Source organism: Kogia breviceps, chromosome 5 (genome assembly GCF_026419965.1).
Source record: "Kogia breviceps isolate mKogBre1 chromosome 5, mKogBre1 haplotype 1, whole genome shotgun sequence".
Classification (NCBI taxonomy): Eukaryota; Metazoa; Chordata; class Mammalia; order Artiodactyla; family Physeteridae; genus Kogia; species Kogia breviceps.
In genome coordinates this window covers 75,941,520-76,013,608 of record NC_081314.1, presented here as the reverse complement: position 1 = coordinate 76,013,608, position 72,089 = coordinate 75,941,520, and positions in this window count along the sequence as shown.

Here is a 72,089-nt window from a genome sequence, read left to right as displayed (position 1 = left end):
GCCTCCACCTCCAGGAAACACACGACCACCTCTTGGGGTGGGATGTTCACACATTCCCAGCTTGAAAGTGACTCCTTGCAGGGAAGGACTCTTTCATAACCTACCAAGGTGAATTCTGAGTGAATTAATAAAAAAACTGAGTGTGCCCAGCCAGGGACAAAGGCAATTGTGCATTCAGGGCTGACAGTTTTGCTTCTAAGTGCTACGTGTGATGATCTCCAAGGTAGTATGTTGGTGCATACAACCACCTGAAGGACCCCCAGGATTTGTCGAGTGCTTAAATTTTTCACAAGTCACTCAGGGATTTCCCTCCCCCCCACATTTGCCTCTCATCACCTGGTAAGCCAGTAAGAGATGGCTGGTATCTGGGGACCAGGAGGTAAGTAGATGAGCTTAAAGTCCCTCAGCTCAGCAATGGCAGAGCCAGAAGCACTGCCGTGACTTCTGATGCTCCAGAAAGAGAATTTGGATGATTACTTTCCAAGTGCCTTAGTGTCTCCTACCCTATCCTGGACTGTGTGCATTCAAGCACAGGCACACGGAGGGGGATATGCTCTGGGCTGGAGTCTGCTGCTAATATCCCTTTGTCAGAGGCCATTTTGAAAACCTCCTCCTGGGTGAATCCTGCCTGTGGCTTTAGTCACTCTCCTCAGCATCCCCACAGCTCTTTATTTGCGCCATTTTAATAATCTAGATTTTATCATAGTCAGTGGCCTCTGTGATTCTGATTCTAGACCAGGGGTTGGCAACTTTTTCTGTAAAGGGCTAGAGAGTAAACACTTTAAGTTTGTGGGCCATTTGGTCTCCATTGTAACTGTTCAGCTTTGCAGTTGCTGGTACAGAAGCAGCCATAGACATGTCAACAAATAGGGTGGCTATGTTCCAATAAAACTTTATTCACAAAAACAGGCAGTGGGCCGTATTTGGTGCCCAGGCTGTAGTTGGCTGACCTCTGCTTTAGAACGCCTTGAAGACAAAAATTCCTTTGTTCATATACAACCACAAGCACTCTTCCCACCCCCAGTGCCCACACTGCATTGACTCTGTTTATACTTTGTACTTAATAGGAATACAGTGTTAATTCAATGAATGAATACATGAATGAGTGAGTTTGCAAGTGAAACCATTATAGAACTGCTTAGATTTCAGTTCAGATCCTCATCTGGAAAGCAATATAATATCATTGAGTCTAAGCTCATTGGGGGGAATTTGAAGGCCTGGTTTAAACACCAATTCTGCTACTGTCTAGCTTTGAAAACTTAGGCATGTAAATTATTCTTTCTCAGTCTTAGTTCTCAGCTTGCCCATATGAGATATAGGGTGATAACTACCTCAAAGTGTTGTTGTGGGATAAATAGAGAATGAATGGAAAGCTGGGGGCCCAGTGCTGGGCACACAATAAGCACAGAAGCATGGTGGCAATTGCTCCTGGAAGGAAGTAGTTTTACCGCTGGAAGCCACTTTGTGCTCAGGGTCAGCTTCCAGATTGGGCCTCAGCATCCTCCTCTGACACATGGAGAGGATATTGTGAGAATAAGTGGAAAGATACCCCTCAGTAGGTCATGTAGACCCAGGCAGTTTGGTTTTTTTTGGTTTTTTTCTGGTGTTCTTTATTTCAGTTACTGCCCATTGTCCTTTCATTTCAGAACCCAGGCAGTTTTGCAGAAGTCTCCCATGTGGCTCTCCATAGGCATCCCAAACTCACTGTCCAAAACAGACCTCATCTCTACCTGCCACCTTCCAAGCCGCTCTTCCTTCTCCATCTATCCCGATCCCAAGTCAGAAATCTGAAGGTCATCTGCGGGTGAGGCTTGCTTCCTCCTACCCCAAGACCAGCAACCACCAAAGCAGCCACCATCCCCTCCTTCCCATGCCCCTGCCTCGTCACGGTCTTACATCTTGCAGTTGCAGTAGCTGCTTTCAGTGGCTCCCAAATCCATCCATTCAACCACTATGCTATTAGGTCTATGCTTCAAAATACACATCTGGCCCTGTCCTGCTCAGCTTCTAAAATCTTCAATGGCTCCCCATTCATAGTAGGCCAAAGTCCAGTTCCTTAGCCAGAACTGTTCTCCACTGGTCTCTGTCGGTCTCTCCAGCCTCATCCCTTAGCATCCTTTGCTTGCCACCTGTGCATTCTCCTCTCTTGCATTTTTTATGTAGTTACCTTCTCCCTCCTCCTCACACCCCAGAATTCCCATCCTCTCCAAGATGTCACAAATCAGTCATTAAATAGCATCTTGTGGCCCTGGAGTTTTTAAAGGTATTTCACTCAGTTCTAGTTTGGAACTTAGCTCTGGAAAAATTTGTGCCAATGGTATATTAAAAAATATATATATATATACATATATATATATATATTTTTTTTTTTTTTTTTCAGCTAAAAGGGAACTTATATATCAGGTGCTTTCTGTCTAGAAGCTTCCCTGTAACATCCAGAAAAGAAATGTGCTGGCATTGGGCTTATGGATCAACTCGCTAACAGTAAACATGAGGCTTCCGGTCCAGTAGAATAATGGTGTGGCCAGTGTGGATGCCATTTGACTAAATTGCTCCTCCAGAGTTCCTCTGGAGTCACAGCGCAGAGGTCTCCTCCCGGCAGCAGACCCTTCAGTGGAACCTGTCACTGTGACCACTCATTAATCCAACATGACCTGCAGCTGGTACTTGGCTTCCTACAACTTCAAAGCCTGGCAAGTTTGGAATGAAGGATGAGGCCTCCAGGCTACAAGAGTTGGAAGGGTGAAAAATCACATGGGCATTCTTCTTGCCCTCCTGCTGATGGGTGATAGCAAGTCTCCTTGTCCTTGGAAAGAGCTCCAAGTGCAAACACCTAGGGCCAGTTCAGATTGGTCCTCTCTGGCCCTCTAGCCTCAACACCATCTCTGGTCTCACCTGTTGTCCACTCAGGGCTTATTGAAATCCTCCTGCCTCTCTTGCTCCCTTGAGAACAGGGAACCAGGACACTGTACCCCGCACACCGTGTTGATGGGACTCTCATCCCCACCTGTTTGCACAGCAGAGTTAGGTAGTCTGGTGGCCTCTCCAGAGCCACAAATACATTTTTCTTTTAAGGAGCAGCATATAAAGGTGTAATTCTTCTCAGACATTAGCCAGGCTGAAAACGTGGGTGAATGCAATGAGGTGTTTTTCTTAAAAATAAGAAAAAGACATTTGTTTTTGCTTAAAATCCGCTCTTACTTATCTCTTTGACGTAAAATTCCCTTTTGGTTTAGAAGTAGTGAAGTGTAATGGACAGAGAATGACATGGAAGAATTTCCCTTAATCAGCTCATCTCTATCGTATACTTTTTTGATTCTAACTCACCTATACCCTACAGCTGTTAGGAAAAACACTGCTGGGGTGAATTTCTACAGTGCTTTGAATTGTTAGTAAGAAAGAACTGTGAGAGGCATATCTTGGTTTTAGAAACTTGAAATATTGAAACTTATTAGACAAACAAACGGATGGATTTAGGCATGGTAAAATAACCTACAACATTGAAAAGATGAATACCATGATGCATTTAAAATGTGATTAGATTTATGAGGTTTAGCTTAACATTTTAAGTAAACCTTCTATGGCATAAAGCAGTTATAGGACTTTTCAATATTGATTGATTAGAATTAGGTTTGGGTTTAAGGAAGGTAGAAGTTTGTTTTTCTCTCATGTAAAAGTTTAGGTGGGTGGTCTGGAGTTGATGTCACCTCCCTAGTATAAAAGATCCAGACTTATTCATTTATTCATTCATTTACAGTCAGTCAGCAAATATTTGTTTAGCACCAGTTAGGCACTGGCATTATAGAAGTAGGGGAAGGAAAAAAAGAGGACAAACAAAAATCTCTGCCATCATGGACTTTACACTTTGTTGTTCTACTGGACATGGCCTTGACCTCATGGTCTGAGATGGCAACTTCTCTGCATTCTGGGCAGCAGGCTGGAGGAAGGAATGAAGAAGGCAGAGTGCACCTATATAATCTCTTTGGAAAGGTTCTTAGAAGCCACAGGACTCTTTACCCTACATTCCATGCAGCGATTAGTCAGGTAGTCCCACCTAGCTGCAAGGGAAGTGGAAAATGTAGTCTTAACTCCAGGTGACCACCATGTGCCCAGCTGAAAGTCTATTATTTAGGAAGATGGGGAGATGAATAATGGTGGGGAGCAGGGGATTATAGGTATCTCCCACAAACAAAACTTGTAATTTTAAAAAGTACACTTTATTTAATTTGATATATTCATAATATTATTTTTCCAACATGCAACAAATGTAAAAATTATTATTTCCCATCCTTTTGTTTGGTCGCTAAGTCTTTGAAATCCAGTGTCTATTTTATACTTACATCACTTACATTCTCTCATTCACTCACCTCACATTTCAATTCAGATCAGTACATTACAAGTGCTCGGGAGCCACACTGGACAATGCGGCCCTGGAGCCTGGCAACTTGAAGTGTGGTCCACGGGCCAGCAGCAGATGGGCAACACTGGGAAGCTTGTTAGAAATGCAGACTCTCAGGCCCCACCCCAGACCTACTAAATTAGAATCTAAGACCCCCAGGTGATTGGTGTGCATATCAAAGTATGACAGGCACTGTTCTATAATGACTCTTCAGAGGACAGTTTCCATTAGAACCTAATAAAAAGTCTAGGGAAAAGAGAAGCTACCCCCAGTGAACTCTGGAATCAAGTGTGGAAACTTGTCAGACACCACCTTTCCTTTTCATGATCCCATTAGACTGTTAATTAGACCTTCCAAGAAGGGGCACTTTTAAAGATGTTACATTTAAATAAATCAATTAATTTTGGTTAATTGACCAAGGGAGAGACTTTAAACACCAAACAACATAGAATTGTTGGGTTGTGAGTGGATTTAATTTTCAAGGCTGTCCTCCAATGCCACGAGCACAGCTTTAAAATATATCAGATTTCTCTTAAACTTGTTGCCTGATTTTTTTTTTTTTACAGCTTTATTGAGATACAATTCACATGCCATACAATTCACTGATTTCAATTGCACAATTCAAGGTTTTTTGTATATTCACAGAGTTGTGCAGCCATCACCAAAGTCAACTTCAGAACATTTTCATCACCCTTAAAAGAAATCCTATACCTATTGGCAGTTACTCCCCATTTCCTGCTAGCCCTGGGCAACCGGTAGTTCAGTTTATATCACGATAGATCTGGCTAGTCTGAACATTTCATATAAAGGAAGGATACCATCTATGGTCTTTGGTGACAAGCTTCTTTCACTTAGCCTAATGTTTTCAAGGTTCATCTGTATTGTAGATGTATTGGTACTTTATTCCTTTTTATGGCTGAATAATATTCCATGGTATGGATATATCACCTTTTGTTTATCCATTCACAAATTTGTAAAGCATTAATACAAAAGCCAGCAAGAATGGGGAAAACAGTAAGTAGGAACTCAAGGAAATAACAGCTCCTGCGAGGTTCAGAGTCACAGAGAATCAGAATGAAAAATAACCTTAAAAATCACTGAGTCCTTTTTTTTCCCGTGTGGAAAACCCAAGACCCAGGGTAGGAAAGCCATCTGCCCAGGGTCCCTCAGCATCAGGGTTTGAGCTGGGATGAGGCCCAGCTTGTCCTGACTCCAAGTCCTGTGCTGTTCCCTGCTGCCACCCACATCCAGGGCCTCAGGGCTCCTCTCCAAGGTGGAAATGGTAATCCCTGGTGACAGCAGGGAGAGGCACAAGTTTTTTTTTTAATCTCAGTCTTGGTCTCAATTTTAGAGAATCATTCTGAGTTCAGAGCCTCAAGGTGGGTTTAGAGTTACTTCTGGAGAACTGTTTAGAAGCACTGGTAGTAGGAAATTTGATATTCTGGACCTCTCTCCCCTGCACCTTCAGCCACATCTCTTAATCATCAGAAAGAATGTATGAAAAACTCAGGAATTGAGTACATCACAGCTGGAATGGACCTCACGCCATTTGCTCAGACATGAGCCTGTGGGGGGGGGGGGTGGAAGTCTGTTCCCTTTCAGCCTCTGTCAGGGGAGGGAGGGGCCTGGCTTTCACCTATTTTGGGATTCTTCTAAATTGGGAAGACAGTTTGCATACTGGGTAGTCAAAAACAACAGGTGTCCACGACAGTTATAAATCTAGTGTTCTCAAGCGAGGAATAAACGGGAAGCCCTGTCCCAGCAAACAATGCCAGTCTTGGGCACTGACTCAGGGGGCAGCAGGTAGCTATTTGAAAAAAGACTGAGAAACTTTCCGAGAGCCTGTGTCCCCGTCTGACTGTCTCTCAGAGAAACAGAGGCAAGTTGAGTGGAGGACCAGGGTCCAATGGAGGATGAGCCTGTGACGGGCCGAGGCTCTAGTTCATGTGAGAAACAGTGGAAGTAAGAGGGGCCGTTTAACCCTGAGAAGAGCCAGGCTGTGGAGAACTAGGAGAGTGTATTCTCCTGTCTTCGAATATTGGAGCTGTCAAGGGGGTGAGGTAGTCCGGGGGCACGGCTAGAATTGAGAAGCGGGAAATTATAAGGAGGCAGATTTCACTTTGATGTGAAGATGTTTCTAGCAACCAGAGGTGCCCACCAAGTAACAAGAGTGATTCCAAAGGTAGGGACCTGTTCTGCCCTGGAAGTCTTCAAGCCAGGACATAGGAGGTCAGTTGGTAAGCCTCTAAGACTGTACTGTCCAACACAGGAGCCACTAGCCACATGTGGCTTTTGAGCACATATAGAAATGATGATCTTTTGGATATATTGGCCAAGCCCAGAAAGCTGCCCCCTGCAGGCACAGGTTCTTCTCCCAAACTTACCCATTAGATGAAACCTTCTCCTCTGGGGAGAAGGGAGGTGAGGGTGTGTTTCTCCGGTTGCTAGCAATGCCCAGTCAGTGGGTGTGTGGGGATAGAGGTTAGGTTTACCTGGGCTTACACCTCCAGTGTAAGCCAGTGTCCAGCGTGTTGAGATGGAGAGAGACAGGGGGTTACGGATTAGACACCTGGTGGACCAACCTGTGTAAGCTGCGTCTCCCCACCGGTGCTAGCAATGCCCACATGGGCACGAACCGTGACCGTGCACGGAAAGGCACATCGCCTTGATGAGTGCACGCTCCGTGCTCAGTGCAGAGCAGCTATTGTCTGAGTCCTTGATCCCACACTCGGTGTATCTCCTATGACGACATCAAGCACTGGTTTTCGGGGCTGGGATTTTGCCTGTCTCTTACCAACTGGTGTTGTGTCTGAATTCTAGAATTGTGGGATTTCAGAGCCATTAGTGCTCCCAGATACCATCTGGGCATGTTGCAGATGAGGTAAGTGGTCTGTAAGAGGGGAAATGAGGCGGCAGCGAGGAAGAGGGCTGTGTGGGTGTTGTCCGGGACACGTGGAGCTTCTCCACCCCACCCCCACCCTGTCACCACCGCTTCCTAGACCTAGTAATTCAGGAAGGCAGTCTGTCTGACCAAACGGCAGGAAGTCCACGGCCCACTCCCATCCCGCTGGGGGCTGGTTCTATTCTTGGGCCATCAGGGACCACACTCCCTTCGGGCATGTGATAGGAGCCCAGACTGCTCACTTTAGTTCTAGGATCTGCCACATTCAGTCTCTTTCTTAGTTGTTTATGTTTTCCTTGCATTTTATATCTCCATGACAACCACAGGTCCTCTCAGGTTCTAACGGAGATCTTCCTGACCCAGCATCTGGGTAGAGATAAGGAGATGTTTTTGCGATGTTTTTTTCATACTTTTTCCCATTTACTTTATTGTTCATTAAGTGCAATATATTAATGCAAATCTATTTCAAACTCCAAGTATGTGATAATGAAAGAACTTATTTTTCTGAAAATACCTTTAAAAACAAATCATCCGGGACTTCCCTGGTGGTGCAGTGGTTAAGAATCCGCCTGCCAATGAAGGGGACATGGGTTCAAGCCCTGGTCCGGGAAGATCCCACATCCCGCAGAGCAAGTAAGCCCGTGCGCCACAACTACTGAGGCTGCGCTCTAGAGCCCGCTCGCCACAACTACTGGGCCCACACGCCGCAACTACTGAAACCCGCAGACCTAAAAGCCCAAGCTCCGCAACAAGAGAAGCCACCGCGGTAAGAAGCCGGCGCACGGCAAGGAAGAGTAGCCCCCGCTCTCTGCAACTAGAGAAAGCCCGCAGGCAGCAACGAAGACCCAACGCAGCCAAATAAATAAATACAAATTTAAAAATAAATAAATCAAACCAAATCAAATCCAATCCGTTCCTCCTAAAATAAAAAAAAAGCAAATCATCCGTGATGTAGTCAATGGAGTATATATTACAAAATCAATTTTTATCATAACATAAATTTATTTGAGCCCAGGTTTCACTAGCTGTGAACCAGAAGTGTGATATACTTACTGGATTGGATCCATGTCTCTGTATATTGGCATTTCTCTCATATCCTTTTTGTATATGCAAAATGCATTATAATCACTGATTCTAGATAAATCTATTTCTTGGAGAGTAATAGACATGACAAGAAGATGGTTTTCATATGAAGAGGGGTACAGGCAGATGAGGCTGAGTTTGCTTCGAGTTCATGTTCACAGCACAGCTGAGGAGCTGCTTCAGAGCTGGAGCCAGATTCCTGAGTTCTTGCCTCAGCTGTGCTGCCGTTGAGCTGGAGATCTCAGGCAAGGCCCTCCCTCTCAGCTACCTCTTCTCCAACCTTAGGGATCAGCTGAGCTGAGGGAGCCACGCCACTAATCATGGCCCTGAGATTACAGGAGGGGCTCTGGCCCAGGTGCCCGGTGCTGTGGTGAGTTGCCTGGGAGGCTCAGACCACAGTGTCGGCGCAGGTCCCCCCGTCGCATGCGGTTCGTGTGCTATTAAACAGGCCCGCTACTGCTGACCATCCCAACCTCTGTCCTGTAGTGCAGTTGGTGAGATTTCTCCCAGAAATCTCACCAGACAGTGAGCTTCTGACACTTTTTAGCAGGAAAAAAATTTGAATCGAATCACTCCAGGCTGGCCTTGCACATTGTCTTCTGCTCCGCGGCATGTGGGATCCTCCTGGACCGGGGCACGAACCTGTGTCTCCTGCATCGGCAGGCGGACTCTCAACCACTGCGCCACCACGGAAGCCCCCACATTGTCTTATTTGCTGATGAAACAGCCTTTCTTAGGCATAAACTTTTGAAACTTACCTCTTCAGAGGAGGCTCATCTTAAGGGGATAAGCTGTAGCATTGAAAATTCTCTGTCCATCTTTGGTTGGCTGTTTATTCTCCTTTATTCCAGGCCCTAAACTTCAGCCCTATTTGTGCTGTCTGAGTATTTATGTTAAACAGTCAGCCGGGACTCATCAGAATGGCAGCATTTTAGGGGACCCAGCTGTAGGGCTAATGTCTGGGATTTCAAAGAGTGGACGCTTTAAGCCTCTGACCTGTGCTCCAGAACGGTAAAGTCCGGCACTAAAAGCTGCCATCTTTACAGGGGATATTAAGCAAATGGGACTTTCTCCTAATGCAGCCAAAGGGGCCGGCAGCTCCAATTCAATTCAGAGAGAACTCAGGGCCCACCGGAGGCCCAGAGCTGCATTCACCATCGCGAGTCTCCTGCTTTCTGCTGAGTGTCCATGTGCTCCTAGGAGAGTATTTCTTGAGCACTTACTGTCCGCCCAGCTCTGTGCTGAGTGCTGTGGAGGGGCAGACCTAACACGAGTGTTACCACGTGAGTGCTGGTGGCTCCTTCCCAGCTTCCTCCAGAGGGTTCGGGCAGCCGGGCTCTGACCTGTCCACCAGCAGAAGGGGGCTGGCCTTTGTGTTGCTACCGCAATCCCGGTATCTGAAGCACCTGGACGAAGCTGACGTTTGACCTTTAGTCCGCCAGTTCCCCTCTAGGAGCAAAACTTTATCCAAGACTCCACTCTTCTGAGCTGGGGCTCAGGCAGCTGGCTAATCTCTTGACACCTTCTCGGATGCTCCCTGTGTCTTCAGCTGGGGTTCTACTCCATTCTGGATCGTCACCAGCTCTCACCACGCAGCCCAGCTTAGATGCTGGGTATTGCCACTGTCCCATTGGCCCTGCAAACAGGCAAGACGGAAGCAGACTCCTCAACCCACTTCCATTTGTGTGACCCTCTCTGACAGGGAAGGGCTCCTCCTCTACTCAGCACCCAGCTAGAAACCTGACAGTCAGCTTAGATCATTCCCTCCCTATCCCATCATCCAATTATATCTGATTCTGTCTCTCTCAAAGCTATTGATTTCTCTCCATTCCCACCGTTAACAACCTTGGTTCAACCACCTGTGTCTGTCTTGCTCACCATTGCAGCTTCAGCTCCCGTCATAGGACCTGTCAAGTGGTTGCTCACAATATTTGTTGAATCGATGAGTGAAAGTGAGTGAGCCAGTGTAGACCATCCATGGTGATCTGTCTAGTCTCATCTCTCCCCTCACTCCTGGCACCCGTCCTGAACTCCTTTTGGCTCCCTGTCCATCCACCTCTTCCGGAAGCCTTCTCTTATCCTCCCGTGTGAATGAGATGACTTCTCTGTGCCTCAGAGCCCCGCACACCCAGCCCATTCCTATAGCGCATGTATCCCACGGCACTGGCATCGCCTGTTTGTGTATCAGTTGTTCTCACTTGACACTTAGCTCCGTGAAGCAGCATCTGTGTTTCACTAGTCATTGCATTCCCAGCACTCAGCACACGGGAGGTGTTCCTCACGTATTTGTTGACTAAATGAAGATCTAGAAATTCCTGCTTCCCCACCTAACCCCTTGCCTCTCGTGTCTCCCCCTCACCCCGTCCATCCGGGTTTTGGCACTGGTCACTGTGATGTGCGTCCAAGAACCTCGGGACCAGCTCCACTGGAAGTTTGTATCTGGGCACTGGCATCACCCATCCTGGTCCTTGCCCCGTATTGGGGTGCTTTGTTCAGTGTCCTGACCTGCACAGTCAGACGTGCTTTGCTGGTTCTGACCTCCCAGAGTCCATCCAGAGCTCGTGCACTGTTCTGGCATTTTCTGACCGGGTCTCCTATAGTGTTTCGTGCTAGGCTGATCCCCTCACTGGGCTGTGAATCTCCAGGCAGGGGTGACATCTAAGTCCTATCTGGGTGGGACCAGATAGGTGGGACCACCCTCCCCCATCCCCACAGCACCCAGAACAAGGGCTTGTTGGTGCATAGTAGGTTCCCAAGAAAGGGCAGATGGTTCCCTTGGATTGATCAGAAGCTGGAGGGACTCAAGGAGGAGCAGGGCTCTGGGAGTTAGGGTGACTGAGGGAAGCCCCTAAGGTGAGGGAGGGAGAGGGGAAAAGGGGAGATATTTGTCATCAAGAGTGTGGGTGGAGAAGGAGATGTCCTGGCAGGAACAGCAGGGGAGCAGGAGGGGGAGGGAGGGAGGGAGGGAGGGAGGGAGGTGCAGAGCAGAGTTGCCGGCCTCAGTGCCCTGTTAGACATGCCCCAGGCACGCGGGGGGCAGCCAGCTGGCTGGGCCCCGTGCCCACAGAGCTGTGACCATGGGAGCTGTCTGCACGTGCCTGTCCTCGGCCACAGGGGCCCTTGCTCTCCCCATGTGATGGAAAGGGCCTCACACCCCTTTTATTGAGATAGGAATCAAGTCAGCAAAGTGCTTTACGTCTCCTCTAGAAAGGATGTGAAGCAAAGGTTAGTAATCTTCACTGCTACCACCACCGCCATCCCCTCACTATTTCTCACATTTTGTTTCCCTGGGTGTTCACCTTTATTATCTCATTTTGATCATCACAACCGCCATTATTTACACTTCATAGTTGAAGACACAGAAGTTCAGAGAGGTTGAAGGGCTAACCCAAGTTCACACAGCTAGCCTTGCATGGTGGTGATGTGGACTGAGACACCTGCTCTGGAAATCCTCTTAGAAAGTGTGGGCTGGGGCACAGCCCAAGTCTGTGTGTACACATGTGTAAGTGTGCCTGTCCCGATTTTCTCCATGCGCACCTGTGTCTGTCCATGCCTCTGCATGTCGAGGGGTGCGTGTACTGTTCAGGGTGTACCTTTGCAGGTGTTTATGTGTGAAACCGCGCAAGGGGCAGCCTCGGGGTCGCGGGCGCGTGTGAACGTGGCCTGGGCTCGTACCCGCGCGTGCACGCAGGCACTCACCCCCTTCTCAGATGTCTTGGCTGAGGGTTTGACAACTGAAACCCAGCTGCGTTCTGGCCGGGAAACATCCGCTGTGGAAACCTAGGAGGAGCTGACAGTCCCTAAAGAGGGGCTCCACATGCTGCCAGCAAGCGCTCCTGGCCCGCTGCCTAATTCCCTGCAAATGCTCTTTAAATCTGTTTCTAATTTGGACTCTGCCTTCCCCTGTCCCCACCCAGCCCTCCCCACTCTCCCAGCTTGCCTCAAACCAGTCGAATTATGCTGAATAATGGCTGTGGAGGGGGGAGAGTGCTAAAGGTCGCCAGTGGGCTGTTGCAGGGTGTAATAATGTCACATTTTAATTTACGCAGGGAATGGTGAGGGGATCAAAACCAATAAATTTGGGCTGTACTCGCAACTCCAGCCAACGGTAACTCCTGCAGGTCATGCCACTTGCAGGGAAGAAATCACTAACTGTCACACCCCACAGTCCACTGTGCTGGAGAAAACCCATGTGTGTATGTACAGATGCAAAACAGCATTTTCTGTTTGCAAGGGGTCTTGGATTTGGGGATTTGCAGCATCAGCAAGAATCTCTCCAGTTGTCGGAGTATCACCCAGATGGTCTGGGTATTAAGATTCTAAAAATATGTCTTCCGTGTATTTTGCAGTCCTGTGAAATATTCAACACCAGGATGACCCAGATCCATGGGAAAGTGTATACAAAGCACAGCGAGAAGAGTCAGGAGCAGAGTTGTATGTATACATTGATGGCAGCTCTGAAAGCTTATTTACATGCGAGAAAGGTGGGGAGGGGGCTGCTGGGAGACATCTGTTGGAACTGTGTTTGTGTTGAGAGGCTGGGGATATCATTTGAGGTGCAGTTGTCTTAATCATTAATATGGGCTTATAGCATGAATTCTTTTGGAAGGCAGAGGGTTTGCTCTACTGACCCCTTATGCCCCCTTGTGGAACAATGGAGTCCAGAGGTCTGGAGGTCTAGAGATGACTGTCACCTGTGCTGTGTTGCCAGGTAGCTGGGGAAGCCAGGAGCGAGAGGAAGCCATGCGTTGTCGGGTGTCTGGAGGCCTTTGCTAGGGAGGCTGTGGTCATGGTGATCTGGCAAGAGCCCCGCCTCTTCCCTCCAGCATCCTGGGGCTCTGCAACTGGCGTGTGCTCCAGGGGCTGCTGAGGGGGCCTGGCGTACTGCCCATCCCTCAGCTGGCTCTGCAACTGCGGGAAGGTGGAATTTGCAGTCCTGGGGGCCATCACCGGGAAGCCGTGAGGCTGTCAAGACTCTGGAGCACACGCTCCTCCATCTGGCTGGGAAGGAAGAGGGAGGGGGAGAAGCTGCTCTGGGCTGAACGACACCCTGAGGACCCGTGCTCCCCTTTCCCCGCCACACACCAGACAGAGGCCACCAGGATGCCTTGGGAAGAAAGAGGAAGACGGGACCCACACGTCTGCCGTGCCCAGGGCCTGTCTCTGATTTCATCCCTCAAGGCACCTCCCTTTCATATCTTTTTCCTTTTTAAATGGTTGTCATTTATTTAGCTGTCTGTGATGCTTAAGACTTTGCATACGTCAAAAGCCTCATTTAATCCTCAGAACACACCTGCAAGGTAAGTGTGGCAGAGATGGTTAACCTTCAACCAGAAGTCCCTACTTCCCTTTCTTTAGGGTTGAGTTCTTGCTGGAAAGTAGCTGCTCATTCATGGGCCACACTTTCCAGCCCCCTTTACAGCTAGTTGCAGCTGGAGGACTGGGTTCTGACCAATGGTTTGTGAGCAGAAGTGAGTTGCTCCGCTACAGAGCCTCGCCCATAAAAACCTCCCAGGAAGCCCTCTCTGAACTTTACCCCCTTCTGCCTGGATGGAATAGGGACAACCCCCAGGATGAACTTGGAAGCCACAGATTTAAAATGACAGAACATCTGTCAGCCTGGGGGTCTGAATGCCTCTGTGAAGAAAAGACTGCTGAGCCAGTATGTTCCCTGCCCAGTCCTGAGCAAGATGTAAACTTGTATCCTATTGTTTCCAAGCCATTATACTATTGGGGGTCTGTTTGTTATAGCAGCGAACCCACCCTAAGTAATTAATTAGGAATTCTCACTTCCATTTTACAGATGAAACTGAGACTCAGAGAGGAAAATAAATAGCCCAGGATCACATATTCAGTACTAGCAGGGTCACAATGCAAGTCTAGGCCTCTCTGGTTTCATGCTCTAGTCTTATGAGTTTCCCGAAGTATGTTCCATGGAACACTATTAACACAACAATGACACCCCAAAACTTCTGTACTTGAATAAATTTGGGAAATGCCAACTTAAGCAAAGTCAACAGGCTTCTTTCTGCAGCTCTTTTAAGGATGTTTGCATGCTAATGACCTCTGAGATTCACCACCAGGGCATCTAGCAGGCAGGGCGCAGTTTTCCCAATGTTTGAGACCACGGGAGCCTTTTCTCTACAGAGCTTCTTTGAGAAGAGCACACCAGGAGCACACTTTGGGAAAGGCTGAACTTCAGTACGCTGCCCATTATGGGTTGAATTGTGTCTCCCTACCAACCCCCCAAAAAGAAACACTGAAGTCTTAACACTCAGTACCTCAGAATGCAACCTTATTTGGAAATAGGGTCTTTGCAGATTTAACAAAGTTAAGGTGAGGTCTTTGGGTGGGCCCTAATTCAATATAACTGGTGTCCTTGTAAAAAGGGAAATTTGGACGCAGACAGACAGGCACAGCGGGAAGAGGATATGAAGACACAGAGACATGCAAGGAGAATGCCATGTTAGGGCAGAGATGGGAAAGATGCATCTCTAAGCCAAGGAGCACGAAGGATTGCCAGCAAACACCAGGAGCTAGCAGAGACAGGAGGGATTCTCCTCTAGAGGTGTTAGAGGGGGCGTGGCCCTGTCCACACCTTCATCTCAGACTTCTAGACTCCAAAACTGAGAGAGAATAAATTTCCATTGTTTTTAGGTGCCCCGTTTGTGGCACTTAGTCCTGGGAAATGAATACACTGCCTCAAGCTCCTTTCAAGACTGAAGTTTCTTGGCATTGGTACCTTACAGATAACCATCCACATGACTAACCAAGGTGGCTTCAGTTTACCAAATCACAGATAGAGGAAAAGAGAGGCATCAGCTTCGGTGCCAGGGCTCTGCATCCCCTTTTGAATTCCTGACCTCTCTGTGCACTTTGATCTTTTGTAAGGTGCAGATAGCAAGGCTCAGGCTCACTTCAGAGGCTAAGAGGGGGGTTAAATGAATTAACATAGCTAAAATATCTAGACTAGTACCTGACAGAAAGCTAGTGCCCATTCCTTTAAAATTATCCAGGGGCTTCCCTGGTGGCAGAGTGGTTAAGAATCCGCCTGCCAATGTAGGGGACACGGGCTCGAGCCCCGGTCCGGGAAGATCCCACATGCCACGGAGCAACCAGGCCCGTGAGCCACAACTACTGAGCCTGCGCGTCTGGAGCCTGTGCTCCGCAACGAGAGGCCGTGATAGTGAGAGGCCCGCGCACCGCGATGAAGAGTGGTCCCCACTTGCCGCAACTAGAGAGAGCCCTCGCACAGAAATGAAGACCCAACACACCCAAAAATAAATATAAAAATAAATTAATTAATTTAAAAAAAAATAAAAAAGAAGATACCAAATTCTTAAAAAAAAAAAATAAAGAAAATAAAATTATCCAGGCAGGATGGCATGGTAACTGGGGCGGGGCGTGGGGGCGGCAGGCCGACCTATGTTTGAATCCAAACTCTGTTCTTCACCAATGGTGTTACCTGGAGCAGTTTGCTAACCTTTCCAAGTCTCAGTCTCCCCATCTGTACAATAGAGAAAAGTCATTCGTGTTGCTACCAGAGGGTCTTCAAAGAAGCTAAAATGACAACCCTCAGATAACAAATGAACACGTGTGAATGATTTTATTTAATCTATTGTTAATGAGTGAACTAGAGAGATGTTACAGTTGGTTCAAGGGAGAATCCTAAAAACAGACACGTGTAGATCAGAAATCTTGAAATGCATTTTCAAATGGACACAGTGAACTAACGGGCTTTTGCACAGGGAATAGGGGCTGCCCAGCTTATTTGTGTGTCCACAGTCAAGAATCCCTTTGTGTCCTCCTCAGTTCCCTACAACTTATAGAGCTGCAGAAAGAGCTCAGAGGCTGGAATCAGGTAGCTAGGAAGGGTGTGCTCTAAACAATACGTACTTTTCTCTTAGAGATACCCAGTAATAATTTTTGCTTATTCCAGATTTCCTTATCGTCTTGTCACCGAATTGGTCAACTGGACCTGCGTTAGGGTCCTAGCCCGGGCCGAGACTCCCTGTCCTGGCCAGGGAGATTCTTTTTCCTATCGTATTCATGTAGCCAGTAACAACGAAACCGGTGCTGAGACTGGAACAGCACAAGTTTTATTCAACGGGCAAAGAATGGAGAATCCGGAATGTAAGTTCACAAAGCAACTTCTCAACCCAATTCTGGCGGAGACGCCAAATATATAGGGCGGTCGAGGTAAAAGGGAGGGAATTAAAAAGAATGGGAGGGAGCTTCCCTGGTGGCGCAGTGGTTGAGAGTCTGCCTGCCGATGCAGGGGACACGGGTTCATGCCCCGGTCTGGGAAGATCCCACATGCCGCGGAGCGGCTGGGCCCGTGAGCCATGGCCGCTGAGCCTGCGTGTCCGGAGCCTGTGCTCCGCAGCGGGAGAGGCCACAACAGTGAGAGGCCCGCGTACCGCAAAAAAAAAAAAGAAAAATTAAAAAAAAAAAAAGAATGGGAGGGATATTCATGAATTATCTGAGAACAGGGGTGTGATTTGGACCCAGAACTGTTGCAACTCTCCTTTTCAGTCCTTGTATGGGCTTTTCCTGTTGCTGTCATGGCAACTGTCAACTGCCATGGTGCTGGTGGGTGTGTCATTTGGTTGCTAATGTATTACAGTGAATGTGTAATGAGGCTCAAGGTCTACTGGAAGTCAAATCCTCCACCATCTTGGGCCTAGTTGGTTCTGACCTGTTCTTGTTTTTTTACTTCCTGCAACTTCCTCCCGAAACTTAGATAAGAATAACTGGTTTCTATTTAAGGGCAGGTCAGGGGTATGATTCTGGGGCAACAGCCTCTCACATATTCATACGTACGGGATTAGAAAAAGATAGATGGATATGTGAAACAAGCAAGTTGCTGAATAAGGTACGATCCTATTTTCATAAAAACAAGCGCTGTGTGTGTGTGTGTGTGTGCGTGGGCGCGCGCATGTATGCACACGAGTGGGTGTGTATATATAACACTGATTAAATTCAGACTAGTGTCTGGGAGAATACACAGACTGCACACATGCCTGCTTCTGGAGGGCAGGATCGGGACTGGGATGTGGATGGAGACTTCCATGGCTCACTTCCTAAACTTCTGTGTCGTTTGAATACAAACCAATACCTGCTTCACAGTATACTGTGACTGAGGATTGTCTGAATGAGAAATATGTCTGTCGTGCTTGACGCAGTGCCTAGCTTTCAAAAAATGGTAGGCTTTGTGATTATTATTAATGTACATTCGAAGAGCCCAGGGCCCCCAGGCCTGTTCTCAGGAGGAAATGACCAAGAGGAGCAACCACACTGCTGCCCAAGGGCCTCTCCTTCTGAGAGAAGCTAGTTTTGAAATCCTGGGCTTGTATTTGGGGACCCACCTGTGTACCCCTCACCCCCCTGAGGGTTGGAGGGCGCCTCCTTCCTGAGTTATGGCCTGGGGTGGCTTCTGTCTGCTGTGTCTCCTCAGCCCTGCTGGCAGACACGTGCTCAGGCCCACCCCATGTTTAGCTGTGACAAACTCCTGGACCACAGGAGGAAGGCCTGGCTGGGCCAAACTCTAGACAGAAGGGCTGCCTGTACCCAGTACCCACCTCCTGCCTAGGCTGGGGCCTTGGCTCTATATGTGTACAGTTAGCATCCCCCAGCCAGGGGGAGGTGGTGCTGGTCACAAAGTGCAAAGAGACAAAGTCGAGTTTTTGAGGATCTAATTTTAGCTTCTGACTCATCCCTAAAGGACAGCCTTGGTACCCGGGAGAGGAGTTGGGAAGGGCTTAGAACACCTGACCCCGGTGCAGGTTTGGCCACTAACTGGCTTCATCACGACGGACTGAGCCTTAGTTTTCCCATCTGCCCAATGGGAATAAGACTAGTATTTATCTCCAGGGGCTATTGTGAAGCTCAAATGAGGTAGTGTCTGTGAAGGTGCTTTGTGAGCTGTGAAGTTCTGTAGAGATTTAGTTTTGGTTGATGCAATGAGGTACTGCAGGAAGCTAAATATGCTAATAATAGCTAAATAATAGCAAATGTTGTATGGCACTTACCCCATGACAGACCCTGTTGTAACTGCTTTACATCTATCTAGTCATTCAATACGCACAGCAGCCCCACGAGGAGTGTGCAATTATCCAATCCCCATTTGACAGATGAGAAAACCAAGGCAAAGAGAGATAAGTAGCTCCTCAAACCTTCCCATGACGACAGGCCACCTGGACAGAATCCTTCCTCAGGGAAGCATCTCATCACCAAACCCACACATGCAACTGGGTTTTCTTTTCCTTTCCTTTGTAGAATATTTCAACATATATAAAGTAAAAAGAATAGCAGAATAAAATCACATGAATGCTCATTACCCAGCTTTATTAATTACCAATTCATGGCCAATTTGCTTCATCTTCATCCCCTCCTCTCCCTAATTTATTCTGAAACAAATCCCAGATATGTTGTGTATATGTATTTCATTTTGTGTTTCCACAAGATAGAGATTCTTCCAAAAACTTTAACCTTAAAACCATTGTCACCTAGAAAATTTTAATAGTCGTGTCATCAACTACTCAAAACATTTATTTGAATTAGGACACAAATAAGGTTCATATATTGTAATTGGGTGATAGGTCCCTCGAGATTTTTAAAATCTATACGTTTCCATCTCCATTTTTTTTTCTTACATTTTGTGTGTTCATTATCGTTGTTTGAAGAAACCAGGTCACGTGCCCTATAGAGTTCACCACAGTATGGATTTTGCTGAATGCACGCCTGTGGTTTGTTTATGGTTAAGGTCCTTCTGTCCCCTAGATTTTCTGTAAATTGGTTGTTTTGTCTAGAGGGCTGCCCAGATTCAGTTTCATGGGTTTTTGTTTTTTGTTTGTTTGTTTGTTTTTCCAGCAAGGGCACTTCATGAGTAGTATCCTTTTCCTCCTTCCAGTCCCCCAACTATTGGTTTCTCTTCTTCCCAGTATCTGGGATGCTATCTTGAAAGAATGTGTCCTAGGAGTAGGGACACTGGGATATAATGGGGGCAAAACTGAGACGGAAATGGCTCAAGACAACATCTAGAAAACTCAAGGTCTTTACCTGTATCCACTGTTTAGTTAGAAAGTTCCCCTTCATCGTAATAGTAACTATTACTTCTTGAGTGTTTACAGTATGCCAGGCACTGTTTTGATTGCTTTTAATGTAAAGCCTACTTTATTCTTCTCAACAATGCTGTGCAGTCAGTACTAAAAGTATTATCATTTAGAAAAGGGGAACCAGGCCCAGAGAGATTAAATCACCTGCCCCAAATCTCACCATGGTGTTTGCCAGAGAGAACAGTCCTGTCTCCAGGAGGGCTTGACTTAGGGACTTTCATCATCAACACATGGTGAAACGCTGTATTCTCACTCTGATTGACCCTTTGTGATCTCAAAATAGTGTGTCAACTACAAATTCTTCTTTTATCTTTTAGGGAGTTTGCCTCTGGGACAGCTGCTCACATCCAGATTCCTCGTCTCAAGGGCCCCTTGTAGACATAAGAATTATGCTCTCTTGTTAGGCAGTACTTTGCAGGCTAGATTAGGGAACATGGCCCATCTGCCTGGAGCCCTTGCCTTTCGAGCCCTTTCCTTTCTCTTGATGCTAGAGGACTACAGAGATGCTTTCCTCTAAAGACAATCTGTTCGACACTGGTATTTTTTTGACCACTTTACAAAATACCCACCCCTTACCCCACCTGATAAAACCAATTCCGTCCTAGAGTTGGAGCTGGTCCTAGAGTTGGAGCTCTTCCTACCTAGCCCTGGGGCTGTGCCTAAACTGTGAGTCTTTCTGTTTCACCTGCAGAACCGGTTAATGATCTTCGTATCTTTCAGGGAGGCTCCTCACTGGAAAAGGGAACGAATAATATATCATGTGACAGCTTCAAGAACCAGACCTCAAAGTTCTGCTGGGAGCCAAACCTCTCTGTTCCAGAGACATGGATCGTGGGCCTTCAGCTGGGGTGGTGAGGGGGCCGTGGACAGTGGCAGCAGCAGGCAGGGGCAGGGCCAGCTCCATGATTTGCAGGGTTCATCGCGAAATCCAAACTGTGGAGTCACTTGTTCAAAAATTATCAAGAATTTCAAGACAGTGACAACAGAGCGTTAAACTAAACATGGGGCCCTTCCAAGTCTTCCCTCACTGGTACTTCGGGACCCATCCAAAACACTTTTATAAAAGGTGTGATGTTTGTAAAATGAGACCAGCTAGGCTGGCTTGTATGAGCTACTACTTTTCATTGTGCCTCAACTAACTCTGACCTGTGGAATATTCCAGACAGAGGTATGGCGGGAACAGACAGAGAGTATCCAGGGGGAAAGTCTTGGGTGTCTGAAGATCACACCATGGCAAAAATGGCCTAGCAGTGATTTCTGCCTCAGAGTGAGTGGGTGAGGGCAAGTAGAGTGTGAAAAAGTACATGTGTTGAGTTAGTTATACATACAAACCATAGAAAGTAAAGCCCCACCTGAGGGGGCTTGGTCTATTCAAGAGGCAGAGAAGGTTAGGTGAGAAAGCCTGGCACAGTGTTGGGTTAGAGAAGGTTTGGAAACCGTGCCTTTGATTCTTTTTGAAAAACAGCAATGCAAGGAGAAACATTTGTAGGTGTTTATGAATATGAAAGAAATCTGGAAATGTGAAATGACAGGTGCCGATGAGGTTTCTTTGAGAAGAACCCACAGCGGAATGGAAGCAGGGCACCAGCCTGCCACTTCCCTTGCAGAGGAGAAGTTGGCTGCTCTATGAACGGGGCCATACCCAGAAGTTGGGGGGCAGGAATGTCTGGAGTTTGTGCATCAGGCAGTTTTTCCCCAGCCACCTCTACAGGATGACAAGACACTTCTTCCAGAAAACCTGGAGATAAGAATTCACACTGCACAGCCCAGGGGCACCCTTCACCTTCTAGCCCAGCAGGGGGCTGTCCTCCAGGGTGTCTTTCCCATGCCCTGCGATGGGACCAGTACCCCACTGGCTATCTGGTGCGGCTCAGTGTCACTCTCCTGCAAGGTGGAGGTGTTCTAGCAAACAGTGGCTTTCCCACTGGTGGTCAGTGCGGTCCCCCTTCGGACACCATCTTGTCCTCCCTGCATGGCTAAACGACGAGGGACGACTTGTGTCCTTGTCTCTTTTCTGCTTCACCCTACAGCATGCCACTGAGTTCCTACTAGGAGATGAAACTAGCTTGGAGCAAGATCACCCTGACTCCAGCAAAACTTGGTCTTCCAGAAAAAGTACTTAATTTAGTTCTAATGTTCACTTAATCCTTTAGTCTGGCTACCCTTTTTCCTGGCCGAGTGGTAAGTTACTATGATTCTCATTGAAAGGCTGAGAATTGCAGAGATTAAGAGCATAGAGCCTACACCCAGACTGCTGGAGGTCAAATCTCACCTCCACCAATAACAGCTGTGGAAACTTCAGTAAGTCACTGAAACTCTCTGTGCCTCAATTTCCTCATCTACAAAATGGGGATACTATGGGTTGTAAGGAGAGTTGTATGAATTAATACAAGAGAAGTCCTGTCGTGGAATAAATGTTACTATTATTATTAAATGAGAAGTATGATTAATTAAATAAATATGTACAATTACTATTAAATAAAAAGATGACTTTACCAGTTTCTCGATGGCACCAGTACTTACATGGGGTAATTGTTTGGCCTCTGACTGAAATACTGAGTATTACTACCTAAAAGCAGCTTCCTAAAATTGGCTCAAAAGTCAGTATCCCTGTGTCCAGATGAGCAGATTCTTTCTTGCTTCGAAAGAAAAATGAAAAGGAAAGAAGTGATTTCTTCTGTGGGGTTGGATGCTGTCCAGAACCGTATGGCCATACTTTAAATTGATGAATGGCTGAATTGCCGGCAGAGACCCTGACAGGCGGGGACTGCTGGGATGTTAAAAATAAAATGATAGAAAATGAAGACAATTCAGCTGAGTTTCCACAGGGGCATTTGATCCGACCAGACTTCTTGCCAGAGCAAATGAGACCAGAGTGAGCTAACACCTGTAACAACATCGCCGTTGTCACTGCCTGAAGGGCAGCCACTGTGAGATGGAAAAGGAAATAAATAGTGGGGGGAGGGCAGACAAAAGAAAGATGCAGGCCTGGGGACCTGAGCGTTCATGCCGCTTTCGAAATGACAATGGGGTTCTAAAAACTGAGCACCACTTAAAACAGGAAAAGAAGAAGGCTTCCAGCCTGTAAAGATGCTGACCGGCTCCGGCCCTGGCCCTGGGTCAGCCAGGTCTGGACTCATCCATGTCAGCGCTGTGTGTCACCCACTGGGTCCTCTGGGCTTGTCTCCCTGGGACAGGCTGCACTCTGCTCTCTTCCTGGAAGCTGAGACTCTGACACTGTAATTAACTACTACAGTTATGGGATGTTTAAAATATATTTTTATTATAAAAAATATGTGTTTTTTAAAGAACGCTTAGGAAATACAGAAAGTAGAAAACAAGAAGAATAAATTTTTCAAATCTCACTACCTAGAGCCAACATTTGTTAAAAGTTTGGGGTTTTCATACAGACTTAAAAAAAGTCAGAGTGATATGATTAAAAATATATATAATAGTTTGATTATAGCCTACTTAATATTATTTCATAATCATTCTATATAGCATTATAAAATTTTATAGATATAATTGAATGAGTGTACAATAGTCTATCAAATAGATTCATTATAACAACTTTTTTTTTGTGTGTGTGTGTGTGTGGTACGCGGGCTTCTCACTGTTGTGGCCTCTCCCGTTGCGGAGCACAGGCTCCGGACGCACAGGCTCAGCGGCCATGGCTCACGGGCCCAGTTGCTCCGCGGCATGTGGGATCTTCCCGGACCGGGGCACGAACCCGTATCCCCTGCATCGGCAGGCGGATTCTCAACCACTGCGCCACCAGGGAAGCCCTATAACAACTTTTTAAATAAAATGACATTTTGAATATTTCCTTTTTACTAGTATAAACAATAATATGATGAACACTTTTTAAATAACTTCTCTATTGAGGTAAAATTCACCTACCATCAAATTCACTTTCTAAAGTATGCAATTCAGTAGTTTTTAGTATATTCACAGTTATACAACTATCACTGCTATTTAATTCTAGAGCATTTTTATTAACCCCCAAATAAATCCTGTACCCAATCCTCCTACCCTCTAGCCCCTGGAAACCACTAATGTACTTTCTATTTCTATGGATTTACCTATTCTGAACACTTCATGTAAATGGAATCATACAATATATGGTCTTTTGTGTCTGGCTTCACTTAGCATATTTTCAAGGTTCATCCATATTGTAGCATGTAGCACTACTTCATTCCTTTTTATGCCCAAGTCATATTCTACTGTATAGATGTACCACATTTCATTTATCCATTCATCAGTTGGTGGACATTTGGGCTATTTCCACTATTTTTGCTATTATGAATACTGTTGCTATGAACACTCATGTACAAGTTTTTGTGTGGACATATATTTTCAGTAATCCTGGAGATATACCTAGGAGTGGAAGTGCTGGGTCATATGGTAACTCTGCTTAACTTTTTGAGCAACTGCCATTCTACATTCCCGTCATCAATGCATGAAGTTCCCAGTTTCTTTATATCTTTGCAATCTCTTATTAATTTCTGTTTGTTTGCTTTTCACTAGCCATCCTAGTAAGTGTTAAGCATCTTTTCATGTGCTAATTGGTCCTCTGCATATTTTCTTTGAAGAAATGTCTATTCAAATTCTTTGCCTCTTTTAAAATTGTGTAATTTTTATTATTAAACTTAAAAGTTGTTTTTATATGCCGGATGAAGTTTCTTATCAGATATATGCAGAAAATTCAAATATTTTCTCCTGTTCTGTGAGTTGTCTTTTCATTTTCTTGATAGTGTCCTTTGATGCACAAAAGTTTTAAATTTTGATGGAGTCCAATTTATCTGTTTTTTCCTTTGGTTATTTATTCTTTTGGTATCATATCTAAGACTCCATTGCCTAGGCCAAGGTTGCAAAGATCTACACCTATTTTTTTCTTCTAAAACTTTTATAATTTATTTATTATAGGGAATTTGCTCATGAGATTATGGAGGCTGGAAAGTCCCAAGACCTGCAGTCAGCAAGCTGGAAACCCACAGAACTGATGGGGTAGTTCCAGTCTGAGTCTGAAGGCCTAAGGACCAGGAGAGCTCGTGATGTGAGTTCCTTCCTGAAAGCTGGCAGTTTCCCAATACAAGAGGAGCCAATGCTTCAGTTCGAGTCCAAAGGTGAAAAAAGACAGATATCCCAGCTTAAGCAGTCAGGTGGGAGGAAAGTCTCTCTTACCCAGTGGAGGTCAGCCTTTTCATTCTATTCAGACCTTCAAGCAATTGGATGAGGGCCACCCACATTGGGGAGGGCATTCTGCTTCACTTGTCTCACCCATTCAAATGTGAATCTCATCCAAAAATACCCTCACAGAAACATCCAGGATAATGTTCGACCAAATATCTGGACACCCTGTAGCATAGTCAAGTTCACAAGTAAAATGAACCATCACACCTAGGGTTGGTGAAGGCCTAGTGGTGACATTTGAGCTAAGAGTGGGAATATTGGGGGAAGAGATTCTGAAGTAGAGGGAATAAATTCTGAAGTAGGAATAATCCATAATATTCCAGGAATTGTAGAAGGACCAGTGTGGTTGGAAGGAGATGAGCAAGGAGGAGAGGAATCTGGAGATAGGGGCAGGGCTACATTGTGTGTGGTTTGTAGACTGCGATTAGAAGTTTAAATTTTTTTCTAAGTAAAGTGGGAAGGTATTAGAGTGATACAAAAAAGATCAAGGTTATGAAATGAAAAGGGTGTGTGTGTGTGTGTGTGTGTGTGTGTGTGTGTGTGTGTGTGTGTGTTTATGTGCGTGTGTGTGTTGGGGCAGGGAGACGGATTGCAAGGTCACGATGATGGCAGCTTGAATTAGGGTGGTGGCTGTAAAGGTGATGGTCAGAGGTTGGATATATTTTGGAAGTAGAGCTTGAAGGACTTGTTAGTGGATTGCATGTGAGACATGAAGATAATAGATGAATGAAGTATTACTTCTAGATTTTGGCCTGAGTAACTGGATGGTTTGGTACCATTTATCAAGATGGGGGAATGTTTGCTGGGAGTTGGAGTGAGGAGTTGAGTTGTGGAGAAAATCAGAAGTTCTCTTTTGGCCTCATTAAGTTTGAGTTTGTTGCCTCTGACTGGAACTCAGGCCTTCTAACCAGAACAGGTGTTTTTCCTACAATGCCACACTATTCATCTGTTGACTAAAAAAAGATTCACAACATGAGAGCTGTGGGTTAAATTTTATTTGGGGTAAAATTAGGGCCATAGCCCAGGAGACAGCCTCTCATATAGCTCTGAGGAACTGCTCCAAATGGGTGAGGGTGGGATCAGTATATATGTGATTTTGGTGAAGGGGGAGATGTGCAATCAAGCACACATGTTGGCACAGGGTCACTGCTAATTTTGAGAAGCAGATGTTAATGATTTTAGTGCTTTTCTAGATATGAGAAAATGCAAGAAATTGGGCTCATAAAATCTTCCCCTGAAATATCTAACTATCTGAAGGCCTGCTCTGCCAGTTTTTCTCAGAGCACAGAGTGCCTCATTCTTGATCTCCGCCCTGAACTCCTTTCAGGGTGTGTTGAAGGTTAACAACTGCAGCGACTAGTGACTTCATTGTTATAGAACCAGATGGCGAGTGACAATTTTTAGTCCACATATCCATTCAAAATATACGTATTGAGCACCTGTGTGCAAATTTCTGTTCTAGATGTTGAGGAAAGAGCCCTGAGCAAGTCAGACACAGCAGAACTAGCTGCTGTTTCTTGAGTCTCTGCTGTGTGCTGGGCATTGTGCAGAATACAAAATGAATCAGACACATCTCCATCTCACCAAATGCTTTCAACTTAATTGGGTAGGTTAGGCAGAGAGACAAATAAATAACAGTTGAAAGCCATAAATACATTTATCGAGTACCTGTTATATTCCAGGCACTCTGCTAGCCATGCCACATGCTGGGAGTATAAAGATGAATTAAGATGCAGGCCTGTTCCCCAAAAACTTACACTCCAGTGGAAGAGACAGACACCTTCAAGTGGAGGAATGACTAGATGATTCTAATCCAATGTGGTCAATGACAGGGTACTGTGAACTCACAAATATGCTGAGCCGAGGCCATCATCCTGCATGAGGGTGGCCACCTAGAGGAGATAATAATTCAGGTGAGTCTTAAAGGATGAGTCAGACCGAGAGGATCAAGGCATTCCCCACTAAGGGACAGCACAAGAACGGAACAGCGAGCTGCCAGAGAGTTTTCAGCAGAGAAGTGAATGGCTGGGCTTGCATTTTGTAGCTTCATATATGTATGTCAGTGGTGGTTGAAATGCGGGTGGGGGGAAGGGGAGGCAGGGAAAGACTGGAGGCAGCAGTGCCAGCCAGGAGGATGTGGCTAAGGATACCATCTAAGAGAGGAAAGATGGGAGCCAGAATGAGTGACAGGTGGTGTTCAGCATGGCGAGGGCTCTGCCCTCCTGCAGACCTGGAGAGTCAGTATGGCTTTCACCAGTGAGGGGAACTGAGAAGGGCCGAAAGGAGGACTCGGGGGACTCAGCCCTAAAGTAGATCAAGAGGCTGGCAGAGAAGTTTCAAGTGGAAGAGATAACAACCAACAGGGACTTCCCTTCCCTGATTAGCATTTCACGACATCATGTAATCCTCCGGGTGCTGTTAGGCACACACCCCATTTCAAACGCAAGGAAATGAAGGGTCAGAGAGGTTGAGTGACGGGCCTGAGGTCAGACACTGCACAGTGGTGGGGTTTTTATTTTGTCTCCCCTGCTGTAATGGGTCAGAACCAAGACAACACCACACTGAGAGAGATCCTTGGCTTTATACCCCAAGACCCCAAGGAGCAAGAACAAGCATGAGGCTGGGCAGAGCCTGCCGAGTTCCTGCCGGGCACTCAGGCTTCTTCCAGCCCAGCGGTCCTGCCCTCACTCTCCAGAGACGTGTCTCTCGCCTTCTCTGACCCCGGCAGGCCTGACAGCCGTCAAGCTCATCACCTCTGAGATCAGAAAGACTGGGAAGTAGACATTAGTGGCTGTGAGCTGAGGAAACACACAGAACAGCAATTAAAGTGGCGCATGGGGGTAAGCTTGCCTTTAATGGTTTGCAGCTGCAGAAAGCATTCGCCTCCCCCTTCGGGCTCTGCCCCGCTGCTGCGGCTGCCTGTCTGTATTTCGCATCCTGACCAATTAGATCCCCATGTGTGCTGCAGGCGTGAAAAAATAGAAAGTGAATAATCCTTCATTCTCTGCATAGCGAGCAGCTTTGATCCTCTGGTGTGGGGGCCCTGTTCCATCGGAAAATGCACCTCTTCTCAGTTTTCTTTTTTTTTTTTTTTTTTTTTTTTAACTCAGTTTCCTTGTTTCAAAATGACATTGACCTCCACCCAGAGACCTGTGAAATGACCACAATTCATCTTCAGACCCCTGTGATCAAAGCTGGGTTGGGGTTTTTCTTCATCTCTTTTTTAAACTCTTGCTACACAGCCCTTCTTTCCTCACATTGGTTTGCTGCCAATGTTTCCAGGCTGAAATCAAAAGGAATAGTCTATTAATATCAGGCTCCTGCAACAAGGCCACCATTGTCTGCTTCATTTCAGAGTACCTATGGTCCTCTGATGAGAGGGAGAGATGGTGTGTGTGTGTGTGTGTGTGTGTGTGTGTGTGTGTGTGTGTGTGTGTGTGTGTGTTCAGATAAGCAGTTTCAAAATAAGCAGGAAGAGAGGGAGTTAATCCTGGTTTATTTCAAATGTGAGATGAATCTCAGTGACTCTGGCTATAGATTCAAATACTGATCGCCTGTTCGACTTTGAAAGCATTAAGATCTCAGAAGCATATTTGGTAGGAGACCTATTTTAATGCTATAAATAAGGTTGTGGTGAAGCTGCTTGTGGTGGTGTAGGGGTACAGGCAATAAAGGAGGTGGTGGTGAGGAGGAAGGGGAGCTAGAGGTGGTAGGGATGGTACTGGTGTTGGTGTGAAGAGATGCAGGTAGATCAGGCAGAGGGGGTGCAGGAGCTGAGTGGTCATAGTGATGATGGTGTCGAAGAAATGGAGGATGAAGTGGCTATAGAGGTAGTGAAGGAGAAAGTAGAGGAGGTGGTTTGGTGGTGAAGATGAGACAGGTAATGGAGGGAGTGGAGGAGGAGGTGAAGGATATGGTCATGGTGGGAGTAGAGGCAGTGGTGGTGAAGGATGTGGAGGAGGGGATGCAGGGTATGGTGGTGGAGTTGGTGGTGGTGGAGGTGGTGGTGGTGGTGGTGATGGTGGTGGTGGTGGTGGTCGTGGTGGTGGTGGAGTTGGTGGTGATGGTGATGGTGGTGGTGGTGGAGTTGGTGGTGATGGTGGTGGTGGTGGTGGAGTTGGTGGTGATGGTGGTGGTGGTGGAGTTGGTGGTGGTGGTGATGGTGGTGGTGGTGGTGGTGGTGGTGGAGTTGGTGGTGATGGTGTGTATAAAGGAAGTGGAAAAGGAAGTAAAGAGGTGGTGTGGGAGGTAATGGTGGTAGAGGAGGAGGTGAAGGGTGAGCAGAGTTACTGAAAACAAGAACCAGCTGCTGTCTGTGCTTCCATCATCCTGTCTCAGCAGACCCCACAAGCTGGGAAGACTCAAAAGCCAATCCCATGAATCCTCGGTTTCACCCAGGTGTATGTAGATCTTCTCCTCCTGCTTCTCTGGGCAGGTTTTATGTGGTGGTCACTCCCAGTGGAGGGCTGCTTGGATAGCCCTTGTTGGAAACAGCTCTCCCTGGATCAGTATCTCATAGACATAGGTCCACATCATCCAAGTTCATGACATGCATCCACTGCAGTGTAAACCTTCTGGGAGTGGCAGGTAGAGGCAGGGAAGCAGTGGGGTAGAGATCAGCTGGATCACCCAGATCGAATATGCTTAGGGCTCTTGAGTGAACTGCATGATTCAGTAAGAAAAAAGAACTGGAGTCCTGGGGCCTGGGGCCTAGCCCTGCCTCCGATAGCCGTATGGCCTCCAATGGGCCACTTTCCTCTCCATTCGCCAGTCTCCCACTGTGTGAAATGAGATCATTGAATCAGAAGAGTTCTGGCAGCTCTGACCCTTGTCCTCTATTTTGAAGAAATTAAGGCAAATATTAGAGCTTTGCTTGAGTTCCATCCTGACTTTCTGAGGATGGAGTTTTATTTCCCATTTCTTCAGTTTGGGTCCTTTTCTGAAGGCAGAACAGAGTGGCCCTTAATTTACCTGTGTCAGCCTTGGGTAAGTGGGTGGGTTACATGACCCAGTGCCTATTACCCTCAAGCCATCACCAGAACCAGGTTCAGATCAAAGTCAGACTGATTCTTCCCATACCTGCCTTAGAGGAAAGGTCACAAGTTCTGGTGAGAGGGTTCCAAAGTGGCCTGTTATCACCTGTCATTGCACAATGCCAGAGATGAGAAATGCAAGTCAGAGCCCTAGAATAAAGCCAGACTCTTCCAGACCAGAGAGTAAGCAATTGACCTCGGTCTAAGAAAGCTGGCAGAACCAGAGCAAGGGAGGGCATGGGGCAGGAAAGGCAATCTAGGGGGCAGATTCTTTGCTGCTGATCAAGAGTCAGGATAGCTGCTGGTAGTGAACTTTTCCACCAAAGGACAAAATTGCCCTTATCAGGATGCAGCGGTATGGCAGGAGCACTGGATTTTTAGTCAAAGACTTGGCATTGCAGCTTCTGAGACTTTGAGTACATCGCTTCCCTTTTCTAGACCTCAATTTCCTCCTTCCCGTTGTAATGGGACAATAATAACGCCAGCACCAATGTTGCCCTGAGGGTAAGATCACTTTGCAAACGGCTCAATATTTGATAAGCGTTAAAGGATTTTTATTCCCATAGCTCCCCTTGACTTTGGATTTGATTTGATGGGGTAGCTAGGAGGAAAGGTGAGCTGGATGGGAGCTGTTCTGACACACCTGAGCAGCCTGCGGCCATTGCTGATTTAATTACAAATTTCCAGCTGAGAGGGCACCACTTAGGCAATTGTAATTGAAATGTTCTCAAAGTGGCACTGGCTGTAACCCCATTTGAATGCCTCAAAAGATGTAATTAGCCAACTGAAGAGCCAGGCCTTGAAAGGAAGGGACACAACATTTCCTGAGTATCGACTACATGTCAGGCTGGGTGCCTTTCACGGATAATCGAGGTTAATTCTTATAAGGTAGAAATTATGATCTTTACTTTATAGATGAGGAAACTGAGGCTTGGAGAGATTAAGTGACGTACCCAAAGTCATAGTGCTGAATCTAAATTCAAACCCAGGTCTGTCTGTCTACATCACCATCATTCCATGGTGACGTCTTACCAAAACAAGTTGAAATCTTTCTCCGATTGATTTTTAAATAAGTCTATCATGGCTTGCCTGACTCTGGATCCCCGGAATTGACACTGGTTTCTGAAGGCCAGCTCCCCTGACCAGGATCAGCCACCAGGGAGGGTAGGAGTAACACTACGAAGGCAACCTTGAGTACTATTTCCCAGCATTAATCTCATTCCCCTCAGGAGGGGAATCTAAAGGTGCCTCCAATAAAAGCAAAGGGAAAAAAAAAGCCTTCCTGGACAAACTCCAAGGGGAAGGAACTTTATTGTTCTTGGTTTTATTTGCTCGAGGGCAAGAACAGGATTGCTTAAAAGCTTTGTAAATGGCACACAGGTGATGGAGTCTGGCTGGTTGGTGCTGGTGGCACTCAGGATATGGCAACCACAGGATGCTTAGTGAAGGGGCTCAAACATCCCTTCCATCTCCTGGGTCCTAAGATCATTCAGATTCAGAGCAGTGACACTTAAGTCAGAAGGAAGAGGATATGTGATGTGCAGGAGCTTCTGTTTAAATGGAGATGGAGGAGATGGAAGCACATAGCACTTTGCTTGTTCCCCCCTGTTGAAATGCTCCACTGCCCTCTTTTCCACATCTGGATCCTTGTCATCCTATGGGTCTTAGTTTAAATGTCACCTCCTCAGAGATGCCTTCTCTGGTATGATGATGATCAGATCCGAAGGCTGTCTTCTCCTAGTTCACCTTCCTTTCTCAGCTGGTCACAATTTATAATGATATGTTTCGTCATTTACCTGAGTAAAGTCTGTCTCCACACCAGACTCTTAGATCCACAAAGATGGGCACCACCAGTACGGTCTATTTCTTCACCATGTTTTACTGAGTGCTCAGTACATGGCAGGATGAATGGATAAGTGGAGTGGTTAGAACAAAGGAGTTCTTACGCGTGAAGGGGTGAGCTGCATGGGAAACCTAAGTATATGGAAGGAAGGGAAGGGAAGACCCAATTCTAAGCAGTTTTAAGAATAAGAACATTTATTGCAGCATCTAACAAGGAGCCTCGCAACAGGCGCTTCCAGAACTGACCCCACAGTTGCAGGCTGTCCTTGTAGACAGTGGGATTAAGAAAAGAACATACATTTTCACTAATTAAAGAAAAGTTTTGAATTGCAATTGTTCCCCAGTTCATTGACATAATGGTAAACCTTCATAGTTCAGAAATGCTAAGCCATTCATTAGATATCTGCTGTGAAATTAACCCCCAATCCCTGCAGCTGAGACATTAGACCAGGGCCCTTTTTCTAGAAGACTAAGTTAAAGAGGTTTGTGTATGGAAACCACTGGGGAGTGTCACCTATAAATGGCTGGGTGGTGAGACTTAAGAAGAACTAGGAGCCTCTCCTTTCCCATTCCCTACCCCCAGCCTTGGCCCAAGTCTTTCTGTTAGATTTCAGAAATTCCTTGATTATTGTATATTCCTTGGATTGTATACCCGGTTGCTTAATTGGCATCTCCATGGGCTGTCTAATAGACCTCTTGAACTTAAAGCATTTAAAATCAATTCTTGGTTACCTCCACCCCTATGAATTTGCTTCTTACCCAATCTTCTCCATATTGGGAAATGTACCACCATTCACCTCTTCTCAAGCCAAAATTTACGAGTCATGTTTATTTCATCTCTTTCCTTCACAGCCCACATCCGATCCAGCATAACTCATGTCAGCTCTGTCTCCAAATTACATCCCAAGTCCAGTCACTTCTCACAGTTTCCACTGCTATTGGCCTAGTCCTTGAACCCTCCTCTCTTAGTTGGACCACTGCAGTAGCCTATAAGTTTGTCTCCCTGCTGTTTTCTACTTGGCAGCCAGGTCTTTTTGGTCATCTGAAATGTGAAAAGATCATAACACTCCCCAACTTAAAAACCTCTAATGGCTTTCTGATGCCAAAGAATAAAATTCAGTCTTCCTCTGGGGCCTATGAGACTCTATGGGATCTGCCCTTTGCCTGCCTCACGGACTTCTTGCAAGCTTTGTTCTCTCTGCTCAGAGACTGACTGGGTCCTCAGGACCATCGCAGTAGTCAAGTCCGAAATACCTTCCCCAAGAACTCTGCAGGCTGACTTTTTCTTATTATTCAGGTTTAACTTAAATATGTCCTTCTCACAGAAGTCTTCTCTAACTCTTGATCAAAAATAGCCCACCCCTCCAGTCTCTAAGTCCTTACCATGTTTATTTTCTTCATAGCACTTTTCACTATTGGAAATTATTTTACTCATTAGTTTACCTTTATTATCTGTCTTCACAGCAGAATGTATGCATCATGAAGGCTTATATTGCTTATTGCTGCAGCCCCTACTCTAGAACAGGGTCCATATTTATAGGTATTCAGTGAATATCTGTTGAATAAGGACAAGTCTTAAGCCTTTAATCGCATATTAAAAACCAAAACTCTTTGCAAGAAGATAGGTCAACTTTTTTTTCAGGTCTTGGGAAGACCGAGACACTGTAGGAACAGAGGGCATCCAAAATATAGGTAGGTTGAAGCCTAAGGTAATATTGTAATGGGTGAGCTTAAGAGCATAAAGGAAGGATGAGGATGGGTGACTGGACAGGTGGTCCAGGATTTGGTCTTGGTTCAACCATGATAAATTTAGAGACTGAAGATCCTAGAGTCAAAAAAGAAGAAATTCACTCAAAGGTCTGCCCGGAGTCCTTGGATTTTTTTCAACCAAGTTTGAAATTTCAGGCAAGTGCTTCAACCCCTCTGGGCCTTAGCCTCTCAGAGCCTTGGGCTAGATGATCACTAAGGTTTTGGCCACCTGTGATTGCTCCATGTTCATTCAGGAAGTAATAGCCGAGCACCTCCCAAAACTGTATGACATTCTAGGAATACAGCAAAGGACAAGGCACAGTCCTTCTCCTCATGGAACTTCTAACACAGAAGACAGAGATTAGACAAATAGTTACACAAATAAGCATGTCATACAAATTGTGTTGGGAAGGGGAAGTAAAAGATGCAATGAGAGGTGATAAATGAGCACCTTGTGGGGATTGTAAGGTCAGATGGATCTATTCCCCCCAAAGAGATATTTTCTTAATATTAAAAATATTCAAACTTTGCGGGAGGGGACAAGGTGGCTTAGGGGAGAGTTTCTGGCTGAGTCCCTGATCGTGGGCTGTGCATCTGGGCAGATGCTTTCTCCATTGCAGTGATGGATCCCACAGTTCCTGGTACATGGCATGCGGGGTCCTCCTGGAGCCAGGAGGGTGTGCTCAGTGGTTCATCTCTGGGCCAAGGGTGGCTGGGGAGAAGTTCTCTGCAGTGTGAAGACTGGTTTTCCTCTATGCCACAGGTGAAGGTGAAACTTGGTGTTTTCAAATTTTTATGGCAGTCCCCTGACCCCACCTGGCCAAATCCCCACAGGCAGCAAATAGAAGTTGGAGGTGGAGGGACTGCCCATTCCTCCCCTACTCAGTGTGTGATTTTGTGGTGGGTGTGGATCCTGGTGTGTAAATTTATTTGTGCAAGAAATATCACTTTATTTTGTTTAAAATGATCTTGAATCTTCCTCTATGCCCCCATCCTTTCAGGTGGAGGAACTCAATCCCAATCATTACTGGGCTCTCTCCTCCACTTTCCCCAACGGGTCCCAGGGGAGGCTGAGATTCCCCAGCCCTCCCAGTCTTGGCCTCTCTGGGGCACTATGGACCCATCCCAAGGAACCTCGGCCACCTCCCCGAATGGCTGAGACCACACAGGACTCCAGGGACCTCTCTCCAAGTCTGGAGAAAGTTCTCATCTCTCTTCTCTCCTAGGCTGCTTTCAAAGGTCCCTCCAGGACACCTGGCATCTCTGTGCTTTGACTTCTACAAAAGACGACAAGAGACTAAATTTTCAGGTTTTGTTGCTTACTGCCTGCAGAAATCCCTGAAGCAGAACTGTCTCTCTGCTTGGAGAGCTTGTGGAAACTCAGGAAAAATGCATACAAAATTTATACTTTAAAAATTGTCCTGCCATAAGACTGAGGCTCTGCAATCAGGGAAAATCTGCATCTGTCTGAGTCTTGACTTTACCTGGGCAAATCGCCACCGCTTTAATCCTCATTCCTCATCTGTAAATTAGGGAAAATTGTAGTAGAGACCCCTTCATGGATATATATGCAATATATTTAATATATGCAAATATATTTGCATGCAAAATACTTAGCACAGGGTCTGACACATGGCAGATGCTCAATAAATATTAGCTATGATTTTAATAATATATTATGTTAGTTATAGTTATAAAATATACTGTTAATTATGATCCCCTAGCTTAGTGATCATATAGGTTTTATGGAAGGCGGTCTTTCCAGTGCTGCTAAGCCTTTTCCACCTACCCTGGACTGTGAACAGGGCTTGGTGAGGCCAGCGGTGTTTTCATGCTCCCTGAAGAGCAGGTGCAAGTCCAGTCACGACTTCTCCCGTCAACCTTGTCAAATCATAAAGAATGATGATCTGTCCTTGGAGGTTCATACTTTCCTTGTGGCAGCTTCTGAACTATACCTCTCTTGTTCAGGCAGATGGTTTTTTTCTTCCCTTTACCCTCTCTTCCCCTCCAAAATACTGCAAGTAAATATCATTTATATTGATTTTTTTTCCACCTACCCTCTGGGGAGCCCATTTCCACCCCCTGAAAGTCTGGGAGGCCAGCCTCTGATTATAATTTTTCCTAATGCTAAGTCAAATTTGTGTTTGTTGTGGCAATCTTAAATCTTTTTGAAAAACAGGCTCAAGTCTTTGGGACAGACTCTGACATGGGCTGTGTGCACATGCTGATGACAGAAGGGTGGAGCCAGGAGGAGAGCAAGGCTTCCATTTGTGAGCTTGGGCAAAGGATGAACCTCAGAGAAGGAAAGGAGGAGAGAAGGGGAGGATCCCCGAGCCTGAGGAGAGAGAGACAGAGAGGGACAGATCCACCGGATGAGGACCTGGCGAAAATGACACAAGGCCAGACTGCCTGTGTACTTTTCTGACTAAACTAAGAACATATTTGACGTGAGAAAAAAAAGTGTGTATAAGGAAAATGGATGAGTTAGTTGCATCTTTCCAAATTGAAAGCCAGACCCAGGAAATTTCATTCGGGAATTAAATGCATAGTAAGGCTGATTTCTTTCTGATTTTGAGTCATTCTGTAGATTGGAATAGATCATCTCTGCATGTATTTTCTATACTTTAAAGAAACAAGAAAAAACATTGACTTTAAGGGTTCTGCTGATAATATGTTTGAGGACTAGCTTTTATTTAGTGCCTGATGTGTGTTAAATATTTAGTAGAGGTTTTATAAATGTGTCTGAATCAACCCTAAAAATAATACTGTGTGGGAGACATTATCTTTGTTTCTTCCTTTCTTTCTCCCTTCCCTTCCTTCCTTTCTTTCTTTCTTTCTTTCTTTCTTTCTTTCTTTCTTTCTTTCTTTGTGCTTGAACTGAAGTAGTAGAAAGGCAAGCATGCCTACTTGGTTCGTAGTTAACACTAAGTTGAAAAGGCTTGCTAATATTTTAAACGAGGAAAATTCAAAGTGACTGATAAATAGATGGTCAAAGTTTGTTTAATAAGAATAATTTTAAAACTGTATAGCTAGGGAAAACAAAAGCAACTCTAGCAATATAGTGTATTAGCTGGAACATAGGCAGTATTTAAAAGAATGTTTCTAGAATGAACATGAATATGACACTTCTGATCCTATTGTTTAACTGGAAACCTAAAACCTACTGGGGGTTCTTAGACCAACAACAAGTTTTTTGGGAGGGAGGGGGACTATTTTTCTCTGTTCTAGATGTAGAAAATGAGGATCAGAGAGGTTAAGTAGCTTGTCCAAAGTCATGTGACCCGTAAGTACAGAAGCTGGATTTAAACTGGGCCTGGCTCAGGCCAACTGTCCTGTCCAGTACCTCTCACCAGACAGGGCCTGAGGATTCTCTCTCCAATGTTCTACCTCTTTCTTCTGCTTCCAAACTTCCACCATTCATGGAACCCATCCCTCAGGACTCCTCCCCTTTCTCAGCTGCAGCTGCCAAGGCATTGGCTGTAAACTTCCTGCTCCTTTCCCTCATCTCTCAGCAGCCCAGCAGGGCCAGAGCATCCCAGGTATACAACAAATATTTCTTCACCTGACAGTCTCCCAAGGATGTTGTTAACCCCTAGACAACAACGCAAAGTCTATTCTTCAAATTACATCAGTCAATTACTTTTTAGTTTTTGTATTTATCAAAGTTTTACATGCACATAATGTGGAGAGTCAAATCATTCTATGAGGGTTTCCTTTAATATGCTTGTGTTTCTCTTCTGATTTTCCAGTTTTAAGCACTGACTCTGGAATTCCCACTAGGAAAGATGAGTTTTGCTCTTTCATTCTCTGCCGTAGCCAGGACACTATCCCCCCTTACACGTACACTCCACTTCCATTCCACATCCTCCCAAGATTGTTAAATACTAATGTAGTTTATTCAGAATTCTGTGTTTACATTGTTAAAAACAAAATTCAACCTAGTAAATGTTAAAGAGCTTGCTGGATCTATTCAATGATTCATGAATCAGGCAGTATCCAGTCTAGCATTCCTTAATTCCTTTGTATTAAGCAATAATTAAAGTTCAAACTCTGCCAAAGATCTAAATCCCCTGCAGAGTTATTTGAAGGATCAGGTCTTCTATCAAACTCATCTCTGTGTGAAGCCCCTCCCAGAGTTCTGCCCTGCAGTGCTGGGGGTGGGGCCTCCACGCCTGGTCTTCCTCCTGGTACCCCTGCAGCACCCTGGGCTTCCTTTCTTTCCCCGTTGGAGCTCCTGCTTCCTGCAACCATGTCTTCCTCTTTCTTGGTTTACTCTTGAATTTGTGAGGAGCTCATTTCCCAGTAACTTCCTGAGAAAGGGGGCCTGCCGCCATGCGTTTTTAATCTCAGCATTCTCAGCACTTGGCATCATAGGTGCTCGATGAATGTTTGTTAAGTTGATGAAAGGATAAAGGAAGAAAGGAAGACAGGAAAACATCAGCAGAGAAAAAGTTATCACACATCTAAGAGATGAAAAGGAAACAATAGATGCTGATAACCTGATGTTAAATGACTGACCTAAACTTTTAATTTATGACTTACATAAGTAATAATGAAAGTTCACAAGAACCCCTGGATTTAGGAAACTCTTCTCATCTTTTCCAAAGGCAGTCTGGCACAGGGGAAAGAATATAGGCTGTGAATATGAATCACCTAACCTCTCCATGTCTCTGTTTTTCCATCCATAAAAAATAGGGATGATAATACTTACCTAGGAAAACTGTGGTGTTGAGTGACAACTAATAGTTGCTGAGCACTTTCACCTGTCATCCCATTAAAATGACATTTAAATTCAATTCAATTAAATTAAACCATTTGCCTGCAAAATACCTAGCTCAGTGCCTAGCCTGTTGTAGCACTTGGTGAATGAAAATGACTTCCATTCTTTCTCAAGGGCTCAGGGCTCTCTGAATTGCCAAACACAGCAATATCAACTGTGTTGAAAATGGTTTAAAAGCTTAGATTTGGATTCTGAAGCATGGTGAGATGCCCATTCTAATCTTGGCTTTCCATGCGACTCGCTGTGTGACCTTCGCAAGTCCCTCCCACTCTCTGAGCATCAGTGCTTTCTTCAGTAAAATGTGGGGTTACATGGATGGTGACTCAGGTCTCTCCCCAACCCCAACTCTGTCATGCTAGAATCTGGTTCTGTGAAATGTCCTTCCTAGAACCGACTGCACCCAGCTGCCGTGAGCATAGTTTGCCTACAGATAGATGCTATCTCTGGCCCTGGCACCGGCTCCTACAAGACTGGGGCTGTGGTAGGTGTCCTGAGGTTGACTGGGGAGAAGCGGGTACATTCTTCTGCAGTGTAATGCAAAACAGATCTGGCCTTGGCTCCAGCCAGCACCAAGGAAGTGGACGTCATTGTAAAAGCCACCTTGTCAGCGTCAGGTCAGAGTGATTAATGACTCTTTAATCCCACAGCAGAATACCTGACAAAGTACGCTTGGGCCAAAAAGGCAGAACAAACCTAATTAGCCTGGTCGATCCACTCACAAGGTGTGGGTTGCTAAGGATCCCAACAGCTTGGAAAGGAAGCCTCTCCCTTTAGGTCTGTGAAAGCATCAAGTGGCCACAATGGGGAAGGGACTCCATTAAAAGGAGGGGGCCGGCCAATGAATAAACATGCAGGTTACCGTGTTGATATTTCACTGAATGCCGTTCTGAAGTGGGGTGCTTGGGGCCTCCGAGGCCGGCGCCCCTGGTATTGTGCTGGGGGAGGGACTGGCCATTTGAAGTCAAGGTGAGGACATACTGGGGGCAGATGGAACCTGCTTTGTTTGTGAAAGAGTTTTTCTGCTATTTATGCTAATGAGTGGGAAACACTTCTCAAGCATTTCAGATGATTCTGTAATGAGGCCGGGCAGAATGTGCCAACATTGTTGGCCCAGGACGATTTTAAACTCCCACTCGCCACATTAGCAGCCCCTTTCTTTAAACGAAGGCCCTTGGAGGGTAAAAGGGGACAATGAAAGGAGAGGGAAAACATCACAAAGAGAGGCTTTTGTTTCGCGTTCCTTTGAACCCACTCAAAAGCCGGGTTTCAAGGGGTGTGTTGGGCCTGCCTTTCAACGTTACTGAACCCAGAATCCCCTGTTGTTTAGCAACATAGAAAGCTGACCTTAATTGACTCCACTTCTGAGAAGGCTTTGTAAATCACTCTGCCCCAGAGTGAAATTTCCTGATGGGGTCTGTATGTGATAGATACCATTATACACTGGATACCAACGCGCCTTCCCACGTACACAGTGGTTTCCAGCTTACACCCCACTTTATGGCCATTGTCTAGTTTAATTCTCACAGGCACCTACCGCTGGATGAGGAATTGTTGCTCTCGGTTTACAACTAAGAGAACTGAGCTGTGGAGAAGTTAGGTGGCCTGCCCAGAATCATGTGGCAAGAAAGAATCAGAGCTGTGACCCAGAACGTGGATCTCTCTGGCTTTTTCCACTCTATCACAGACGTTCCTGGGATTGGAGATCATGTAGATGTGTGTGCCAGAGACATATCTTCACTGATGAGTTGCTTAAACACATTATTTTTTGGAGAAAGAAGGGCACCACAAGATTATGATGACATTTTGGATTTCCCCCTTAATTTCTGGGCATGATAGCATTTCCTGGACAAGACTTCTCCTTTCACTCTACCTTAGCTGTGCCCAGCTGATCTGTACTCCCCCTTCTTTCCTCACCCCCAAGTCACCCAGCTACAGGCACATGGCTGTTCAGTGGAGCAGTACTGGGTGTTTCATCTTCCCTATGGGATGGCGCTTCTCTGAGCCTCACCAGCGGGATGTGTTGTGAGGAAGGGGTTCCACCCTGGAACTCGTTCAGTCCTGAGAGACATATCTATACCCTCAAAGCCTCTAGACTAGTAATAATCGAAGATGCCTTTGACTTCTGACCAGCTTCACAGGCATTTGACCTGTGCAGTTGTGCAGGACTCCGTGCTCAGAAGGGCCCCGTGCTTGGTTTCATGCCCTGCTGTCATTGTGTTGACATGCTTAATGATTTCATCTCTGAACTTTCATTTTGTAAAATGAAGTCCAATGAAACGATGGAGCAAGGGAGAGGCATGCGATGTGCCTGTCCATTGCAGTTCCTTGCTTGCTGTTTATGGCCCAGGAGAACAGAGTCCCCGTGGGCTCACAGTCAAGGGAGTTTAGTGACACTCAAAGCAAGGTAGGTACGCTATGTCTACAACTGAGTCGCGGGTGGCCCCAAGAGGACATGCTTTCTGTTCAAACCAGAATGGAAGAATGCAGAAAGAAGACAGTGGTTTTCTAAGAAACATGACTGACAAAAGAACCCCATCATATCCTTTTTTACTCATGGGACTTCCCCATATTGGCCAATCATTTACACTGAAAATGATGACGGAAGGAAAGGGAGGGAGAGGAGGATGCAGAGTTGCTTGTCCTTTTCAGCAGCCTCCTCAGTAAACCAAAGGCAGAGTGCACTCGGGGAACAGGTGTATATTATGAAGTGAAATAAAAACAGTTGAGTTAGTTTTGAGTGGCACTTCTGCTGTTCTGGTAAGAACAAAAAAATATGTACATATAGGATACAAAATCAAAATTCTGTAATTTTGGTGATTCTGCATAGGAGTTAAATGCTCTTCTATTTGCATTCAAAACTGGCATTGTACAATCTAAAGATGAACAGTAAAGCTCATGCTAATCATTTAAAAATTTCGTTTCACTTTAGTTAGAATGACAGTAAATAGCAAATCAAAACCACCATGAGCCTATTTGACCTACCTCCTAGAGAAATGGAAATAAAAACAAAAATAAGCAAATGGGACCTAATGAAACTTAAAAGCTTTTGCACAGCAAAGAAAACCATAAACAAGACGAAAAGACAACCCTCAGAATGGGAGAAAATATTTGAAAACGAAGCAACTGACAAAGGATTAATCTCCAAAATATACAAGCAGCTCATGCAGCTCAATATCAAAAAAACAACCCAATCCAAAAATGGGCAGAAGTCTAAATAGACATTTCTCCAAAGAAGATATACAGATTGCCAACAAACACATGAAAGGATGCTCAATATCATTAATTATTAGAGAAATGCAAATCAAAACTACAATGAGGTATCACCTCCCACTGGTCAGAATGGCCATCATCAAAAAATCTACAAACAGTAAATGCTGGAGAGGGTGTGGAGAAAAGGGAACCTTCTTGCACTGTTGGTGGGAATGTAAATTGATAACAGCCGCTATGGAGAACAGTATGGAGGTTCCTTAGAAAACTAAAAATAGAACTACTATATGACCCAGCAATCTCACTACTGGGCACATACCCTGAAAAAACCATAATTCAAAAAGAGTCATGTACCACAGTGTTTATTGCAGCTCTATTTACAATAGCCAGAACATGGGAGCAACCTAAGTGTCCATCGACAGATGAATGGATAAAGAAGATGTGGCACATATATACAATGGAATATTACTCAGCCATAAAAAGAAACGAAACTGAGTTATTTGTAGTGAGGTGGATAGACCTAGAGTCTGTCATACAGAGTGAAGTAAGTCAGAAAGAGAAAAACAAATACCGTATGCTAAGACATATATATGGAATCTAAAAAAAAAAATTGTTCTGAAGAACCAGGGGCAGGACAGGAATAAAGATGCAGACGTAGAGAGTGGACTTGAAGACATGGGGAGAGGGAAGGGTAAGCTGGGACAAAGTGAGAGAGTGGCATGGACATTATACACTACCAAATGTAAAATAGATAGCTAGTGGGAAGCAGCCGCATAGCACAGGGAAATCAGCTTGGTGCTTTGTGACCACCTAGAGGGGTGGGATATGGAGGGTGAGAGGGAGATGCAAGAGGGAGGGGATATGGGGATGTATGTATACATGTAGCTGATTCACTTTGTTATACAGCAGAAACTAACACAACATGGTAATGCAATTATACTCCAATAAAGATGTTAAAAAACAAAACAAATCAAAAAAACACCCTGACAAGTTGAGAGCGAGACTACAGAAGAAAGGAAAAAACTTTATATTTTAGGACTTTTAATGGCACCTTCTTCCTTTAGAACAAGGGGCTCTCTACTTTCATTTTGCACTGGGTCCTCCAGATTACCTAGGCAGTTCTGTTTCTGACAGAAGACACATGGAAAGTGAATACTGGGTGTTTTTAAAAAAATGTTCCATGATCACAGATCTCACGATTCACTCAAGAACTGCTCTGTGAATGCTGCAGAGCCTCGTGTTTTATTTGGGCGCTGTGTGGGGCTGGGCATGTGCTGTGATGCTCTGTGGGTGGAGGGTGGTGTCGTGTAGGCCACGAGGATGTATTTCCTACATGAATGTGGATAAGTGGCTTATCACAGGATGTCTTCTTTTCTATTTTATTTATTTATTTATTTTTATTGAGGTATAGTTGATTTACCATGTTGTGTTAGTTTCAAGTGTACAGCAAAGTGATTCAGTTATACACACACACACACACACACACACATATACACATATTCTTTTTCAGATCCTTTTCCATTATAGGTTATTATGAGATACTGAGGCTGTTTTCTTAATCTCCAAAATGGCAATAACACATGCTTTGCCCATTGGTCAGGGGTTCCAGTAAAAGAATGGATATAAAGATATTTTGAAAACTGTAAAGTGTTGTACGTGGATAAAGTACTTTATAATTTTTGGTATTATTTAAAAACCACAAAGCAGGAATCATGAACACTGCTGTCTTTGTCCCCTCTGATTTGCAAATTAATTTTGAATGAATTCCTGCCAAGTTTGCATAAATCCAAATTCATTTCTTTTTTTCTTTGACACAAATCTGTTAATAACTGTTTGGAAGAGAGTATGGAACTTCAATATGTTCACAACCTTTTGTCCCCCTTTGTAGACATGCAATACACATCGACGTTTTTAAAGGCAAGAGTGGTTTGGCAGAAGTTAGCAAAGTTTTACCCTATAGAAAAAAAGCAAAAAAAAGCAAAATATAAAGTAGTTTATACTACTGTGTAGTTTTTACACAGCTGTCAAACCTGTGTATAGACAAATGACAAGGAAGTAAACCAAAAGCCCAACAATTCGATAAACAACTTGGTACAGAGGACAAATGAACCCTAATCACATAGGGTTCTATCATAACATGGTCTACTTTTTTTATCACACAGTTTGGATAACTTCTGGATTCAAACATGTTTCTCTAAATGTAACAACTGCTCACAGGCCAAGTCTGATTGATCAACCTGCTGAGACCACAGCAAATGTACTAATCATATCCCTCCAATACCAGCATTATAAATAGTTCTCTGTCATATAGTGAGGAATTTGTCATAAATGGTAGACTGATACTGTAGAATAATGGCTGCACTGGGAGGGAAAACATTTCTGCCCATGACCTTGGGGAAGGAACTTCTCTTAGCATGGACCTCAGTTTCTCCATTTGTCCTTGGAATAGAGTGGACCATGAACTCTAAAGGGCCATCCAGCACCAACATTCTGTGTTTTGATGGCTTTGATGTGACTTTCAAAGCCTCATTGTCAATGTCACCTTCAGGACCGTCTGAAAGAGGAGAGGCATAGACATGGGGACACTCAGCATGGACAGGCTCCATGTGCCAAGGTGACACAGCAGATCTGGGCTCTCAATACCTGTTCCAGGTTCACACCAGCACAGCAGCTGACCTGTGAATGTCTGTTGAACACCGAATAATGGTTTCATAGTTTATACCTCATTTAATGCTCCTTTTAGACTGCAAGCACTTTAGGTTTTTTGGGGTTTTGTTTGTTTGTTTGTTTGTTTTGTGGTATGCGGGCCTCTCAGTGCCGTGGCCTCTCCCATTGCAGAGCACAGGCTCCGGACGCGCAGGCTCAGTGGCCATGGCTCACGGGCCCAGTCACTCCGCAGCACGTGGGATCCCCCCAGACTGGGGCACGAACCCGTGTCCCCTGCATCGGCAGGCGGACTCTCAACCACTGCGCCACCAGGGAAGCCCTGCAAGCACTTTAAAAGAGGCTCATCAAAGTCCTCTCTCCCTTCCCATAGCCCCCCCCAGCACACCCACAGGGCCTGGCACATGGTAGGAGCTCAGTAGATGAGAATTCCAACATTTGGAGAAGTCTTAAATCATGGCCAACGCCAACTTTGTTGAGATAGATATTCTCACTCATGAAGGACCCCAGCTTGCCCAGACATCCTGGTGGATGTCTGCTGCCCACCAGTGGGAGGAATAGGGGTGCAATTTGTACTTTCCGGGGAAGATGTGCAAACCGGAAACTGTCAAGTCCCAGAAACTCTTCCCTGTCTTGACTAAGACCATACCTTATGGCTTCAGACTTTTCCATGCTTTGCAGTCCTATCTGAAATGGCATTTGGAATATACCCTCTGAGCCAGCAATGAAAAATTGTGAGATGTCGTTAGTAGCAGCTGCATTAAGAATAGCCTCAGGGCTTCCCTGGTGGCGCAGTGGTTGAGAATCCGCCTGCCGATGCAGGGGACACGGGTTCGTGCCCTGGTTCGGGAAGATCCCACATGCCGCGGAGCAACTAAGCCCGTGAGCCATGGACGCTGGGCCTGTGCGTCCGGAGCCTGTGCTCCGCAACGGGAGAGGCCACAGCAGTGAGAGGCCCGCATACCACAAAAAAAAAAAAAAAAAAAAGAATAGCCTCAAACTGGAAACACCCCAATGTCCATCAGCAGGAGAATGGGCAAACAAAATATGCTGTATCCTTATTGGAAAAACTACTAGGCAATAAAAAGGAGCAAACTATATGGATGGATCTTAAAAGCACATAAAATGAAAGAAGCCAGACACAAAAGAGTCCATACTGAATGATTCCATTTAAATGCAGTTCCAAAACAGACAAAATGGATCTAGAGTGAGAGAAATCAGAACAGTGATTGCCAGGGTAAAGGGTGGGGTGGGGCAGTTTGACTGGAAAGGGTACAAAGGGAAACTCTCTGGTGTGATGGTTATGTTTTCTATCTTGACTGGGCTGGTAGTTACCATTTGTCAAAACTCATTGAACTGTACACTTAAAAAATCTGTCCATTGTATTGTTTGCTAAATTAACCCTCAGTTCACCTCCTCTCCCCCCAGTACATGGAGCTGAAGTTTTCTTAGCTTTTCAATGGTTGGCTGTCTCCTGGCTCAGATACTGGGAGGGGAAGCTGTGATTTCCGCAGCTGCGACCACACTGCAGATTTCCTCACATCCGCCTGGGGTGGCTCCAGCACGTGGCCTATTTCTCATCCAGGCACTTTGCTGGCTCTCTGGGAACACCCATCTCTCCCTGGGCTCTCCTGGGGCCCATGCAAGACGCTCATCCTTCTTCCTTCAGCACTTCTTCAGATCTCAAGTTCTCTCTGCTTTTTCTCTTCTCCAGGCTAATCCTCAGTTTTTTCCATTCGTGCTTCACTGAACATGGTTTCCAAATCCTTCCTCCTCGGAGTGTCCCTCCCCTGGATCCGATCCAGCTGCCCGGGGGCCCATTTAAATGATTCTCTGAACGCTTGGGCTGACAACTCGACTTCTACTTCCCAAGTGATTGCAGCAGGAGGAGACAGGCTACGAGCCTTTGTCTGCACAACCCAACAGGTTAAACTTTTTTTGTTTTTTAAGGGAGAAGACAAATGAAAGCGTGGTGGGTATTCCACAAAGGCTCCTGTGAGTGATTGACATACATTTAAGCAGAAGGCATATTTGTGCGATGCCAGGGGGCTGATACATTAATAGATATAATTTGTAGGCTCCCAAGGAGAGGTTAAAGAGGGGAACACAGATTCCTTTGAGCTGACTTGGTGCTCCCATGTCATCTGTCCCAGCCTTAATCAAGTTATCATATCAACCCAGTGTGTCCTGGACCCCAGCTCTCTGTCTGAATGAGGAAAAAATTTGCAGACAAATTTCTAACAGCAGGAAGTTGGTGCTCTCCTGCGACGCTAGATAAAAAGTACCTGTAACCTCTCCAGGCCTCCCTCCTGCTCCTGCTGGGAGCTCAGTTCAAGTGGCTCCCTTATTTGATTACGCCTCTCAGGCCTTCTCTGGTGTAGGTATCCAATTCACTGCTGTGCCCACTGGCTCCCTACAAAGCAGAAAACATTAGAGTCACTCTTTTGCGAAATTATGGGGAAGCTGAGGGGGCCAAGCGCTTGTGGGGTGTGTGTGTGTGTGTGTGTGTGTGTGTGTGTGTGTGTGTGTGTGTGTGGAGACACACAGATGTGGATAAAGAGAGGAATGCTCTTTGTTAGCAAATGTGGCATTGATTTATACTCCCTTCCTTTAGTCACAGAGTAACTGAGTGGCATCTCCAAATTCTCACAATAAAAAAAAAAAAAGAAGAGGTAGCAGAAAAAAAAAAGACTCCTGCTAAGTGCTATATAACATTACCTTTTTTTTAGTGTTTGCAAAAGATTTAGAACATGCATAATTTACAATCAATGGACCAAATTCTCCTATTTAATTCTGGATTTAATTCTCCTATGGATTTATTTGCTTCATGACTATATAATTCAAATTAGAGCACTATATATTATCTTATAATGAATGTATGAATTATGATGGTGTTTGAAACTGTTTTCATTCGAGGGTATTATTGGAGTGACGCTGATGGGTTGGTGAATTTGTGCATCCATCTCTCCTACACATTAATTTATGAGTGGACAAAAAAAGTGGAGGTGATATATGTTGTAGGGATGGACCTACTCTACATTACCTTTTCTCTTTTCTTAAAATTGATGGCAGATTATTATTTTTTTAAATTTATTTATTTTATTTATTTTTGGTTGCATCGGGTTCCGTTGCTGTGCGGGGGGCTTTCTCTAGTTGCGGCGAGCAGGGGCTACTCTTCGCTGTGGTGCGCAGGCTTCTCATTGCGGTGGCTTCTCTTGTTGCAGAACACAGGCTCCAGGTGCGTGGGCTTCCGTAGAAGTTGTAGGTAGCTTGCTGGCTCAAGAGTTGTGGCTCGTGGGCTCTAGAGTCAGTAGTAGTGGTGCACGGGCTTAGTTGCTTGGCGGCATGTGGGATCTTCCCAGACCAGGGCTCGAACAAGTGTCCCCTGCATTGTCAGGCGGATTATTTTATTTTTTTTTAACATCTTTATTGGAGTATAATTGCTTTACAATGGTGTGTTAGTTTCTGCTTTACAACAACGTGAATCAGTTATACATATACATATGTTCCCATGGCAGGCGGATTCTTAACCACTGCGCCACCAGGGAAGCCCTACGTTACCTTTAAAAAACTGGTTTTCTTTCAAAGAAAAACATGTATTTCCCCACACAATAACCAAAAAACAACCAAAAACCACACCCCCACTGCCGCCAAAACTTGGCAAGGCAGTATTTTGTATTAATTTCTGGAAATCTCAACCTAATCAAGGAAAATAATGGTACCATTTTTCATCTTCAGGTGCCCAAGACACCTGAGAATCCGGCCGAAGAGAAGCATTTTAAGATCGGCTGGTGGCTTCGGGCAGACGGGCACTGGCCAGGAGCTGGTAAGAGGGAACGCTCAGAGGGTGAAACTGGACTTGCCCTCGGGCTGAGGACGGTGCTGGGCTGGTAAGACATGGAGTTAACGTCCATCCATGCATTCCTAAGCCGGGGCAAAAGGAAACACACCATCCGAACTCAAAATGCCTATTGATTTATCCCCGTTAGCAGGCAGGACCCTTGAGAAGCCCATGCCTTGGGGCTCGTTAGCATCTTTACTGCGAGAAGACTGCGCAGCGGCGAGTTCCCACGGGGGCCGGGAGTCAGCGGGGCGCTGGGCGCGGGCCGGGAGGCGGCGGCTTTTCTTAAAGGCCTCCACAGACTCGGCTGGAATCGCAACGGTTAAAGAGACCTCGCTGTACAAAGGGGCGCCCCGGCGGTAATCGGGAAATAAATTTGATTTTCTGAATTCTTTGGCAGCTGGTGACAAAGGGCCAGGTACGGTGCACGGCGGGGTTGATCCGTGCAGAGGCGGCCGCCCGCCGGGGCGCACGGCCCTGGGGCGCACAAAAGCGGCCGCCGGAGCACAAAGGCCGGCCCGGGGCTCAGGGCTGTCCGCCTGCCCCGCTGCTGGGCCGGCTGCAGAGGGGCTGAGTCCCAGGACACCAACTGTCTTCATCCTGGAACTCCAAGGGCCTTCTGTTAGAGCCACAAGCAGCAGGGGACTTCTAAAGTTTCAATCAGTTCATCAAGAAATGTACACAACCCTTCGTCTAATTCAGCCTTTTGCTATGGTTTGGGAGGAATCACCAGAAATTCCCTGAAATTTCCCCAGATTCCTCCCTCAATGGGCTGGGCCCTCCCTTGTCTTTATTTATCGGATTCTCTTCCGTCATTTCCGAGTCTTGTCCCGTCTGTAAGTTTCTTGAAGGGAAGTGGTGGATCTTATTCTATCCTTGGTGACAAAGCTGAAGTGCTAGGGGAAACCCTGGGGAAATGTAGCTGCTAGGCCTCTAAGGGCAGCAATTAATGTTTTGTTCATTCATCCACTCATTCAAAAATATTTCCAGAGCACTGCTCACTGAACCCCCAGCCCTGTGCTGATCTCAGGATGTTTTCACCTCCTCTGGCTCCTGTCACATCTTGCTCCTAAGTCAGCTACAGTAGCAGCACCTCCCAAATGCTACAGTGTCTGGTTCCCCCCACCAGCCTAGAAAACCCTGCTGGTAAAAGCACAGATTTGCTTCTCCTCAAACTTGAAGATGTGTGTGGGCTAGATTTCTTCAGCACCACTCTGGAATGTTCCGACAGCTAGTACCTCAGACACTAGCCAAACTTCAGTCTTGTTTCGTTCATGTCCAAAATGAGGCCGTCCGTAACGTTGATTTTAGAATATTTGTAGAGGATGTCAGAATTCCAGAAAAGCAAACTCTAGGAAAGGAACAAAATGTGTTAACTAACACACAGCTTACTAAGGCTCTTTCCACACTCTCTTTGAGCAAATCTGTACCTAAAAAGAAGTCTGATGTCTTTAGCTGCTATTAAAATACAAGTGGCCATTTTTTAAAGAAATTATAGATATGGGGCTCCCCTGCTAGATTAATTCTTCTTCTGGCTTAATTCTTTTGGGCAGATTCTTTATATATATATATGAGTATAGTTGATTTACAATGTTGAATTAGTTTCAGGTGTACAGCAAAGTGATTTAATTATATATATATATATTCTTTTTCAGATTATTTTCCCATATAGGTTATTACAGAGTATTGAGTAAGGTTCCCTGTGCTATACTGTAGGTCCTTGTTGACTATCTATTTTATATATAGTAGTGTGTAAATGTTAATCCAAACCTCCTAAGGTTTGGTAACCATACCTTTCCCCTTTGGTAACCATAAGTTTGTTTTCGAAGTCTGTGAGTTGTTTCTGTTTTGTAAACAAGTTCATTTGTATCATTTTTTAAGATTCCACATATAAGTGCTATCATAGAATATTTGTCTTTCTGTGATTTACTTCACTTAGTATGATAATCTCTAGATCCATCCATATTGCTGCAAATGGCATTATTTCATTCTTTTTTATGGCTGAGTTGGCAGATTCTTTTACTTGACCCTTTGTCACAGAACCAACACTACCAAATAATAGTACCAAAGCCTCGAGTTATGTGCCCTTAGACTCTGTCTCAGGGGAGTCCTCTTTCCTGTTGGAGCCGTTCTATTTCAAGCTGATCCCTAATTAAATTCAGTGTAACTTGGGACCCATGTGTGTGAAGGTGGGGCTGTGCCTGTGAGTAAGGTGTTTGCAATCAGCAGCACAAAGCCTGGAGATGAGGCCTGAGTAAATGAGAGTCTAAATATAGAAAAAGTACCCTAGGAGTTCTAGGAAGAGAAATTATTCTCCCCCTAGCACAGGGACAGGAACTTACCGTGCATTTGTCTATGTCATGATGGAGTAGTGTGATACTGATAGCAGAAGAATATAATTATCATACTCACAGGATGTCAGGTAAAGAAGATTCCAACTGCTTCATTGTATTAGTTATCTATTACTGCATAATAAGTTACCACAGATTTTGTGGAGTAGAACAACACCCATTTGTTATCCCACAGTTTCTGTGGGTCAGGAGTCTAGGAACAGATTGGCTGGGTCCCCTGATTCAGGGTCTCTCACAGGCTTTAATCCAGGAGTCAGCCACAGCTGGGGTCTCATCTTCAGCTTGACTGGGGAAGGATCCACTTCCAAGCTCATGTGGTTGTGCACAGTTCCTTGGGGGTTGTTGGACTGAGGGCCTCGGCTCCTTGCAGGCCGTCGGCCAGAGGCCACCCTCAGTTCCTTGCCCTGTGGACCTCTCTTACTCCATCAGAGCCAGCGAGGGAGACAGTCAATACAGAGAGTGTGCTAGGAAGGTGAGTGTTACAGTTTTGTACAGTGTCATCATGGGAGTGACATCCCATCATCTTTGCTGTATTCTGTTGGTCAGGAACAAGCCACAGCCCCGTCCACACTTGAAGGGAGGGGATCATACAAGAGTTTGGATACCAGAAGGTGTGAACCATGGGGCTCTCCTTAGAGTCTGTCCACCACATTCATTTCACCCACAAATAAACTGAGACCCTAAGATGGGGATGTGCCCTGGTCACAATCTCAGTGAGTTAGTCTAGTGGCTAGATGCTCATCTTACTAGGATTTCTATTCTGTCTTGTGCTCTTTCCTAAATGGCGTGCCTCCAAGATACAGATTTAACACCTGTGAAGCCCCTGGTTCTGGAAAGCAGGGATGGTCTCTACACAGCAGTCTTTGACTGCCTTCAGCGTAACACTCACTGCCCGATAATCACTGTGGTCCCCCACTAAGGAACTCAAGGAACCACAATTCCCCTGCCTCCACAAAACATCCCTAAACCAAAATGGTAGAAAGAACCCCATTTCCATATCAATTAAAATGGGAAAATTTTGAGAATATCAGGATTTTCCTAGTCCCCTACTTCCACCCTGCCCCAACTCCTTTTAACAGATGAGAAAACTGAAGCCTAGGAAGGAGAAGTAATTTATTCAAGCCCCATGGACACAGCCCAGTTCTCTTTCTTTTTGACACATATAAAGTATCAGAGAGAAGGTATTGGCTTGAGCAAGCAACCATAGGATGGGGTGGCCCACAGGACAACTGGAACCAGGACTCAAAGGCCTCAGGGTCAATCCTGTCCCATCACTCCACTGCAGCCAGTGCTCCAGGACCCCAACCCCACCCAGGCCCTGAGACCAAAGGGAAAACCATCAAATAAACAACAGTCCTCATCCCATCAGGCTGTGTTGTCTTTTGAGGGGGAAAAAAAAAAAAAAAAAGCTGCTCAGATCATAAATTCTGGACATGCAAAGGCTGCTTAAACAGCTAGTTCCCCAGGGACCACATATCACTGACAGATAGAGCACAGTGTAATAGGACCCTAGCTTTGCCTCTCTAATTTCAGTAGGACTACAATCCCCACCACAAGAAGTGAAAGTTATGTCTCATTTGACATGAAGAGAGAGAGAGAGATTGCGATTCTTTCTTCTGGGTCAAAGTCTTTGTCTCACCTCCTCTCTGCACTGGAGAGAAAAAGTAGTATTTTCTGATCTCCAGTCACTGCGTTTGACCAAACAGCCTCCCAGGAAGCCATTAACAAAATCTCCCCCTCTACCTGTGCTCTTATCAGAGCGGCCTCTGGCTGCATTCTTCTTCCATGGTCCTCAGAGGGTAACTGGAGGAAAAAGTGAAACAGGGTATAATGAGTTCTGTGCCTGTCCATCTTGAATTTAGAAGCCCTAAGTTGTCTCCTTGCTGGCTTTGAAGAGCTGAAATCACTCCATTTGTTGGAATAGTTCAGAGAATATGAAGAGTTTGTGTCTTGGACCAGCTCACTAAGTAGTGCTGATCCTGGGCTGCCTTTGAGTTTTATTTCCTAGGTCCAAATGGACTTTTTTTTTAAAATTTTAAAATTATTTTAAAAAACTGAAGTGTAGTTGATGTACAATGATTCAGGTGTACAGAAGTTTATATATGTATATGTATATGTATATGTATATGTATATATATATATTCTTTTCCATTATAAGTTATTACAAGACATTGAATATAGTTCCCTGTGCTATACAGTAGGTCCTTATTGTTTATCTATTTTATATACAGAAGTGTATCTGTTAATCCTGAATTCCCAATTTATCCCTCCCCCACTTTCCCCTTTGGTAACCATAAGTTTGTTTTCTGTGTCTGTGAGTATTTCTGTTTTGTAAATAAGTTCAACCAAATAGACTTCCTGAAGGCACCTGTTGTCCGACAGAAATCAGAAATAGACTTCAAAAAATAACCATCAAATCATTTGGGAAGAAATAGAGAAGGTACACTTATTTTAGCAATAAGATAGTCTCTCCTGGGATACATAGCTGATTTGGTGGAAATGTTTCTGTTTTAAATAAAGTCCGCTTGAGTATTAGAATAACAGGGATTGATTTTTTCAGGGCCTTTTAGACTTTGGGACCTCACTGTTTTCTGAATGTGGACTGTCAGGACTCCATCCCTTTGCACATGCTGTTCTTTATACCTGGAGTAGCTTCCACCTTCCTCTTTCCGACAAACTTCTTACCCACCTGGTAGGGTGCAGTTCCCTCTTCTGTGAAGCCTGTGGACGTTGCTGATGCCCCCACTCCCCTCGCTGTGCACATGACGGTTGCCTTCCATTCTGGATGCTCACAGCCCTTCTTTGTAGCCCTATCTAGATATTGACAATTTCTGCCCTGGGGAGACTGATACAGCAGGAGAGCAGGGATTTTGTCTTGTTCATTTCATTTTCCTTTTTGTAGGCCTTACACAGCTCATAGTGGCACAAGTTTGATGGGTGGATGAATTGGTAAATTGCTTTAAGAAATATGTCTTTGACTTGGTTATTTTGAATTTTTGTTAACAAATTGCCTACTAACATACCTGGGCATACGCAGTCAGCATTGAAATGATATAGAGCCGCTATGTGCAGATATGAACTTTGAAGAAGACAAAGACTTCCAGGTGGAAATATAGCGCAAATGAGTCAGAGCCCCCTCGGAGAACAAAAGGAGATTGCAGCCCTATTATCCCATGTTCTTAGTCATTCCCTGTATCTACTGAGCGCTCAATGTGTTTGTCTACACAGCAAGCTAGGGGCTTTCCAGAGACTACCAGAAAATCCCTTTAAGGTCCTATTATGCTCATTTTACAGATGAGAAAACTGAGGCACAGAGATCAAGTAAGTTGCCCCAGGTCACCTACCTGGTGATGGAGGCAAGTGTTAGCCTGAGCTAGCTGACTCCAGAGCTCAGCTCGCCACCTCTAAAGGGTCACAGAAGCTTTGTCCCAGGTGTGCATTGGCTGTAACTGAGGGTCTATGGCACACTAGTTCCTGCTCCAAGTGCTTCCAGTGCATGAATGAAAGCGATCGGGTCTCCATCCTCGAAGCTCTGTAGGGAGGGGTGGAGGTAGGAGCTCAGACAAGCACACAAGTTACTATAATGCAGGATGAACAGCAGTGTCTTCAAGAAGCAGGACGTGCTATGGAGGATGGTTCAGGAGGGCATCTTATAGAAGATGAGTCTTGAAGGATGAGGGGAGGATATCAACAGATCATTGGGGAAGGATCCAGATAGAGGCTAGAACCAGCAGGGAAAAGGGGGACAGGTACCAGCCAAGGGAAAGGAGGCTGGGAGGTGAGGCGGGGCCAGCTCATGGAGGGTCCAGCTATCTGCCTGGAGGATGCAGCCAATCTGGTAAGCACTGACAGGGGCTAGTTTAAATGATCAAGAAGAACCTGCAGTCCAGATGGTTGAAGCTGAGCCTAGTGGGGCTGACGCTCTAACTACTAGCTTCATGTCTCTGTTAATTGAGTTCCTATCTTATCACTCTTTTCTGAGGTTTCTGTCTTTACTGTCAGTTTCTAACAATCCTCTGCTCCGGTTCCCACATCCCCTACTCACGCCCCCACCATTACCTCCTAATTTTTTTTTTTTAAGATGTTGAATAGGAGTTTATTTATTAATTTATTTATTTTTGCTGTGTTGGGTCTTCGTTTCTGTGCGAGGGCTTTCTCTAGTTGTGGCAAGCGGGGACCACTCTTTATCACGGTGCATGGGCCTCTCACTATCGCAGCCTCTCTTGTTGCGGAGCACAGGCTCCAGACGCACAGGCTCAGTAGTTGTGGCTCACGGGCCTAGTTGCTCCGCGGCATGTGGGATCCTCCCAGACAAGGGCTCGAACCCGTGTCCCCTGCATTGGCAGGCAGATTCTCAACCACTGCACCACCAGGGAAGCGCTATCTCCTAATTTTGATTTGAGAGTTCTCAGTACTCTTCATAGATTTGCAGGTGGTTAATAACTTACTGGGAACCTCCCTGTCCCAGCTCTGTGATCACCCTCTCATTCGTCCTAGCTGCTCCTCTGCGCCCCCAGTAGCACTCAGCCATGGAGCCCCACATTTTAAATATCACGCAAATGGTCCTTCTGGCCTCTCAGCCTATGTAAACATTATTAAAATCCCATTGTCTATAAACTGAGTAGACTCACTCATGAGAATCCACTTAATGTATTTAGAATGAAGCACTGTTTAAAAGTTCAACCTACAAGGTGTTCGTGGGAAGAGGCTCAAGTCTACCATTCGTGTGGCAGGTCACCCTCCACCTCTGCCCGAATGTGTCCAGTGGTCATGTGCACCGTCTTTGGCACCTTTCTTCCTTCCCAGTGTCACTAGCTGGGACGGGTCCAAACCCACGGGAGAAGCTGAGGCCACACCTTCGGCACCCCTACTTCTCCTCTCGGTTCTGTGGCTTCTGCTTACTCATGCCTTCCACTCCCTGGGGTTTAAGGAGGTTGTACAACAATCCAAACATTCTTTGAAGGGGGTGACTTGCTTATTCATCTTTGAATCCACTCAGCGTGGTGCCCGACACACAAGAGTTATTCAGTAAGTGTTTATTGACTTGCTTCTTTCCAGTCCACCAGACTTCATGGCCTTGACTCCATTCCCCTGAACTCCTCTGCTTGTCTGACCCACAGGAGTGGACTCAGGCATCCTGGCTCCCATCACTTGGCTTTGTAGGACTTGATTCCCAAAGTAATCATTGGCTTAGCTCCATTCTGAACCTCCGCCCACTTTTCGTGTCACTCTAAAGCTTAAAGCCTACAAGTTGATTCTCAAAATAAAGACAGTGGGCTTTAAAATACTTTGTAAACTCCAAAGTGCTGCGCAAATGTAGAGAATACAATCAAAATGATGAGCTTTCTATGAAGAACCATAATGGTTAATAGTAGAGGTAGGATGCTGGGATAAAGGAACAACTTTAAAACAAACAGACAAGGTAAATGACCATGAATTGAGTTTAGTAGTCTTGGGAGAGTAATTCTCTTCTGGCCTAACAAATATTGATGAGATATATCTTGTATATTTTTAGTTGGAAAGCAAAATGAATTTCTTTCAGCAGTATATTTATGATTTCATTTCATCTACTTTCAAAAACTATTTGAGAAACATACAGTAAGTTAAGAGACAGGAAAGGAGAAAGAATTTATCTATTGGCTCTGGCTTTAAAACTCTGTGACCACTTTTCCTCTCTGTCTCTCCATTTATAAAATGGGCAGGGAGGGGAGGGTTGGAACAGATAACCTGTAAAGTCCTTCCTGGCACTGATATCTATGGCTTATTGAGAAAACCAAGCCATTCTCTTTGATTCCTTACAGGGCTGAGTTCACTTTCCATGCGAACTCTCTTCTTGGCACACATCTCATTATTTGCCATTCTTTGTTAAGTGTAGTTTTCTCTGACTAGACCCTGAGCCCTCCCAGGTCAGCACTGTGTCTTGTTCAGTTTCATGCCATCCTGACTCAGGGCCTGGCAAATAACAGGGACTCAGTGAATGTTGTCAAATGAAGAGGTCCGAGGTGCTGACGACATCTCTGTCCTCAGGTGATTGAAAGGCTGGGCTGATGAATGAAACTGAACACTCATATACTAAGAAAGGACTTCTACCGGGAGAAAAAGATTTCAAACAGTCTGTCTGAAAATGTTCTTCAGGGGTCCTTTCCCATGTCATCTGAGGCTGGTGAATAAGGAAAAGCTAACAGGGTAGCACATCTCCATTGGATACAGTATTTTTAGTTTGTATTCGTTTTCTGACTTCCTCTCAACTTAGCTGGTGTCTGGCCATCTCTGATCTCTGACAGAATTTTAACATCATAAGCATCTTCACAGGCTGATGGAGAAGAACCTACCATGTACTCCTAGCCACTCGTTCAGGAGTGTCTGGGGTGTTGTTGTTGGGTGCTTCATTATCTCATCTGAGCTAAGGTGATGTCAAGACATCATTTCTTAAGTGGAAAACTCAGTCATTCATCCACATGTTTTGTCTTTGAGGAGTAGAAACCCTGACCTTTGGTAACAAAGTCCTTATCATGGAGTCCATTAATTTGAAGGCATCAAAGAATATATAAAATGATGAGACTGTACAAAGACTGCTGAGCTAGGGGACTGATTGAATGATTTCCTTTCCATCAGAACGACTGCCATGGTCTTAGCTTGGTCACTGTTTTTTGTTTGTTTGTTTTGTTATTGTTAGGACAGCTTACATTACTGTTAGATTTACTTTCCCTTGCGAAAAATTATTTTCATTAATAGGATCATTCAAATGGGAAACATTGAGAGAGGATGCTGCAGTTGGGCAACAGTTAGCATGACAGCTCATGCATCGGAGTCCTGCGTCTCATCTCCTTAGGGTCTGGAAAGGATCCTCGGCAGCACAGGGTCCAAGATCTGTTGGCTGCTGGAGTCCTCGCCAAGGAAGTTCAATTCCTGAACAGATTCAGTGGGCATAACGTTCTCTGTAAACCTAAGTCAAGAGTCTGGAAAATGGCCGGACAAGTAGTATGTCTTGCTTGTCTGAGCAGATAGAATGAGAAGAAAAAATAAATAAAGAGAAGATGAGGATTGAAGCAATTCGAAAAGTAAAATTCAGAGGTAGAGAAATAGAGAGGAAATATTTTACTGGTCTAAAATTGAGGAAATGTAGACTTGAGTATATAGGGACTTGTGCCAATGAGTTCGGTCCTCTGGTTATATCAACAGGGGAGCTGAGGCTCAGAGAAGGGTCAGGACTGCCCGAGATCACACAGCTAGTTAAAGACGTACCTGAAATTGGAACCCAGGTCTCCTGGCTCCAGGGCTGGTAACAGGACACCATAAAGTTAGCCAAAACTTATTTTATTAAGATCATCTATGTTTATTTAATAAAGACAGAGAGTCAGGGAAGACAAAACAATTTAATTAGTTATGATTCACCAATTGGCCTTCAATTCCTTCTCCCCCTTTTTTTCTCTGAAGAGTGTTTATTAAGGTTCAACTGGCCTCCCGCTCTCTCTGAAACTTTGAGTCTTGCAAGAGGAAGAAACTCTAATCTTCTACTTTGTCTCAAGAGGAACCTATAAAAACACCTACTTGATGTCTCACCACAGCAGCTCCTCAGAGAGTAAGATCTTATCCAAATCTGCTTTTCTTTTGAAGCCTTTTTTTCCAGTCTTTAAACATAAGACAATTCAAACATTCCTTGGGTAGCATATGCCTCTTTATTTGACTGGGTGACGGATAATATTTTTGAAGAATTGACTGCTATATTCTCATTCCCCTCCTGTCTCCATCTCCAGCAGACATATGAACAGCTGAGATTTCCTTCTGCCCCAGGCCCTTCCTCTCTGGTCCAAACAGCTGGGGCCTAATCCCATCACTCAATACTTTCAGGAAGGGTGTCTCAGACAAATGCAGAGAGCCAGGCATCAATCCTGCATGTCACTAGGGAAAAGCAAGGGACAAAGATGGAAGAGTAGCCAGGGTCAGCTTATGAGGACTTTAAATGCTGAATGAAAGAGTGCTTTCTTGATCCTATAGGACTGGGATGGCCAGAGGAAGTCTTTAAAGTGGGAACACCATGATCACATTTAGTGTTTAGAATAGACTGTGGTTCCCCAGTAGATAGGGGTAGCAGACAGAGTTAGCAGTAGGGAGGCCAATACCAATCTGTTGTAGAGGTAATTGCAGAGGGAGAGGTGCTGATGGCTTGACCTGGGGCAGTTCCAATGAGGATAAAAGGGAGATGGATTCAATAGGGAAAAAAATAGAAGGGAGGATTGGAAGGACCTGGCTATGCTGGGTGTGGAGAGTGCAGGCATCTGTGAGGCCGGGGAGAGGAAATGAGGGAGGGAAGTTGAGGAAAATGAGAATTCTAGCCTGGGGACTACAGCATATCCAGGGGAATATGGGGACAGAGGGAGGTGGCAGGATGTGGTACAGGGGTTGGGGGTAGGGTGAGAAGGAATGGCAAGTTCAGCTGTGGCGCATTTAAGGAGTTTGTGGGACGTGCAGGTGGAAAAGCCCTGTGAGGAGTTGGAAACCCAGGTCTGGGGTCAGGAGGGCCCACAGCCAAACATGCGGACTCGCAAGCCATATGGTGATGGAAGCTGAAGGCAGGAGGTTCCGATGAGTTTATGCCTAAATGAACATCCAACACTTTAACCATAGGGTCTGCGTCCTACGTGCTGTCACTGTATTAATCTTTCTAAAGCACCACTGAGACCCAATTACCCTACCTCTGCTTGCAAATACTCCTACATTTCTTATAAATTCAACTGTCCTTTCTTGACTGTTTTAATTCTTGTGCTCATTCTCTTCTGTCTTCTTGGAATGCTTCTTCCATCTCTTCCTGCTGAAATGTTATCTATTCTTCCAAGAATCAAATGAAATCTTTCCTGGCCACCCCCATAAGTGATCCGTTGGATTCTTAGACCTTTTAGTTTAAATCGTGATAGTACTTTTGCTCTGTGACACCCTCTCCAGCACCCCACATTTTCACACTTTGTGCCTCAAGGAAGGGACACCTGTGTAGAATGCAGAGAACAAGTAGGTCAGGACTTATATTTGAGTTTCGAAAGTCAAGGTTGTGGAGTTACGAGAAGCTGGATTTTGAGTTTGTGTTTTATATATGTAATTGATTTGGAAGACTAGATTAAAAACCAGGTTTCCTTACCCCTAGTTTAGATGAAGAGTCTTCAGACTGGGGGAGGGGAGAGTTGGAGGAAACTTGATGAGGGAGGGAGGTTTATGGTGAAACTGAACAACTCAGATTGGGACTTGAACCCATTGTCTTTTAACTGAGATCACACAACTGGTCTCAGGACTTAATGAAGCTCAGGTTCTTTATGTCTCATCGCAGCAAGAATTCAGTGAGAGACAAAATGATAGGTAAGACGTGGATTTATTTAGAGACATAACACATTCCATAGACAGAATGTTGTCCATCTCAAAAGGTGAGAACGGCTCTGGGAAAAACACACTTCACAGACAGAGTGTGGGCCATCTCAGAAGGCGAGAGGCCCAGAATATGGGGTGGTTAGTTTTTATAGGCTGGGTTATTTCATAAGCTAATGAGTGGGAGGATTATTTCAACTATTTTGGAGAAGGAGTGGAGATTTCCAGGAATTGGGCCACCACCCACTTTTTGGCCTTTTATGGTTGGCCTCGGAACTGTCATGGCACCTGTGGGTGTGCCACTTAGCATATGCTAATATATTACAATCTGTGTATAATGAGGCTCCAGGTCTACTGGAAGTTGAATCTTCCACAATCTTGGACCTAGTTGGTTCTAACCAGTTTCTGTCATGTCCTCAAGGGCTATGTCATTCTTTCAAAGGCTATGCCCTGCCCCCTTCCCTCCTGTTTCAAGGGGATTTGGGGTGAGAGAACCAGGCCTGGAGGGACCACTGAGGCAGAAGAGGAATCAGCCTCCAGGGATCAGGCAGTCTCTGCTCTGGTGGGCACGGGCACTGGCAGCCAGAGTGGTTCTGCAGACCACCCCGTCTCCATCCCAGCCAGTCTCCATCCCACCACATTGTGGGTGTCGAGGAGCCCCAGCCGCTGTCCTTCCTGTTGGACCACTGCCATGGACAATCAGGAACCACTCCTGTCAATGCCCAGAGAGTTGCACAGTCCTTATCTGGCTTGCCTATGTGGACAACTCCCTTTCCAACTGCCCCAGGATGAAGGGTGGCATCTCAGGTATCCAGAGGACTGCTGGTGAACTTCTCTTCACCATATCTACACTTCTGTGAGATTACATGGAAATAGCTCAAAATTTCTCTCTTGCAGAAAGAGATATACTCCTGTTACATATACTTTTCTACTGGCATCAGATGATGATCTCCCTTGTGTTGTAGATATTTCTTACTGCTGGATGTCTTCTGTTTGCCTCTCCAGATACACTCTCTGCTCTTCTCCACTCTGCTCTCTTCCCCAGAGGCTGGTCAGTGTGGGCTGTAGGATTTTGGACTTCCTGTTGGGTTCAGCCAGTGGGGAGCCTGGCAGGAGATTAGAAGGATGGGAGAGTGAGGTCAGGGCATTTATTCCCCCAGCTGTGCTTTCAAGGGAGCCCTTCCTGAACTCTTCTCTCTTTCAAGGGAGCCCTTCCTGAACTCTTCTCTCCTGAGTTCCTGCAACCTCTCCTTCTTCTTGTTCCTTTCAGTAGGTATGGGTAGCAATTTCTCTGTTACCAGGCACCTCAGGATATCACACTTATTTCTTGTTTCCCTATGCCCTGTCTATATCTTCATAACTAGTGCCTTAAGCTTCCTTGAATTATCCTAATTTGGTTGTGACATCTGTTTTCTGCTGGAACACTCCTGCAGATTATGTTTTCCAAAGATGGTTAAAACAACATCTCCCATTCCTCATGTTCTTCTTATCTTATAATATGACTTTGACAACTCTCCCTTGAGAGGAAATGACACTGTGACTTCTGAACTACTCGTAAAAGATGATACAGCTTCTGCCTGAGTCTCTTGGGAATCTTACCTTTGGATCTGAGAGCTGTCATGTAAACAGTTTATCCTAAGACTGCCATGCTGTGAGGAAGCCTAAGCTGGCCCACTCAGAGAGAGAACATGGAGAGGCCCTGAAACTATATGAACAGAGATGCCTGGCCAGCCTTCAGCTGCTTCAGCAAACCCTATCTGGCTGCAACTACAGGAGACCCCCCCTTCCAGAATTGCCCAGCTGAGCCTTTCCTGAATTCCTGTCCCACACATACTACAAAAGATACTAAAATGATTGTTGTTTTAAGCTGCTAAAATTGGAGTGAATTGTTAATGCAACAATTGATTACTAGAGCAGACCCTGACAGATATGGTATACAAACAGCTCTCCCTTCTGAACTGTGAATTTCCTGTAGTGAAGGGATCATGCCTTATTATCTTCCCTAGAGCTGCTATCACACAACAGTCCATTCATGAATATTTGTGAATGGTTCCAAAAGATGTGACTGATTTGAGTTTTGGTCCTCAAGGAAGATTTGCGCATTCTGCTCACTTGGGAAATAAGAAATGGAGACCATTGCATTGTTGACCTCATAAAGGCAGACTGTGGGTTCTGCTTCTTTTGCTTACAAATAGGCCTCTTTGAACCCCAGTGACCAGGAGCAGATATACCTCAGATTTAAGATTCACTTTGAAAATAATATTTGCCTTAAGAAGTAGAACACTAATTGTGCCAAAATGAGATCATGGACTTTCCCAAAGACTTATCTAAAGCCCCACACTAAGGGTGGCCTCCCTGTTTTCTCTCCTTTGTGTGTATGTGTGTAATTTGTCAGTTCAAGGCCAGAAAGAGAACGGTCCTAAACTGGGGAATGGAGTTAAATGTGGGGAAAGAGGCCACTGCTTGGATAACATTCCTGAGATGATGGGTTTGAAAAGTGGGAGTGCCAGAAGTTTCCTGGAAAGTTTATTTTTGCTGAGTTTTAAGCCTGACTTCAGACCATTAGAGCTCTTGGATAATGCCAGTTTGTTGAAACATGCAGAAAGCCAACCGTCCCTAGAAATGAGGTTCTCTCCTGCCAGCTAGAGTTTTGTGGTCTGGCTTGCCTCTATGCTTGAGTTAAGCCAGACCTTAACTTTTAAAGCAAATTGTCAGGAAAGGTCAGTGTTGCTGTGCTGCCAGTAGGGCTGATAGGAGTGCATCTAGACCACTGCTTCTCCCAGGGAGCTTGTGAAAACACAGATTCAGCCTCAGGTAGTCTGGAGGAGGGCTGGGACTCTGCCTCTCCACCGACTAAGTTTTGAGAAGCAGCTTTATAGAGGGCGTGGCTGACTAGAGGAGGGCCCCATCTGACCCACCTCCATCGGGCAGTCCTTCCACTGGGGTTCAAATTTTTTTTTTTTAATTTCAAGAATCTTCTAGTAAAATGAAAATGCCCTTGGGTTGGGATGGGGTTCAGAAAGGGTCTCCACCTGAATTTGGGCAGGAAATATGTCATTGCTATTTAAAATAAAATTCGTCATAACAACAACTCAATTTATTGAAATTTACCCTTTGCTGGGCTCTGTGCTGAGGGCTTTGTGTGTTGTATTGACTCACCTAATCCTTATGATCCCCTGGTGAGGCAGGTCCTAGTGTGCCCTTCTTACACATGAGGAAACTGAGACACAGAAAAATTAAGTTCCTTGTGCAGTTATCAAACAGATGGTGTGGAGAACACTGAGATGGGCTGTCAGACCTCAGAGTCCCAGGTCCTGAGCAGGAGGACACGGGAGGCTCCTGTACATAGCAGAAGGGTCAGATCCTGGAGGAGGATAGGGGAGAGTGGGATGAGTCAGCCTTGCTAACCTCTTAGTATTTCCAGGGACAGCATGGCTACATATTTGCCTGAAAGTGGTATTGTTTTGTCCACATTAAACCATTCATCCATATCTTTATTTAGCATTTGCTGAACATGCAATGATGTGTGAGACCTTGCAGTAGGCATTAGGGTAACACGCTGAATACGCCACATCCCTGCCTTCAAGGAGTGCAGAGTTTCCTCGAGGAGGGTGACCTTCAGCAGTGCCAGGATGACAGAAACAGAAACATGCAACCACAGGCTGCTAATCTCACTGCCATTATCATGACTCTGGAGCAAACTCTTTCAAATGCTGAAGTTACAATGCCTCTGCCCCCAAACTCTTAACCCCCTCAAGGATTTAGCTGGTGTACTGATGGTATCTCAGTTGACACCCTTTGCATATTCCCACCTCTCTGTCTTTGTTTATGCTGCATCCTCCTTCTAAAGGACCTTTTGACCCCTTCCCCCTTGTATAAATCCTACCCAAGGGACAGGCCACTTCCTCCATGAAAACTGGACAGATCCCCCCAGCAACACACATCATGCGGGCCTACACTCATCTAGGGTGACCAGTTGTCCCAGTTTGCCTGGGGGGGTGGGGCATGACGGGGATGGGGAACTAAAGCATTTCCTGGTGGATTGTATTTCTATTGCCGCAGAACAAATCACCACAAACTTAGCTGCTTAGAACAACACCCATATTGGCTTACAGCTCTGTGGGTAGACGTCCAGGCATGGCATGGCATGGCCGGGCCCTCTGCTCAGTCTCAAAGGCTGAAATTCAGGTGTCCACCAGGCTGAGTTCTCATCTGGAGGCTCTGGGTAAAACTCCATTTTCAAAGCTCATACAGATTGCTGGCAGAACTCAGTTTTTTGCAGTGCAGGGCTGAGATCACCATTTCCTTGCCAGTCGTCAGCTGGAGGCCACTCAGCTCCTAGAGGTTATCCATATTCCTTGCCATGGATCCCCTCCGTCTTCAAAGCCTCATTGGATCCTCTTGTAATTCAAATCTTTCTGACTTCATCTCTGACCTCCACACCTGGATTTAAAGGGCTGCTTTGATAAGGTCAGGCCCACCCAGCTAATCTCCCTATCTTAAAGTCAATTTATTTACACCTGCAAAATCCCCTCATAGCAATACCTAAATTTAATGTTTGATTGAATAACTGGGTGAGGCTGTGTGTACAGCAGGGGCTTGGAATTTGGGGAGTCCTCCTAGAATTCTGCCTATTACATCTGGGATGAAGGCTTGGGACTGCTGGTCACTCTGTTAGCAAATTTAGCAAGGGCCAGGCATTAGTTATTCATCTCTCTACCTCACTTCTGACCCGACTCCACAGCTCTGTACATGTCAGGTTCTTTCTTGGTAAGATGCACTGCTCTGGGTGACAAGGCAGCTGACCTCAGTGACATGTAGCATTAGGACAACAGGGCCTAATGGCTGAGACTGTGAGCACCGAGTCAGACAAATCTGGATTCAAACTCTACCTTACCAGCTTTTGTGATCTTTCACTAGATACCCAAACTCTCGGAGTCTCATATATTTTTTTCTTCTATAAAATAGATATTGCTACTATACAGTCCTAATAATGTTGCTATGAGGATTGAATGAAATCATGTACATTAAGCATTGGACTCAAGTCCTGGTGTATATAGTAAGCACTCAATGAAACCAGTTATTATTGGTATTACCATACCAGAGCCAGTTAAATGCTGGCAACCAGATATTGCTTGTGGTGTCTCTGGGCAAGATGTAGAGGGAAGGGCTGACCATTCACAGTCCTCCAGCGCTTAGAAAAATAGAAGGAAAACCCAATAGAAAGGTTTTCCTGCAGTGATGTCCTGGCCAACCTAGGTAACTGAGCTCTACTCTGAAAATTCCTTTGGTAACTTAGTGCAAGAAACACATCTTCCTTCAATTTAAAACTTTTGGGTGGTACAGCAGTACAGATGTTAAATATTTGGTGTGTATGGCTCCAGAGGGTAGGGGGGTGGGTCGGTAATTCTGAATCCTTTGAACATCTTAGCGGCCTCTCTGGATGAAAGGTGCATATGTTGAATGTGGCAGTATATGAAATTAAAAGAAAATAATTTTCTGCTCAAACAGCTGTGGGGTCTCTGCAGACCAGAGGGATGTCTCAAAGCAGTTAGTGGAGCCTAGGGCACAGGGCCCTTTAGAAAACATCTGGAAACGACACATCTAACTCCAACACGGCCTATCAAGGATAAAGTTGTTTATGGAGGAATTCCTCAGTTTCAGGGCAATTCCTTGCAAAAAAGAAGGCCTTCTAGTGCAAGCTTGTGCCATGAAGAGTGTGCTAAAGGGGATTTATTGTTTTAATTAAACTAATTTCAGCTTTGAATGATTCTTTACAAAACAACACACAGACACAAACAAAAGACAGGCAGACTGTTGCCTCCCCCTCTTCCTACTCCTAAAGCACACAGCTTGGGCTTTAAAGGGGGACTTACTGCCTTTGTCCTGGAGCCAGCAAACCAGGTGGTCACACAATCAGCAAACCAATAACAATGACAGACATTACAATTTTCTACTTCGCTGCCATAAACAAACACTGAGCAATGGGGCAGAGAAGGCCTGGGCCATCAGCAATGCGGATAGAAAAGGAAGACAAACAGTGTTGGGTCCCAAGATTTAGATGAGGCCTCAGGCAGCTCCAGAGCTAAAAAAAAAAAAAAAAGAAAAAGAAAAAAGCCTCCTCCCTTCTTCCTACACAAATGTTCCAAGGAAGGATCCCTTAATACCTAAGCTTAGTGGAGCTTAGCGAACTGTAACAGGCCCAAACAGGGGCCGCTGTGACCTCTGCAATAAATCACTTTCAAGATAGAGATTTGCCTCCCTCTTTGACCCTCCTACACAGCACATAGATTAGATTTAAGGAGTTGAAGTTGAGGGGAAATGTTTTTTAAAAATTGCCTATTCCACTCTGTTTGTTTATGTGGATTGGATTTCCCATGATGAGCATTATTTTTTTTAATCTTCTTAAATCTGTGAGCTGTCCTGTCCTCTTTTTCCATACCCTTTGAAAGGAAGTTCCATCCCCAATGACTTTGATGTAATTTACAGTAGCCTTTTTCAGTGGTTGTCTCTGGACCGGAAGGGACGCAGAGATCATTGAAGTCTAGCGATTACCTAACATGGCTAGTTATCAGCACCAGCCTGGTGGCTCCGGGCCCTGTGCAATCAGACTTAGGGAGCTGGCCCCGAAGGTGTGTTTAAGTGCCCCCGCCCCTCATCCCACCTTTGGTGAATCTGATATGGCTGCTTGGTGGATATATATCTGGGAACCACAGGACGTGGAAATCTACTGCCACATCATCACCCTCAATGTGTAGATGTAAAACTGAATTCCCGAAAGAGGTCATGGTCTGTTCAAGGTCATCTGATAAGTTAGGCAGGGGTGGTGGGGGGTGGGGGGGATGGGTCTCCTGAGTCCAAGACAAAGACTGGGACCTTTCGCCTGCAGCTGTATGTGTGAGATGCTGACTGCAGGGCTGAGGAGTGGCCCCGCAGTGACAGGGAGTTGCAGCACACTGGTATTACAGGGAAGCTGCCTCTTGCGGCAGCCGCATTCACGTCACCAAAACCTCACTTGGAAGAAGCTCAGTTCCTTGCCCAACTCGCTCCATCTGGCTCAGCGTCCTCCAGCTCATTTCTCTTGTCTGGTGCGTTTGTCCAAGATTCGTCGTTATAGCTAAATTTGAGACTCACAGTAGCAACGGTGTCATTACTGGTGAACTCGTTCTTTCCCCTTCCTCCTTCCCTCCCTTGCCTTCCCTTCCTTCCTTCCTCCCTTCCTCTCTCTCTTTCTTTTTCAAAGAAGAGAAAGCAGTTATTTCTTTTAACCACTAATCCTTAGAATATTTGTCCTCACTGGAACTTCATGAGCGTCTGTAGAATTTAGCTGAGGAGTTGCGAAGCTGAGTGCAAGCACCACTTCTGTGCCCTCTAGTCAGGGTGCTTGTTAGGAGCATCGGTTGAGGGCAGCTCTGTGCCCTGGATTTAAAATAAAAAGTTTAATCTGGTTCACTCTTCTGTTTGTCACTGTAGTCTGTGGGGCCGGGGGATGCAGTTTCCAGCTCTAACATGCACAGGAAATAGTTTATGCATAATTTAGAAAACCAGTGACCTTAGTATCGTTGCTTCTTTCTCACCTTCTTTTTTTCCAGTCTTTTCTTTTCTCTCCTTTCTTCCTGTCAGCCTGTCTCTTCCCTTCATCCTCCACTGTTGTCACGTTTCTCTCCCTCCTCCTCCTCGTCTTTCTCATCTCCTACCCTAGAGCTGGCACTCCTACCCTAGAGCTGGCAGCAACCGGAGAAAGAGGGGGGAGGGAAGAGGAAAGGAGAAGCAGAAACTGGTGAATGAACGAATACAAGAGTGTCATTGTGATGATCACAGCCCTGGTTAGGACACTGGAGTGAAGGTCTGGGATGGTGTGTTGCACAATTTGAACCTTTGAAGCAATGGGCTCTGCCAGGGAACTTCCTCCCGACTCATTCCATTTGATGTGGGAAGCAAAGTAAAGGTTACAGTTCATTTTGAGAAGAGAGTGAATTTGATGGTCTCCATGCTGAATCGAAACTCTCTTCTCTCTCTTCCACCACACAGTCTCAGAGATGGCTTTTTCTTCCTACACTGGATGGAACTCAGCTGCAGCTTGAGGGGTCTGAACATACCAGTAACAGCCAAAATGACACCCACTAACTTCTACTCCAAACCAATTTCTTCTCCACTAACTTTTTTTTTTTTTTTTTTTTTTTTTTTTGTGGTACATGGGCCTCTCACTGTTGTGGCCTCTCCCGTTGCGGAGCACAGGCTCCGGCCGTGCAGGTTCAGCGGCCATGGCTTACGGGCCCAGCCGCTCCGCGGCATGTGGGATCCTCCCGGACCGGGACACGAACCCGTGTCCCCTGTATCGGCAGGCAGACTCTCAACCACTGCGCCACCAGGGAAGCCCTCCACTAACTTTTTAAAAGCACCACAATTTTGTAAACTGGGAGCCCTCCCACCTTCAGTGTGACTGCTCGGCTGTGTTGAAGATGGAACCAGAAGGAAAAACTCTGTAAGATATCTTGTCTTTATTGAAACTTTTCATATTTTATACATCATGAATGTTTTGCATTAATTTTTATTTTTAAAATATGGCATAAAAATGGTGTTTATCTTGATTACTGAGTTTTTTTGACTCTTCCTTCAATTTTGCACACTGGTCTCAACTTCGCCTAAACCCCTCCCAACTCTCTGAGGCAAGTTAGTTGGAGACCAAGTCCTAAATCCTGCTAATTCCACCTTACAACTTTTTCTGAGGCTCTCTCTGTCTCTGTCTCTCTGTCCCTCTCTCAATTCCGCTGCCACCACTCCATATGAGGCCACCACTGCTTCTCGCCAGGATACATCAACAGCCTCCTAACTTGTCTTCCTGCTTCATCCACCCCGGCTCCCTAACAATCCTTTATCCCCAGTGACTCCAGGGTGACTTTCTAAAACACAAAGCCTCAACTTGACATTTTCCAGGGTCTCCCTACTGCCAACCAACTAGAACCCATCCTTAGTTCGACGTTACAAGTCCTCCAATGTTTGGCCCCAACCTTCCCTCTGTCTTTACTTTTACTAATGTATGAAACCATTGGTTTGCTTTTGCTTGGTTAGGGAGTATGGAAACTAGGTATAGAGAAAGTGTTGGGTTGGCCCAAAAGTTCGTTCGGCTTTTTCCATAACATCTTACAGAAAAACCTGAACGAACTTTTGGGCCAACCCAATATAACAATAGATCTCTTGAGAGAATAGGTATTTGTGAAAAAGTAGGTCAGTGATCAAGGAAGTTTGGAACTGGTTTCCTATTTCCCCTCCTTGGAGATTCAAAATAATCATTAGCATATTAAAACCTCTGAGTAGGTAAAGAAACTCTTACCATAATGCAACATTCTCCTAATATTTGTCCATTGAATCTCATCTCAAAATTCAGATTAACCTTTTAAGGGATATGTTTTGCAGAACAGTTTGAGAAGCCTCAGTCAAATAGTGAGAGCCTTTTGGACAATCAAGCTAAAAACCAAGGTTCTAGGGTTGCTACTGGTGTTCGTTCACTGATCCCCTTGTTCATGTTATACACAATGCACTCTGAGGAAACCAAATGAATATAACATTAAGTTTTTGTCCCCAGGAGTTCACTGGGAAAATTACAAATCAATATGGTAGGAGAAGTCATAGTGGTAGGGACAAAATAAAGAAATTGTGCTGGGGGACCTTTGAAGAAGAGAGATATTTGAACTGGGTCTTTTTTTTTTTTTTTTTTTTTAACTTGTGGACATATTTTATTTTATTTTTAAAATCTTTTGGCCATGCCACACAGCATGTGGGATCGTAGTCCCCCGACCAGGGATCAAACCCACACCCCCTGCAGTGGAAGCACTGAGTCTTAACCACTGGACCGCCGGGGAAGTCCCCTTGAACTGGGTCTTGAAAGAGTAAGAGTTTACGGCTGGAGAAAGTGAAGAGATACTTTCCTAAGAGAGGGACAGTGTATGTAAAGGGGAACAAAAGGATATGCGTATCTCAGAAATGGTGAACGGACCTTCCCTGGTGGCGCAGTGGTTAAGAATCCGCTTGCCAATGCTGGGGACACCGGTTTGAGCCCTGGTCTGGGAAGATCCCACATGCCACGGAGCAACTAAGCCCATGAGCCACAACTACTGAGCCTGTGTGCCACAACTACTGAATGCCTAGAGCCCGTGCTCCACCACAATAGAAGCCACCGCAATGAGAAGCTTGCGCACTGCAGCGAAGAGTAGCCCCTGCTCACTGCAGCTAGAGGAAGCCTGCACACAGCAGTGAAGACCCGACGCAGCCAAAAATTAAAAAAAAAGAAAAAAAAAGAAATGGTGAACAGAGAACATGTGATGGCATGAGGTCAGTGGTGGAGAAGAGTTTCTGGAGAGGACGAGTCCCAGCTTTCACTATCAAGAGGGCACTGTGTGATGGTTCCCCCTTGAGTTGTGCAGTGCACAGCCTGCCTGCCTGAACGTGGAGGCCCTGGAGCAGAGGTTAGAGAGTCAGACAAGGTCACATCCTAGAGGGACTCTAGAGTTGAAACTTTAGTGAAAAGACAGCCATGGCCTAGCCAAGTAATACTGCTTTCTGTTTAACTTTAAATCTATACACTATACGATTATTTAATTTTAAAAATTTGAACAAAATATAAATTTATAGTTAGAAACAAAAGCCCCGCCCTTCCCTTTCCCCTATCCTAACCACAATCTTACCCTGCTCACTCCACTCCCAGATGACACCTCTATCAATGGTTTGGCTTATATCCTTCCAGAATTTACATACATATATTGGTACATTTATGAATATATTAGTTAGTAGCATTTTTACTTTGAGTGGGATCATACCCTGCATGTTGTTCTGCACCTTGATCTTCTCACCTAATGATGTATTATGAAGAGCTTCCAATGTCATTACAAGTAGAGATGCACCTTCTTCTTTTTCATGGCTGCCATGCTAGGTACTGTGGTTGCCCCCGTCCATCCACTCTGCCCCTTCCCCCTTGGGGAGGATCCTTGGCATTTGGGTGGGGTCGACCTCATCCCTAGTTCTAGGAATGAGCCTGGTTGGTATCAGCCTCAGCAGTGAGCTCAGGATCACTCCAATCTCGGGGAGGGGCAAGGTGTTCCTGGGTGACTGCAGGAAGAGCAGACCCCTCTGTCCCTCTGTCTGAGCTGCTCTATGTGAAGATGTCAGGCCCGGGAGGGCTATTGAAGTTTGTCGGCTCTGAGAGAAGCCAGCAGAGGATGAAGGTAATGCATGGAGGAGGGTGAGCTAAGAGAATAATAGAAACACGGAATCCGAAACCCTCCCTCCGTGTGGACTTCTCCACTAAATAAGCCTATGAACTGCTGCAGAGTTTAGGGCTGTTTGTTGGGGTCTTCACTGAAATAGCCGCACAGTATTCCCTGGATGAACGACTACTTAACCAGCCTTCCATTGTTGGCCTTTAAGATGATTTCTGTGGTGTTTTTTTGTTATTACAAATCAGACTGCAAGAAACATCTCTGTAGTGTTTCGTATATGTAAAATATGTTGTAGAAAGAAAATAACTGAAGTGAAATTGCTGGGCCGACAGGTATGCATACTTTTACTTTGCTAGAAACTGCCAAATTATATTACACTTTCAAAAGGACAAACCACCACCAACAGAGTTTGGGAGTGCTGGGTGTGGCGGGGGTGATGAGATATTAAATATATTAAATGACATCTGCCAATCAGCACACATGCTGGCCATCAGCCTGCAGGGTTGAATCAGGGTCTTGGGGGTCCCAAAGGAGAGGATGGGGGGCTGGGTGGGCAGGGCACACAGGGGGTTCGGGTCAGTAGCCATTTCCCAGCTGTTATGGAGGTACTTGAGTTCATGGGTGTCTACCTATTCCTGCACCATTACAGGAAGATGGTTGAAAATGTCCTAGCTACGTTGTGATGTTGTGGTGTTTGGTGAGATAAGCTTTTCTTCATTGTTCTTTTTCAAAATTCTCTTGGCTACTCTCTTACATTGTCCCTCCCAGAGTTTGTGCAAAAAGCTCTGATTTCTAGATGGCCGATTTCATCCTCTGCTGGAGAAGGAATGTCCCATCCTTTCCCGAGGCAGATCTTTGACCAGGCCTACCGGCCATTCATTGGGTCATTTTCAGATTTAACTAGTCAGAATCAAAAATAAAATGACAGAAAGTGGACTAGAAGTCTCAGAGAATGAAGTCCTAGGGGAAGATGATGAATGGAAGAGAGACCTTTCAGCCTGCTCTGTCCCATTTTATAAATGAGGACCCTTGGATCTGGGGAGGTGAAGTGAGGTAGGGAAGGCCACACTGAGAGTGGGTGGGGGATGGCGAAATGGCTGTGACCTTCAACCTGGAGCTGCACCCCCCGCCCACCTGCCCCAGGCTGGATGGCCTCTGGGTCCTGGCAGTTTTGTGGTTGGGCACAGCCCTCTACAGCTGCCAGGGCACATCTGTGCTAATACTGCATGCTCCCTGCCTGCTCACACACCTAGCAGAGATGAAGTCTGAGTCCTTGCTAAATGTACCCGGGCCCTTCTGGAGACATTAGTCTCTAGAAGAAGATCCCCCCCGCTCCCCACCCCCCCACCCCGCTTACC